The sequence below is a fragment of the Nelumbo lutea genome, chromosome 1, assembly GCF_056320005.1.
Source record: "Nelumbo lutea isolate HS-2025 chromosome 1, American lotus-T2T, whole genome shotgun sequence".
In the NCBI taxonomy this organism is placed as follows: Eukaryota; Viridiplantae; Streptophyta; class Magnoliopsida; order Proteales; family Nelumbonaceae; genus Nelumbo; species Nelumbo lutea.
The window spans coordinates 71,814,619-71,886,707 of record NC_142684.1 but is presented as its reverse complement, the minus strand read 5'-3'; the positions used below and the strand labels follow the sequence as shown (position 1 = coordinate 71,886,707).

Here is a 72,089-nt window from a genome sequence, read left to right as displayed (position 1 = left end):
ATTAGTGATTTTAGGGAATAATCAGAAGGTTGTGATAGATTATAATGAGACTTTCGCTCCAGTAGCAAAAATGGTGATTGTTCGCATGTTTTTTGCTGTAGCGGCAGCACGAAAGTGGGAGCTTCATCAGATGGATGTGCACAATGCCTTTTTGCATGGTGACCTGGCAGAAGATGTGTACACGCGATTGCCGCTTGGTTTTTCATCTACACATCCAGGAAAGGTATGTCGCTTGCAAAAATCTTTGTATGGATTATGACAGTCACCTAGAAACTAGTTTGCCAAATTGGGCACGACCTTGAAAATGTATGGATTTACTCAATCACACTTAGGTTATTCTTTATTCACTTACCATAAGGAAGAAGTTATGCTTTGTGTTTTGGTATATGTGGATGATTTTGTTATGGGAGGAAACAATGGGGAAATGATACATCGATTCAAGCAGTATCTGAGTTGGTGCTTTCACATGAAAGATCTTAGATTGTTGAAGTATTTTCTTGGCATTGAAGTCGCCAAAGGAGATGAGGACATCTATCTCTATCAACGAAATTATGCACTAGATATTATTTCTGAAACATGATTGCTGGGAGCTATTCTGTGCACATGTTGGCTCAATTTATGCAACAACCATGAAAAGAACATTGGGATGTAGCTCTACGGGTGGTCCGACACCTCAAAGAGAATCCAGGACAGGGAATCATCTTGAGCGCCAACAGTGATCTCTGACTGTATGCTTATTGTGACTCCAATTGGGCTACTTGTCCTTTGACGCAACGCTCTTTGACTGTGTATTTTATGATGCTTGGATGGTCTTTTGTTTCCTGGAAAACCAAAAAGCAACATACCGTTTCACGTTCATATGCAGAAGCAGAGTATAAGTCCCTGGCTGCCGCGACGTGTGAACTAAAGTGGTTGAAGAGTGTCCTACGTGACCTTGGCGTGGAACATCCCAGACTTATGAGATTGCATTGTGATAGTCGTGCCACTACTTATATTGCAGCTAATCCGGTGTTTTATGAGCGCACCAAACATATAGAGGTTGATTGTCACTTTGTTCTTGATGTCATGCAAGCCTGAACTATTGAAATTGTTCATGTGCGAACTTATAATCAGTTGGCAGACATTTTGACAAAGGCACTTGGCCAACGCCAATTTGATTTTCTTCTTCGCAAGTTGGGCATACGTGACTTACATGCTCCAACTTGAGGAGGAGTAATAGAGATATTGTACATATTTAGAAAGATATTGTGCTTATAGAGTTTTAGGAAGTTAGAATATTTGCTCCTCCATTGATAAAGATGTTGCTAATTTTAGTCTTGCTATTTTTAGTCTTGACGTAATTGTATATATATTGGTTGTCCCCTCCATTGATGCATACAAGAGTAACCATTCTTTTTGAGTATCGACCTTTGCAATTATTCTTTACCTTGGCTGCTCTTCTGAAAGCAGCAACTAAAGCAGGGTCAGATGGTGGTAGTATTACAATTACCTCATCAAATGGTTCCAAGCTTTTCTCTGTTGAGAGTCCCGCTGCTTTGGGATCCTCAATAAGGTCTCTGAAGCCTGATTCCCAACCAATTATCTAGACCTGGCAATTGGGTTGGGTGGGTTGGGTCAACGTACTTTGAGTTGATTTTGGGTCAGGTTGAATTTTGGGTTGGGTTGTCAAATGCTAGACCCTAACCCTAAATGTTCGGGTTAGGGTTGACCCATGGGTCAATTCGGGTTATCCCAAAAAATAAAGAAAAACTACATGAAAATGTCAAAATTAAAATAATTAGCCTTAAAATTCCAAATATAAAATAAAAAACTTGAACACTTAACAATTTAAAGAGTAAACAATAAAAATAAAGATTAAATAGAAAAAATTAAAGAGTGGAAACTTCTAACAATGCATAAATGATCCCAATTAGACTTGATAACCGGGTCAGTGGGTTGATCCATGACCCAACCCAGTTTTTTTGGAGTCAGTTGGGTCAGGTCATTTTCACATTCGGGTAGCTAAATATGAGGCCCTAACCCTATTTTTTCAGGTTGGGTTGGGTCAACTTTTTGCCAGGTTTAATTATAACTAAAAATGAAGTGGCATCAACCTTCTTCATATTCTATGTTAATGATAAAGACAATCTAACATATAACAACAATTATAATCATAATTATAACAAAAAATGCACAAGCAAAAAAATACAGCCAAAGCACTTCATTCTTTAACAAGGTTTTGAACTTCAAGCCCATCCAAATTCCAAAGGATGCGTGAAAAAAGGAAATTCTATCAAAATAAACCCCCAATGCTCCACCACTTTATTCAATGTTTCCAACTACTTAGCAAAACCAAATTTTTAAAAAAGTCAAATTTCTGCCTAGTTTTAAAGATTTAAATGAAGAATATCTCATTGTGAGAGTTCTCTTCAAACTGATTCAGGAGGTGCACTTATGTGCATAAACATCACTTTTTTGGGGTATTTGGTGCGATGCTTGACCCCTTTTTTCCCCAAAGTGCTGGTTGCGGGGTTTGATTCCGTGTCAACACCGGAACAAACCAGCTAACAAGCCACTACAAATGATGGCTGGTCCTTAGGCACTATTGGCACTGAGCTATGGACGGGTTTTCCTTCTTTCTACACACAAAAAGATAAATAACCATATCTTTATTCTGTTTTTGTTGGTTGGATTGAATAGGAATTTGAAAAGCCTTACTTTTTCAATCACTATTCTATTTATGTTGCTTGCTTCTATCATTTATCAAAACATGATTACCATATCATGTGATTGGGCTTGTTCTTTGTTAGAAGGTAGGAAGTGGGGCTGAGAGGATATGACTGCATTTATGTGTTTGGAAGAAAACTTTGACAGTTTTATTTATTTATTTTTTTGAGTTAGATTTAAGTAATTTTTGGAACAAAAGAAGGCATAAAATGCAGCCCACAGAAGATATTGAAGAGGAAATTAGAAAGTATTGAGGTACAAAAGAATTCAAGATAGAGAAAGGTAGTTCACTCAAAGTGATGTAGGATAGAGAAAGGTAGTTCACTCAAGATGGGCTTGTAGAGCTAGGAATCAGATTTAAATAGGTGAATTGGTTGGATGGATTTGGTTAGGAAGGGTTGTGGGATTTTGAAATTCCTTTGGCTCTTGAGTTGGTTAATTCTCTAGATGGGGTTTGCCTTGACCTTTCTAATTTGGTGAAAGAATTTGGTTCCCTAATACTTGAGGAAAATTTTTTTGTGCTTACTTCATCCTTGTCAGTCCCTACTCCTTTACTGCAATTTGGGCTGAGTTAGCCCAAACCCAACCCAAAAAAAGTCAGGTTGGTTAGTTTGTATGTCAACAATAAGTTTAAAAGCAAACACTTTAAAAGAATTATAACCATGTTTAGAAGATCAATTACAAGCTGCAAAATAGGAAAAAAAAAAACACAACACATGTTCCTTTTCCTTTATATGTCGTAGGCTAGTCGCATGAACAATGCTTAGATAACCATGATGGAATGTTTAGAAGTTCCTTTTTCTTCTTCCATTGTGTCTTATCTTCCCCAAATGAACAATATTCTCATTCTTTAAGTAAAAAAAATCAATGTAATAAGAGGCATGGTAAATTAAGGTCAAAGATGTAATTTTACAATCTTTGGTTTTGTATTGAGTTAATTAAAAGGTTAGAGTGAGCTGATTAAGGCAACCACTCTATTCTCCCAAATATATAAACCTTGCTTCTTCCTTCTCTATCACATATAGCAAACCAGAAATATAGGTCTTTAAGGTTTAAAATAGAATCAACTAAGATTGGACGTAAATCTTATCTTGCAATGAACCACACTTTATCCGATTTTATATGTATAAACAATTCAATCAAATGAAGTAGTTGGTATAAGATACCAACAAATTCTTATGCATACGTATACAATAAAAGGAGTTGCCTAAAACTAGAAAACCTTATTAGAGCATTAAAAGCATATCTATACAAATTTAGGAAAATATACAAAATTTCAAATAATTCATCAATCTCATAGGAAGGCCAGAAGCAAGAAATGCTTCAAGACATTAGGACATTGTGCCTTGAATTCTATCTTAGACAAAACAATTACAAACTGAAGGGCTCCTGCTACTCCCAAATCCCCAAGGCATAGTTCACTGCCATGGAAACAAACATATAGATAGACATTTCTTATATAAGCCTTTTCTGATTGGTATACAAAATCTGTATGCATTCTTGTTAGAAGTGGAAAATCCTATGAGTTTTCCTAGTTGGAATCTAACCTTCCTGCTCGGAGCTTAGGATTTGCATTTATGTCATCTATAAAAGTCATTTTTATCGGTCATCATCACCACCACCACCATCATCATCATCACCATCATCATCATCATCTTCTTCTTTTTCTTCTCACAGATGATTCTTTAGGTCACCGTTACTTGTGGATGCAGGCGCACTTTCTCTTCAGTTTTCATGTTACTGCAAACTTTGATAGAGTTAGTTGTAACTTGTATCACAATGAAAATTGGTCATCCATACATACAAAATAATAGCATTTCCAGTTATGAGGTAAATCAAGTGGTTGCAGGAAAGCCAAATAAAAAATATTGTTCAATGTACACCTAGTAGAGAAATCCTACATGCATTAAACATCATCAAGTGAAGCCCTTATCTAAACAAATTAGAATAACTGCAAAAGGAAAAATGAAAAAAGAAGCTTAAGTTGGTTAAAATGAGCATAGAATGTCATGGCAAAAATTTGTCCAACAATTTTTAAGGTAGGCAACATGATACAAGATATTACTAAATCTAATAACTAAACAATCTAAATGGAACTTCCAGTAGAAAAGCTAATATGATACAAAAGCCAATGCACAAAGAATATCAAACCTTTAGCAGAGGTGTATGAGATTTGTTACCTGAAAAAGTGAAGAGGAGAAAGGAAGCAAGGAGATGAGAAGGAAGGTGAGCAACGAGAAAAGAAACTTGTAATGGAAATGAGAAATGAGGGGATAAATAAAGAAGAAACCAAAGCAATGATTAGTCATTGCACGGGGGTTTAGAGGCTCTAAACCTGGATTGCACGATTTTTATTCAAAAAAAAATTGTCTAAAATCCATCTAAATTTATTTGTAGGTCGAAGTCAATTGTTGAGTGGTCAGCTAAGATATGATAGCTACAACACTCAACAAAATGACTACAGTAGTTGCCTCTTCAGTTCTCGAGAACGCTCGAAGGAATTAACTCTCTTGAACATTTGGCAACAATGAATCCTAAGCAACCACTTGGATCAACATGAATGCCACATGGAGCAATCCAAATATGTAACTCCAGGTTCTTCATTTGCCACATGGAGTAATCCAAACTAACTCATGGTGAATTCCCCAAAACTTTCTTTATGTAAAATCTACCTACAAACATCTATGCTATATTTCAATTGACTCTCAAGATGGTGCATTCTAGAGGAGTTTATGGAAATTGAAGCTTTACTTGAGGAAAAATCTTACATGGAAAACTTGTTACATGGGATAAACTCTTTGGTGTAGGGCCTAAGGCGTTATATCCTTTTGGGTGTAATAACATTGAATCATCAGAGCATCTATTTTGGTTTTGTTCATTTTCTAGATCTATCTGGTTTGAGTCTTCTTTATCTTGAAGATCAAATCAGCTTTCAAATCTAACTATTGCTGAATGGATTCGGAATTCTGTGGTTGGTGCATGGGGTCATGATGAGGAGATGATGTTTGACCTGATTTTCATGACTATTGTGTTGTGGAAGATCCGGGAAGCTTGTAACGAATGCATTTTTCAGGGATATTCAGCTCAGCCCATGGATCATGGATGTACTTCAAAGTGTGTATCGTTTCTGTGGTGAATGGCACAATATTCAACAAACAACAATACATGAGGATGTGGTGGTTAGGAGTATGGAATCAGACCTTGTCCCTTCTAAAGTGAATGTAATTATTTACATTGATGTAGTTGTCAAAAGACAAATCCAATTAGATTTGTTGGGTGGGTGATTATTGGGGTGAATAATAGGTTCATCATACTTCATAGCGGGCGTTACTCCAACCTCATCTCCTCTTTGTGATGTTGAAGGTGTGGAATCATGAGTTATGATTAGTGCTTTGCGAGGGACCTTGCTCTCTTCTTCATGGATTGCTCAACTAGTTATATCTGACATTAAGAATGTTGTTGCTAGTTTTGATGATTTATGTTTTTGAATGAAATATAGGTTGTTATAGATAAATTTGAAGAAGTTTATGCCCATAAATCGAAACTTGGTGGTCCGGTTTCTGGATTTGTTACTTTGTCTTCTCCTCCTGATTTCCTTTCCTTTTTCTTGTACTAAGAATGGATTTGTTACAATAAATTATCTGACAGCTCTTAGAAAAAAGAAGAAAGAAACTTAGTTCTTTTTTCGCAAATGTCAAAATAAAAAAAAATAAATAAAAACGAAAACAACAATAGAACTATTAATATCACAGTAACAAATAAGAATTGGATCTGAAGCACTTTGTATTGAAATCAGGTAAAATGATCCAAATTCTTCAGCGACAGTATTTTGTAAATGGAAGCTGCAAACTTTAAAATCTTTCCTTATTTTTCATTAAGGGGATTAAGGAAATCTCTTACTTAAATACAAAAGTACTTCCATTGTAAAAATTAATCTATTACTTTTCCTTTTCTTTACAAAATATAGTATTCACAGATTTTGTCGATGATTATCAATTGATTATTTGTTTATAGGAAAATGTTGTTTTTTAAGGAAAAATAGAATTCAAATAACACAAGACAATTATCTAAAGATGAATATAATATTGAAGTCATGGGTCATGGAAACAAAATGAGGCTTTCCCCGTGTGTTCTTCCTGGAGTGGATTGCTAAATTTTGGGCTGTAGAGCCACCTACATGACATGAAATATTTATGGCAGATTTATTTGGGCACAGGTTTTGGAATTCCACCCATTTCATCATCATCCAAGTCATATCCTGTCCCATTTATATGGAGTTGGCTACATGTTTCGTCATTTGTTTATTTCAGGACATTGTTATATTATCAATGCTTAAATCATTTCTTACTAATTTGACCCATATCATTTTTGTTCCACCCATTTTTTAAATATTATTAAAATAATATAAAACTAATATATAAATATATAATATCATGAAATATTAAATTGCCCTTTTTTATTTATTTTTTTTCAAGGTGCCAACCAGCTGGTTGATAAAGTCTCATGCTAGTCGTAGCAGAGACTTGGGATCAATTCCACCTGCACCTGGGTTGGGAGGTTATGGGTTGGGGAATGGGCTATAGCCCTTAAAAAATATATAAAAAAATGACCAAAAAGAAAAATTATATAAGTTCATGATCTAAAGTCAGCATGACAAAGCCAACGGGGCTACTAGAGATTTGTTGTTCAAATTCAGTCATGCTTTTTTTATTCCCAAGGCTCCATTTGTTTGTAGTGCAATTTCATTTGCAATAGTAAGCATGTATAAGAGTGCAAATTAAAACAATACGAATTCTGATATAATTTTGTTTTGATATTTACTTTGTTGCAAGTTTATGGTAAGAGTCCCCACCCCACTCAAAAAAAAAAAAAAAACGAAAACATAATTTTACTTTATTGTTATTGCCAATGAAGCATTGCCAAGAAAGAAAAAAAGAGTTTCTTTTGAATTTCCATTAACTTTTATTTTGGTTCTTACTTGCTTTCACTTGTATTTTGTTGGCAAACAATAACAAGAATACTACAATATTTGTTAGTAATGATGGAACTTATTAGGTGCTGTTTGGCACCATGGTGTTATCAATATGCAAATTTTCAGTTTGGAATACAAAAAGTAAGATGTTTTAACTCAAGAAACACCAAATTATTGTTTATTATGATTTCAAATATATAGGCATTATTAGGCAGACAATTGAAGTAGGAATATGCTCAACGAAATAGGTTTTATTTTAACTTAAAAAATAAAAAAAAAAAGTTTTTTTAACATGTTTTTTGAAGGTAGTACATCACTTTGGGTCCAACCTAATTCATACTTTGAATCTAACAACAAGCCCAGCCCAAACATCCAGCTTTCTAGGCCTAAAAATAGTTTTAGTATAATATGTTAGTCCGGGTTGAATGGGCCTTAAAGTTTTCGGCCCAAGAACACCCATATTATATGCAATTTTAGACTAGGCCTTAATGGCAGCAGACGAACAATGAGCCCCCTAGTTAAACTCAAGGACCCAAACCTAGACTAATGCTGGATCCTGGAGCTAAGACTGTTGTGCTTTGTAGAGGTTCTAGGTAGACCTGAAAATTGGGTTGGGTTCACGTTGATTCAAGTCTGGATGCATTTTGAGTTGGCCAGAAAATGCTAGACCATAATCTTAAATGTTCGATCAGGGTTGATCCACGGGTCAAAAATACATGAAAATGCTAAAATTAAAAAAATCAACCTTAAAATTCTAAATATAAAATGAAAAAACTTGTGAAATGGATGATAGGATCCATTGTATGGACGCCAAAACTGTTTATGGAATGGGTGAGCGAATTTCAAAAATTTCCTACCTAACTTCCAACTATGAATCGTATTCCCTGATTTTAGAATCAAATTCAATGATCCTTATTGAACCCAAACCGAACTAGATCTAAACCTAAAACAAGGGAACGGTGATACCTGATCCAGAGAAATAATATCTCCCAAAGTTGGTGTTCATGCCAAAAGAAGACACCAAGATCTGCTCCTGCTGAATATGACACAACCATTGTAGAACAGAATCGACAGAGTGTGTCCAACGCACTGAATCCTTCACAAGAATCCTTTGGAAACAATGAGCACCACACGAACAATCAAGAACCTTTCTTGATCTCTTCGAATTGACAGAAAAAGTGTGGTGGTTGCTGGAGGAGAATGCTGGATAAGAAGGTGGCGAACCGCTATTTTCTTCTCTAGGGTTTGAATTCAAGACCAGTGAATTAGGGTTTCCTCCTATTTCTTAATGATTAAGAAAACCTTCTAATCATATCAGGAGTTGCCCTTATCTAAATCTATATTTGGATTAGGACTCTTCTTAATCTTATCTGCAAATTAGATTAGCTTTTGGGCTTATCCTAATCTCAGATCCGCCCCCTCAAATGACTGATCAAATCAGCCCAGTTCGAAATGGCCTTTAGGGCCATTAAATAATAAATGTTCAATAGTCTTCCAAACTGCTGCCCAATTGGGTTTCTTTGTATGGCGTGGGACCCAAGCATTGATCTACACGCCATCCACATAGGTTTGGCCCAACCTCTATTACAAAACCTAGCCGAATTCACTAGAAAGCCCAATGAACCCCTTGAGCCCATCACATGGACCCCATGGGCCCAACACTTACACTAAGTGGTATCTGGGCCAAGCCATCTTATAAAACCCAGGGATTGTGGACAGATGCAAGATTAGCCCATTAGGTATTATCCTAAATGGCCTTACACTCAACCTCTCAGACCATAATGATCAAGCACTACCCGACAAGAGAGGACCTCTCCCCCGGCTGCAAGGAACAGTGTTGCACTCTCTACTCACATGGATACCGGGAATTAAAACCATTTGCAAATATTTTGAAACCATATGTAAGTATATATCATATTTATAAATTTTGCAAAACAAAATTCCAACGATTGAAATCAACTACCGACAGTTTGGTTTCCATCAGAGAGAGTGCATCCCCAATCATTACCTTTGTCTGACAAAGGGTCTGATTCTGTCATTATGATCACCCACACAGATGAATTCTTAGACTGTCCCAACATACCTAGGTTTTGACCCCCGCTAAGGATCTCACTGATTGGCATATCAAAAACAACCCAATCCGCACCTAGTGCAGTACCATAATCGGGTCTGGGGTCAGGTGTAATTTTCTAGTTTTTCCCATCAATCTCCAAGGTCCAGGGCAATACTGGAAATTTGGTCTGGTTCAAGGGTTCAAGTAATCCTATACTGCGTGTGCCTTGGGACTCACCCTGGCAGCTGAGACAAGCCACCTCAACAGTTGGCAGCACACCAGTGTCAGCCTTGGTAGGATAAATCTCCTTAGACTTATCCAACGGCTGTGAACATTTAAAACCAACACAAGTCTTATTACATGTCCTGTTTTAGGGTCTTACATATAAATATACCACACAACATGAATAAAAAATGTACTTTATTTATTTACATTAAATATCAAAAGTACATAAGAACTTATTGAAGCTAAGGGAATACAAAAACTGTTCAACAGCTCCCACTTGCACTTAGGTCCAATCTGGTACAAGCCGGACTCCCATACTTTCCACGTGTTTCTCAAACACTTTCTGTGTGAGTGGCTTAGTTAATGGGTCTGCCACATTATCCGCTGATGCTACCTTCTGAATCAGGATGTCCCCTCTACCAATGATCTCCCATAGTACATGGTACTTCCTTTCGATGTGCTTTGACTTCGAATGGGCCCAAGGCTCCTTAGCCTGGGCGATTGCTCCATTGTTTTCACACAACAATGGGATGGGTGATGTGCTAGATGGAACCACTCCTCATTTGTGAACGAACTTCTTCATCCACACGGCTTCTTGGCAGCTTCTCTTGTGGCAATGTACTCGGCTTCAGTTGTGGAGTCTGCCGTGGACCCTTGTTTGCTGCTTTTCCAACAAACAGCACACGATCCTATCGTGAAAACATATCCAGATGTAGACTTTCTATCATCTGGATCCGACTGGAAAACAGCATCAGTATACCCCAGAACTTGTAGTGAACTACCATCGAATACCAGACAAAATTCTTTTGACCTTCGAAGGTATTTGAGTATGTTCTTCACAGAATTTCAATGCTCCTGCACTGGGTTGGCCTGGAACCTGCTTACAACACTCACCGCCTGAGCAATGTCAGGGCGAATGCACAACATGGCATACATGATGCTCCCTACGACGGAGGCATAGGGAACGTCTTTCATGCCCTCAATCTCCTCAGAAGTCTTGGGAGGCATCTTTTTGGAGAGAGTGACTCTATGCTTGAAAGAAACATTTCCTTTCTTGGAATTCTCCATGCTGTACCTTTTGACAAATTTGTCAATGTAAGCAGCCTGGGATAATCCAATTATCCCAGTATAAAGGAGCTTCTCCAAGATCTTTCATGGAGAACTGCTGTGAAAGCCACACCTTGACCGAAGTCAACATTCCTACATCATTCCCAATGAGTAGGATATCGTCCACATACAACACCAAGAAGGTGACCTTATCCCCACTGGACTTCCTGTAAACACAGGGCTCATCTGGATTCTACTCAAAGTCAAACGATTTGATGGCAGAGTCAAAACAGATGTTCCAACTCCTAGAAGCTTGCTTAAGTCCATATATGAATCTATTAAGTTTACATACCATGTGTTCCTGACTAGAAGCAATGAAGCCTTGCGGCTGTTGCATGTAAATATCTTTAGTAAGATCTCCATTCAGGAACGCGATTTTGACATCCATTTGCCAAATCTCGTAGTCATGGTATGCTGCTACAACTAGCAGGATCCTAATGGATATAAGCATGGCCACGGGTGAAAAGGTTTCCTCATAGTCGATGCCTTCTTTTTGAGTATATCCTTTCGCTACCAAACGGGCTTTGTAGGTCTCAATCTTGCCATCAGGGCTCTTCTTCTTCTTGTAGATCCATTTGCAACCAATTGCTTTTACCCTGAAGGGCAGATCTACTAGAGTCTAGACTCCATCGGCCTTCATCGAGTCCATCTCAGCTCTCATGGCCTCCACCCACTTCCCAGAATCTATGTCCAACATAGCTTCTACATAAGTCATGGGATCCTCCTCACTAGTCAAGGCTTCCACCAGGTAACTATCCTAGTCATAACCATAACGGACTGGTGGCTTGGATACCCAAGTGGATCTTTTAGGTTGGTCACTACCTGGAACCTGCGGGACATCTCCCACTGCTCCTGAGCTCTCCTCATCAAGAACTATTTCCTGACGATGAGTGTCCAAGATATAATCCGTCTCCAAGAATAGGGCATTTTGATTGCAGAATACTTTTTGCTCACTTGGGTCATAGAAAAGATAACCCAATGAATCCTTTGGGTAGCCTACAAATAGGCAACGACTGGTCTTGGATTCCATCTTGTCCACACTCATTCTTTTAACGTGTGCAGGACAACCCCAAATCTTCAAGTGTCTGACACTTGGTTTCTTTCCGATCAATAGTTCGTATGGAGTTTTCTGAACCGATTTAGTTGGAACCCGATTCAACACGTAAATTGTGGTCTCTAACGCATATCTCCAAAAGGATGTGGGCAATTTCGAGCATGTGAAAAGTGACCAGACCATGTCTAGCAATGTCCTATTCCTCCTCTCTGAAACACCATTAAGCTGGGGTGTTGCAGGAGGAGCCAACTGTGAGATAATCCCATTAGACTTTAAGTAGTCCCTGAATTCGTTAGAGAGATGCTCGCCACCTTGATCTGATCGAAGGGCCTTAATTTCTCTCCCTAACTGTTTCTCAACCTCTTGTCTGAATTCTTTGAACTTTTCAAATGATTCAGATTTATGTCTCATTAGGTACACGTAACTATATCGTCAGAAATCATCGGTAAAGTTGATGAAATACAGCGGGTCTTAACACTCTGGGGACCACATACATCACTATGTATAAGGTCAAGTGTGCCTGTACATCTTTCAGGCTTACTGTTAAATGGCCACTTTGTCATCTTGCCTCTAAGGCAAGGCTCACAAGTGGAAAGGTTTTCTACGGTTAGAAAACCCAAAGGACCATCCTTTACCAATCTTGTGATTCGGTCAATACCGATGTGGCCAAGTCGGTAATGCCACAGGCACGTGGGCTAACTATGTCACGAGTCCTTTTCTTGGGGATTTCGATCGACGTAGTTTCGGTTAAGTTAGTTTCTAGAGAAGGATGTAGAACATAGAGACCGTTCTCCAGTTCCCCGCATGTGATGAATTTGTTGTTCCTTTTGATAGTAACCACATTACTAAAAGAGACAATATATCCATCCACACACAGTTTAGAAACAAAAATCAAAATTCTTCTTAGATTTTGTACATAAAGACAGTCTTTCAGTACAAGAATCCCTTCTCTAAAATTTAATTCTACGGTTTCTATCGCCATAGCTGCAACACTTGTAGAAGTCCCCAAGTAAAGTGTCACCTCTCCTTCACTCAGCCTTCTGCTTACTTTGAACCCCTGCAGTGAGTTACACGCATGAGTTGAAGCCCCAGAGTCAACACACCAGGACACAAAAGTTACCAATAAATTAGTTTCCATGGCACAAGTTTCGAAAGTACCTTTTTTAGATTCCAGGTAGGCAGGACAATTCCCCTTCCAGTGGCTGGCTGCTTACAGAAGTGACAGGCATCGGATGCCTTGTCTTTCTTTTGTTTCTTAGATTTGGTGGCCTTCTTCTAGGGCTTTCTCTTTGCCTTCCTCTTCTTGCCAGATTTGTCAGCTTCAACAAGCATGGCTATCGGCTCATTCTTCCTTATTAATTCCTCAGCTCTTTGCAACATATTGCTGAGCTCTTGGACGCTGACATTCAACTTGTTCATATTATAATTCATAATGAACGGATTGAAGGACGAAAGTAGAGAGTTAAGAATAGAATCAATATATGTGACCAGATCTAGCCCAGAACCAAGGGCCTCCAGCTCGTTTATGTAGCCCATCATCCGAAGACAATGGTCATGCACTTACTGCCCCTTAGTCATCTGCGCGGTCGTGAACTGTTTCAGGACCTTCTATCGAGTAGAATGATTCTACTCTTCGTATATAGTCTTCAGACTATCCAATATGTCTTTAGCGAGTTCGATCTAATCGAACTGCCTTCGTATCGGATTGTCCAAAGAGGCTATGATATAGCAACGGGCCAGGGAGTTTTTATCCTTCCATTCTTGGTATTCTCTCCTTCGGGCCTCATAAACCCTGTCCCCCGGACGATCCGGAGCAGGATTTTTAGCCACCTTATCCAGTTTTTCTGAAGCCAGGACCAGCATAAGGTTTCTGTACCAGTCGACATAATTGGATCCCTTAAGCTTGTTGTCGTCAAGCAACTTAGCAAATTGTCCGTTTACCATTTTCTGGTAAAATAGTAAAACGTTAGTCCACAACCTTAGTTTGATTCATGTTACCTACATAGATATGGCTTTTAATCTATGTTCCATTCCCATTTTGTTCCTCTCTGAGATTTTCCTCCTATCTCAGTGACGGAGGCGGCGAAATGTCTCTGAAAATGTGGGAAATCACATAGGGTGCGTGGAGCCAACTGTTTCAGCCGCATAACCCCACCACTTTTCCGTGATGGATCACATTCACTCATCATATGAGTTTCCCTTTGGCCTCTACCAGACAAGGTTCGGAGTCGTTTTCAGGTAAACCTTTCTGTCCAGTGAGTGCCCACTCATCATATTCAGGTTACGCCATGGTATCGTGAGAGAGTTCCCATTTTCTGGTGAAGCCCCTTCCACATCGGTCTATGACGCCCCTATCATCTTATGAACACTATGACAGACCCAACATCAAATGGATAGCCCAATTTTATGATGTGTTTCCTCATTACTGAAGGACCCATCATCGTGCTAATGACGAAAGGCCTTTAGAGAGTCCATCATATGGATCTCCCTATCACATGCACTCATATTACCAGAGGGAACAAAATTATGCCCTAGTTCTAATATAGGTCAAACCAAAGTGGCTCCCACTGACTTTCATAAAGTCATATTTCTGGTGGGCCTAAATCGGCTAGGATTTTTGCATGTGACCCTTTTCAGGGTTGTGGGCCCACCATTCAAGGAAGGGGTCATCCAATGACCTCAAGGGACACCATGGCAATGATGTGCATTCAGCCATGGTGTGCGCAAGAGCCACTAACGTAACATCATGGGCCAAGTACTTATGGCCCATGGTCACAACACATCAAACATCCACACATCACATGATATGGAAGAATTGATCCAATCAATCACTAGCTGTAAAGCCCATTAATCAGCCCAACAAAAACACAATATTAATAATTAATATCATCTAGGTATATGGGCTAAATAGTAGTTAGCAGTTCGGCCCATATAGTTTTTTTTCACAAAAGTGGGCTTTTGCAGTTTTAACTCTTTAAAACTGGGCTTTACAGGTTGGGCTGAATTATTCCCTGCAATTGAACATCAGATTTGGGCCTGAAAGTGTGAGAAAACTGGACTGAAAATAGTTCCCTTTCGAACCCTAGATTCGATCCAAATAGATTTGGTCTAATCTGGTCCGAGATTGTCCAATACTGATTTTCACTTCAAGAATTAATTCAGGAAAGATCTGAAATTAATATTTCTAATTTTAGACAATCATAAATCAGACATGGACTATTCGCACCACCTGCAAAACAGATGTTAGTCACTAGGGTTGCAGTTTCATAAACTGCAAAACGCAGAATGTGATCTCTCCATCTGCAAATCTCCAGCGCTGCCGCCTTCTTCAATCAAGAAAATAAAATAAAAAACAGAAATCCTATTTCTATTAATTAATTACATCCTTGATTGAATCCTATACATTCAGTCTAGAAAAATTAAAAAAAAATTATTTTTTCAAACCGAATTGAATAGAAACTACAAATAAAGAATGCGCGGATAATCTGTGCCAATTCTGCACTTCGATCTCCAGGTACGAACAGTCCATTAAATAAAAAATAAATCAAGAACAGTTCTAAATAAATTTCAGATTTAACAAAAATTAATTTCAGATCAATCTCCCTCAACAAGAAACAACTTCTTGAAGTAAAACAACAAATTGCGCAATACCCAGATAGAACAACTTCTATCGAATTGTGCAGGTTCCGATATGATCTTTTAGTTCAAGATTCGAACCTGTGGCTCTGATATCACTAAAAGGGATGATAGGATCCATCGTATGGACGCCAAAATTGTTGCAGAATGGGTGGGCGAATTTCAAAAATTTCCTACATTCCTTCCAACTGGGAATCATATTCCTTGATTTTAGAATCAAATTCACGGATCCTTCTTGAACCAAAACCGAACCAAATCTAAATCTAAAACAAGGGAAGGGTTAACCTAATCTAGAGAAGTAATATCTCCCAAAGTTGGTGTTCACGCCCAAAGAAAACACCAAGATCTGCTCCTACTGAATATGACACAACAATTGTGGAACAGAACCGGCAGAGTGCGTCCTACACACTGAATCCTTCACAAGAATCCTTTGGAAACAATGAGCACCACACGAACAATCAAGAACATTTCTTGATCTCTTCGAACTAGCAGAAAAAGGATGGCGGTTGTTGGAGAAAAAAGTGGTGAACTACTATTTTCTTCTCTAGGGTTCGAATTCAAGACCAGTGAATTAGGGTTTCCTCCTATTTCTTAATGATTAAGAAAACCTCCTAATCATATCAGGAGTTGCCCTTATCCAAATCTATATTTGGATTAGGACTCTTCTTAATCTTATCTGCAAATTAGATTAGCTTTTGGGCTTATCCTAATCTCAGATCCGCCCCCTCAAGTGATTGATCAAATCAGCCCAATTCGAAATGGCCTTTAGGCCCATTAAGTAATAAGTACTTAATAGTCTTCCAAACTGCTGCCTAGTTGGGCTTCTTTATATGGTGTGTGACCCAAGCATTGATCTACACACCATCCACAATGGTTGGGCCCAACCTTTATTACAAAGCCTAGCCGAATTCACTAGAAAGCCCAGTGAACCCCTTGAGTCCATCACATGGACCCCATGGGCCCAACACTTACGCTAAGTGGTATCTGGGCCAAGCCATCTTATAAAACCCAGGGATTGTGGGCAGATGCAAGATTAGCCCATTAAGTATTATCCTAAATGGCCTTACACTCAACCTCTCAGACCATAATGATCAAGCACTGCTTGACAAAAGAGGACCTCTTCCCCGGCTGCAAGGAACAGTGTTGCACTCTCTACTCACATTGATCACAGGAATTAAAACCATTTGCAAACATTTTGAAACCATATGTAAGTATATATCATATTTATAAATTTTGCAAAACAAAATTCCAACGATTAAAATCAACTACCGACAGTTTGGTTTCCATCAGAGAGAGTGCATTCCTGATCATTACCTTTGTCCAACAAAGGGGCTGATTCTGTCACTATGATCACCCACTCAGATGAATTCTTAGACTGTCCCAACATACCCAGGTTTTGTCCCCCGCTAAGGATCTCACTGATTGGCATATCAAAGACATTGGCATATCAAAGACAGCCCCATCCGACACTTAGTGCAGTACCATAATTGGGTCTTGGGGTCAGGTATATTTTTCCAGTTTTGCCCATCAACCTTCAAGATCCAAGGCAATACTGGAAATCTGGTCCAGTTCAAGGGTTCAAGTAATCCTACACTACGTGTGCCTTGGGTCTCACCCTAGCAGTTGAGACAAGCCACCTTAACAGTTGGCAACACACTAGTGTCAGCCTTGGTAGGATAAATCTCCCCAGACTTATCCAACGGCTGTGAACATTTAAAACCAACACAAGTCTCATTATATGTCATGTTTTAGGGTCTTACATAGAAGTATACCACACAACATGAATCAAATATGTACTTTATTTATTTACATTAAAGTACATCAGAACTGATTGAAACTAAGGGCATACGAAAACTGTCCAACAACTTGAACATTCAACGATTCAAAAAATAAACAATAAAGAGTAAAGACTAAATAGTAATTATTAAAGAATAGAAACTTCTAATAATACATAAATAGTCCCAATTAGACATGACAATCAGAACAACGGGTTGACCCATGATCCAATCCAATTTTTTCCGAGTCGGGTCATTCTCAAATTCAGGTAGCTAGATATAAGAGTCTAACCCTAATTTTCGGGTTGGGTTGAGTCCACTCAAATTTGTGGGTTGGTCAACTTTTTGCCAAATCTAGTTCTTGGTGGCCAATGGCTATGTCTAATGGATTATTGAAATCTTTTTCAAATTTTTTTGGTGAAAACAAATTAATAATGGCTTATTGATAGGTAAAGAAATCTGCACACTAACAAGAAACAATATGTTCAATACAAGAAGGGCTATCCCAATAAACAAGGTCTACATCCAAAAACCTAGGCCTTATTTGGCATGTCTTTTTGTGTGGGTTGTTGGCTTTTTAGAAGTCTGACAGCCCATGTTTTGGTCTTTCCCCGTTTGGTTGGGAAAAGATCTAGTTGCCGAAAGCTGTAGCCTTGAAAATGCGCAGGAAGCCAATTTCAAGCTATTTTTGGGAAGCTCCAAATGGAGATTTTCGCCTTTTTTCCATCTCATCTTTGCACAGACAGACACACCTTAACCAAATAATCTTCAAGCTATTAAGATCTTGATGCAAAAGCTCACATTGTCTTTTGACTGTTAGAGCTTCCAAAAGATCTTTCAAAAAAGATTTGAAAAATGGCCCTTAGCTTAGAAAGCTGAGCTAGCTCATGAGCAACCCTATTCAAAGTTTTAGTAACATAATGAAATTTCATTGAAGAGGAGGTAGAAAGAATTTTAATGTTGTCCTCTAAGCATGTGTTTCCCAAGGAAGAGAGGGGAAACCCATATTCAAAAAATCTATTACAGATTTGACATCATATAGAATAAGAATCCTTTCTAGCTTCTATTTTTAGCGACAACCATAGTTGAGTCCTAAAAAAAAAGTTCAGCTATCATCAGATTTCTAGCTAGGACAAAAGACTTATTTGAGTCAAATATACACACACCAAAAGAAATTCCCTACCCCTGAATAATACCCCCATCACACTGTAAAACAACTTCAAATTGGTTAAAGAGAAACTCACATTTTGATTATAAGGATCAAGATTCAAAATATTGATAAGCCGATAGAGGCGTATTGGGCAATATCAATAGTTTTTTTTTAGTTTTTTTTCAAATCCGATTCAGAGTGGTCAGTTTAAGGTCCATCCACCCTCTGAACCAGTCAAAATTCCGAAACACCCCTAGAAGGGCATATCGGGAAGTCCTCGATATGATATTTATCGACTGACACAACCCAATATGTATCGGAATTTTGAACCTTCATAAGGATATTGAGGAACAAATTCAGTTAATTCTCTTGACAGTAAATCTGATTGAAGGTTACAACAAAGAGAAGAGAAGAGAGGAGAAGAGGAGAAAAGAGAAGAGAAGAAGGAAGGAAGAAGAAGTGCTGAGGCAATGGAAATGTGCTGGTGGTGCCAATTTCATTATAATATATAGGGCAAAAAAATAAGAAGGGAAATGACCCTTATACCCCTACTAAGTGATAGTACAATAATATATTAAAATAAAAAGGCTTTAATCAACCAAATAGACCCTAAAAAACATAAAATCAATCATTTTAACACTTTCAACTCTCCCCCTCAAGTTGGAGCATAGATGTCAATCATGCCCAACTTGTCACACAAATCATTATGTCGCACATTATGAAGGCATTTGGTGAAGATGTCTGCAAGTTGTTCTTCTGAGCTGACATATGGGGTGCACACTTCTCCACTTACAAGTTTCTCTCTAATAAAATGCTTATGGAGGACTAGATTAGCTGCAATGTTGATATCAACATTATTGTCGCAATAGAGTGACATAGGGTTGCTAACTATAAAACCCATTTCTCCTAACAGATTTCTTATCCACATGATTTCAGCAACTCCATGAGACATAGCTCCGTGTTCTGCTTCAGTACTAGACCTAACCACCACACTTTGCTTCTTACTTCTCCATGTGACTAGGTTTCCCCTACAAAGACACAATATTCACTTGTAGACTTTCAATCATCAACTGCCCCTGCCCAATCGACATCAGTATATACCTCTACCTTTAAATGTCCATGTTTTTGGAACAACAAACCAGCTCCAAGAAACTTCTTGAGGTATCTGAGGATCCTCTCTACAACTTCAAGGTGAGTTGTGTTAGGATTGCACATGAACTGACTAAGGACACCCACTACATAAGCAATATCAAGCCTGGTCATAGACAAATACAAGAGTCTCCCTATAAGTCTCTGAAACTTCTTTACATCTTTTAGGAATTCTCCCTGACTGTCTCCTAGATGATGGTTAGGTTCAATTGGTGAGTCAATTGGTCTCACCCCTAGTTTGTCTGTATCTTCTAGTAAATCTAGTACATATTTCTGTTGGGAAATAAAGATGCCCTTGTGAGAGCGGGCAACTTCAATTCCAAGGAAATAACGTAAGGGGCGTAGATCTTTCACCTCAAATTGAGTGGCTAAAAACTTTTCTAGTATCTATATTTCAGCCTCCCAATCTCCTGTGATCACTATGTCATCCACATACACAATTATAGCTGCAACTTTCCCTTCACCTTTCTTTACAAATAGTGTGTGATCTGACTGGCATTGTTGAACTGTTGAGTGGAACTTACTAAACCAGGCCCGAGGAGATTGTTTCAGCCCATATAAAGATTTTTTTAACTTGCACACCTTTTGTTCACCGCCTTTAGCACAAAAACCTGGAGGTTGGGTCATGTACACTTCCTCTTCTAAGTTACTATTCAAAAAAGCATTTTTGATGTCCAATTGGTGAAGTTCCTAGTCAAGATTTGCTGCCAGTGAAAGGAGAATTCTACTAGAGTTCATCTTGGCTACTAGGAAAAAAGTCTCTACATAGTCCACTCCATATACTTGTGTAAAACCTTTTGCCACCAGTTTGGCCTTGTACCTTTCAACAGTTCCATCAACAATGCCATTTTGTTGAGGTGTCCTAGCACAAGAGCTTCGTTGAAGTGACCCACTCGAAGTAAATAATTTTGTGAGATCACTATGGAAGTATTCATTTGCATTATCGACTAAAAAATATGGATTTTAGTTTGGAACTGAGTGAACACCATGTGTTGAAAATCTTTTACAATTTTAGGCACTTCCTCTCTAGATCGCATAGGGTAAACCTAGGTGTATCTAGAGTAATCATCGATCAAGGTAATGAAGTACTTATATCCATCCTCAGTAGGTAGAGTAACAGGGCCCCAAACATCAGAATAAATAATATGAAACGGAAATTCATATATTTTATTTCTCCAAGGAAAAGAGCTTCTACAATGTTTACTCAATTGATATGTCTGACACTGCAACTGACTCACTGACAAAGACTCAAACAACTTTGGAAATATAACTTTTAACGACTCAAAAGAAAGATGACCAAGACGACTATGCCATAAATAGGCTTGACTCTCACTAGATGAACTCAAAGACTCTGTAGCCACAAGACCATCTTTATTCTCCAACACATAGAGACTATCCACCATGCTTCCTCTACCAATTGTCTTCCTCGAGGCAAAATCTTGAAACACACATGAAGACGGATATAAAGTAACTAAACAGTTCAAGGAGTGAGTAATACTACTAATGGAAAACATATTTATAGGTAACTTAGGAACATGTAATACGTTAGAAAGGGTAAGGCCGAGTGGGAGAGATATGGTTCCTTGGCCAACTATGGTGGAGAAAGAGCCATCAGCTAGTATCACCTTATCTCTCCCAAAGAGAAGATTGTATGCCTAAAATAAATTTGACTTACTGATAATGTGGTTTGAGGCTCTAGAGTCAATTACCCAAGGGGAATCAGAGGTATGAGATGACACATGGAAGGCAGTGGCAGTGTTACCTGAAGTAGATGCAAAAGAGGTAGAACAAGTAGGATCAGTATCCATTTGGCAAAGAGTCCTACCATATAACTCCAAATGGTCACAAAAGGAGTTGATGATCTCTTCCTTAGGGTTAGAATTGGGATGCCTTTCCTGAGTTACTATGGGACCAGTCTCTTGAGATGCCATATTAGCTGAGTTATACCTTTTTTCTACTTACTCGGTTTCTTGCCCTGATCAGTTGTTGATTTCTTACCCAAATCCTGTGCCCATTTATGTTTTCCATGGAGATTCCAACAGGTATCTATGGTGTGTCTTGTCTTCTGGCAGTGAGTGCACTAAAGCTTACTCTTATCATCTGTTCTTTTCTAAGAGCCACCCTTCTTAGAACCACCTCCAACATTAGTATTTGAATTTCTCCGGACAACTAGAGTAACTGGCTCCCCCTTTGTAGAATTCATCACATTTCTTCTACTTTGTTCTAACTGAACCAAGGCATAAACCACCTGAATTGAATTGATGGCAAGTCTTTACTTCCCAAGATCTACACCCTGATGGACTCATATAAAGGATTCAGCCCCAAGAGGAAGGCAAATACCCATTGCTGAGATACAAATATTGGTATGCCTTTGCATCATCATCACACTTTGCTTGTTTCCATATTTCACAAGCAGTTTCAGCCCACATAAAAGTTTTTCTCACCTGTGGCAGCATGGAAACTAAGAGCCAAGACATCACCATACTATTTTCTTGGTTCCATCTATCATATTCAACATTTCCGCACTTCGGTTCCTTCACTTTCCCATTGATGTATCATATTTTTCCCTTAGCAGTGATGTAGAGTTTTATTCCCCTAGACCATTCAAGGTAATTCAGACCATCAAAAGGAATGACAACCATGGGGAAACTCATATCCATTACCCCACTTACCCCATTTTGATTTCTAGAAATCCCTGAAAATAGAATTATCAGAAGACATGGTCAACACGATTTTTTTTTATCAAAAAAAAAACTTCAACTTAGGATCCCTTCTTATATCATAACAAAAAAACTCCACACACAACAAGTGATTATTCCACCCACACTGTAGTTTTTGAACTTAATTTGAGCACAAGACCAGTCGTTTTACTCATGAGTCACTTCAAAATTCCTCTACACTTGATTAAGAAAATTCACAGCAAATGTGCAGCTTTTTTCTGGGGTCAAAAAAGAAAATGAGAAGAAAATCCACTGGGTGGGTTGGAGGAAGCTATGTGGAGGGAAACAAGATGGAGGCATGGGGTTTAGAGATCTTTCACTATTTAACCAAGCTCTGCTTGCAAAGCTAACTTGGAAATTGCTCCAAAATGAGGATTCCTTGTGGACAACTCTTATGAAGGCCATGTATTACCCGGGAACAAATCTGCTTTCAGCTAGAATAGGGTCCAACCCATCTTGGGGATAGCGAAGTCTGATGGCTGGGAAAGACTTTCTTATGAAAGGGCTGATTAAAAGAATTGGAAATGGTCAAAATACAAAAATCTGGGATGACCAATGGGTCCCACACCTTCCAAATGGGCATATCCAAACTCAGAAACCTTCCAACTCCAACCTCGACACAATCATGGATTTAATCCTTTCGAATCCCCGAAGATAGAACAAGGTGTTGATAAGGAAAACCTTCAATCAACAGGAAGCTAAAGCCATTCTCACAATTCCCCTTTCTTGGCATGACAATGAGGATGCTTGGATTTGGAAGGGAACAAAAAATGGCCAGTACACAACAAAGTCTAGGTACCACCTAGGCTGGCAGGAGCAGAATGGACTCACAACAGCTAACTCCCAAAATGAAATCTGGAAAGAAATATGGAAAGCCAAAGTCCCTCCAAAAGTAAGGAATTTCTTTTGGAGATGCACCAACAATGCTATTGCTGTCAATGATAATTTAGTAAGAAGACATATTGCTAGCCAAAACCTCTGTACTAGATGTGTGGAAGAGCCAAAATCTGTCATACATATGATTTGGTCCTGTGATTTTGCTAGAGCAGTTTGGTTGTCAACACCATTGAATTACAGAATAGGGAACTGGTCATTTCATAGCTTCTTGGACTGGGTGGGAGCTTGGAAAAATTTTAATTGGTGGAACTCAGAGAACAGAGCCGACTGGATGGCACTTCACTTACAAGCTGGAACATCTGGAAGGCGAGGAACAACTGGACATTCAATCAAGTTACTGATGATCCATCTGGAATAGCCAGACTAAGTATCAGTCAAACTTAGGAGTACATCAACATTACAGGCAGCCTTGCTATTCAGCGTAGTACTCTCAGGTTCAAGTAGCCCGTTGGGAGCCACCCCCTTTGGGGTGGGTCAAATGCAATTGTGATGCTTCTTTCAAAGCCAACTTAAAGGAGGCCACTATCTCTTGCATTTTCCGATCCCCTGATGGTGATATTCTAAAAGCCCAGACAGGAAAAATCTACTGCAATTCTATGGTTTCAGCAGAAATCCAAGCTTTAAGACTCAGTTGCAAGCTAGCTACTACTCTGCAGAATACAAGAGTTATTTTTGAAGTAGATGCCAAGCAAGTTGCTACGATAGTTAGCAAGGATTTTCTAGGTCGTTTCTCTCCTGACGGGGCAATTTACAATGATATTGCTCAGCTAAGGAACTGTCTCACAGAGAGCAGAGTTGACCACATCTCTAGGAAAGCTAACAGAATTGCCCATGATCTGGAAGCTAAGGCATGGCATGCAAATATTGTAATACAGGAGGGCTCTTCTTGCCTGCCCTGGCTTCTTTCTCTTCTGAATCAGAACATGTACCCCCCCTTAAGTTTTATAAATGAATTATCGTTTTCTAAAAAAAAAAACTATCATCCTTTTATCTGTTCAAATCTCCCAATCTCAGGTGTGCTACCATTACGGACTATTTGTTTTTGAATCATCAATAAAAGCCCGATCTTGGATAGAAATGTTGGGTACCAATACCGATTATAGTTGATGTGGAAAACATTGCTGCTAGTGAAATGTTGGATCCTGAGTTGGAAACCAAATATTATGTAGAACTAGACATGGTAAAATCGAATCCATTAAAAACTAGAAGAAACCATCATGGATCACTTGATTAGGATGTCATTTCTCATCAGAGTAAAAAAAAAAAAAAAAAAAATCTAACCAGAGGATTAACTCGATGAACTCCTCTTCTCTGTAAATCACTCACCTTGTTCGTTGCTTTTAGTGTAAACCCAGAACTAAAGAGATGAATAAACCATTCAATCAATAAAAAGATAAATTCCGACCGAAGACAAAGAGTAGGGGCCAAGATGGGATCACAAGGAAACCCTAAACTTTTTAATGAAGGGATATGGAAAGAAAGGAAGAAAACTTCGATAAGTTTTAATTAAGGGGTTCGGAATTTGGAAGTGTTAAAGTAGACACAAATGGGGTTTTTTAGTTTGCAAACTCAGGTTCGTGTCTTGCAGCTTGCTATGACCAACTCTTCTGTTTCCTTTTTTTTTTTTTTTTTTCTAGCCCAGAAAGATATTTCACAACTGGGTTGTCTTTGATATTGGATGCAAGAAGAGGTTGATAGAGGAAACTAGAAAGGGTTGAATGAAAACTAAACCTGGGCTGAACGGAATAAGGAATATGACCAAGCAAAGTCGTTTCTCTGGAATGTGTGAATCGTCTCTCCTCTGAGAGATATGAAACGGACCAAACGGTTATGTTGTTTTTGTTCGAGTCTTCAGGAGGTGAAGTAGCGAACTGAAGGATAATTCCGATGTCGTCTTCAAATTGTTTTTTTTTTTGCTACTCAAATGTCTTGTTTTTCAATTTTCTTTGCTCCCATTGTTGCTGATGTTCCGAGGATGGGACGATGAATATTGAAATTCAAACGAAGGAGACAATGAATGGTGATGACAAGTGGTTGCTTTCGAATTCCAGGAGGGAATATAAGGAAGGACATTTTGGTCCAAAAAAATAACTTGTTCTTATCACTGTTTTTGCATTTTTTTTTTGTAAACTATCTGATTTTGCCATTTTATCAAACTTTATTTTAAATCTCTCATGATATCAGCGTTTGATTCAACAATGAGCAATGGAATCTGAATTGATTAGCTTCTCTAACCAGGAATTTCCTGAAACCAAAAACCCTGCAAATACTCTAAAAGTGTGGATATCCAATCACAATGGAAATATCTCTCCACATGTATGTGAGATATTTCAAATGTATGATTGGATGCCATGCTCTTAGATTTTTTTAGAGATCAGGCTCTTTCTAAACATCAAAATGTTAGCTTTTGTAGTAATGTCCACTTTGGATATGTTACAAAAGACTTGAAATGGTCTACAAAATCAATCCAGATGAACACATTTTCATTAATTAGGGTGTGTTTCCATTTCTCTGTTATTCCAAACACGGCCTTAATGAGGATTGAGCGGCGAGCGCTATGTGCAATGCCGTGCCATTCCTGCGAGTCCAAACGTAGAGGAATCAAAGAGAACTATGCAAGCACTAAAAGGCAGAGAGAAGAAATAGTATTTCATAGAAAAATCTTCACTTTTTGCTCCCCGAGGTTTATGTTTTTATCGTTGTTTCCTTGTTTATTATTTTTTTCTATTTTCGTTCGAATATATATATCTATAGAAAGTAGTGGAAAAAAAAAAAAAACATTTCCTGGTCGAAATCCTGTATATATTTACGGCGATAGATATTGATCCGTTCTGGTATTGTCTCTCAAAGGTATTGTATCCTAGATTTCTCCTCAGTCTCTTCGTTTTTAGCTTGCTTTTGTTATTTGAATTTTTAAAGATACTTGGATCTTGTTTTCGTGTTCTTCCTCTCTGGTTTTTCTCTCCTTTTCCTTTTTTTCCTTATTTCACCGATTTTGGTTTCCACCGGCGGATTTGCGGAGTGTTTTTTTTTTTTCTAATTTTCCGTCTGCAATTTTTTAATATTATGTTCTCTGCCTTTAAGGCTTTAATTGCTCTGTTTTTCTTTCTTTATTTTTTGATTTACGCCATTTTGGTTCATGATTCGTTGTTGACTTGTTCAACAGATGCTTCTCTCTAATATCTATTGTCACAAAAATAATTATCATATTACAGTCGTTTTACTCATTTACTCTGTTCACGTTAATACATGACTACAGTTTATAACGTCAATGCCTTAAGAGATCAAAATTTTTACCTCACTAATTGAAAATTTTGAAGCTTTGCTACATTGGATTGATTCAGTGCGTTAGAATTCGTAGTTCTGTATTCAAGCATAAGTAAATTTAGTCCAGTCGCATTGCCTGTATTCAAGTAGATTTCTATGTTACTTTATAGGAATTTTGGAAGAACACTGCGGAACGCGATATATCCGAATTTTTATTGCGATGGCCTCTATATCTTCTAATTCTACTTATAACTTGAACGGCGGTCTCTGGGTTCGAAGAGCAGCAGCTGTTCCTGGAAACCAATGCCAACACCTAGTACCTAAACAATCACTTCTTTCTCAAACATTTTCTGTTTCCACTCACGCAAAACGGTTCTTTCCCATAGAGGAAAGTACCAGAAGAATCCCACGGATGAATACTGACAGATGTTGTGCCTTCGGTGTTGAAAAAACATCTTCATTTTCTGTGGGAGAGAAGTTTCAACTTGATGATGTGATAGAGGCTCAACAGTTTGATAGGGATACTTTGAATGCCATATTTGAAGTGGCACGAGAGATGGAGAAGATTGAGAAGAACTCCCCTGGAAGTCAAATTTTGAGAGGTTATCTAATGGCTACTTTATTTTATGAGCCATCCACACGAACTAGGCTTTCCTTCGAATCTGCCATGAAAAGGCTGGGCGGAGAAGTTTTGACAACAGAAAATGCACGTGAATTTTCGTCTGCAGCAAAAGGAGAAACCCTTGAAGGCAGTGAAAAACTTGAAATGGTTTTCTTATTTGTCTGTCTATGTTCTGCTTTGTTTTAGTTTTTAGTAGAGAACTTGAAATGGTTTTACTGGACTCAGTTTCTTATTTGGGAGTTTGATGTACAGATACTATAAGAACTGTTGAAGGGTACTCAGATATTATTGTAATGAGACACTTTGAAAGTGGTGCTGCTAGAAGAGCTGCAGCTACAGCTAGCATTCCTATTATTAATGCTGGGGATGGTCCAGGGCAGCATCCAACACAGGTATGGCTAACGTGTTCAGTCTTAAACTTCCTTTATCTAGTGATAAACAAATTTTTTCTATGCCAGAACCTTACCCAAATGTCCATCTGGTTGTGCATATCCCCATCAACAGCCTCTGGTATATATTGGAAAATCTATCTTTCTTCTAGCAATCTCACCCTCTCATCTTTGGTTTTTCATGACCACCAATTTCTGTGTATACTAGTAACTAGGGCTGCAAATGGATTGGATATACCTAGATTTAAATTTAATTCTTTAACATGTCAGTACAAATCAACTCTTATGCATTCAAATTTAGATATTCAGATTGAATTTAGTTTGAAATCAGAAGTTGAATGCCAGTAATAAATAAACTAATAATCAGTAAATTACAAAATGAACAAACATTGATTTTGATATTGTATATCACAAATAACATGAAACAAAAATAACTTTCTATGAGACTTGAACCTAGGGCTCTTTAGTAAACAACTAAACATATAACATTCAAACTAACTGTACTAATAGATAAATTTAATGTAAATATGATCATACATACATACAGATTGGATAGGGATTGATCCATATTTGATCCAATTATAAATGGATCAAATTTGGTTCAACCTTAACCGGATTGAATTTGGATTCAAATTTGGACAAATGGTACCATTTACAGCCCTACTATTAACTTTTGCGATGAAAGGGATTTTGAGATTCTTTCTTTTGGTCTCATGTAAACATTTTTAAGACCAGAGACTATCACTTGTATCTGCATTCTTAAACATAGTATTGCTTCTACGTTACATTAACTATTCATGTTTTTTTGGCATCATCATGCCATCATGGACAAGTTTTGAAAGGCAGCTATTCTTGTAGTTTGGTTGTTACCTGGATACGGAAAGGACATGGCTTGATATAGTATCGGGGGCAGCCCAGTGCATGAGGCTCCCACCAATGTGGGGTCTGGGGAGGGACAGATGTATGCAGCCTTACACCTGCACATACAGAGAGGCTGTTTCCAAGATTTGAACCCTGGTCACCCAGGTCACAGTGGAGCAACCTAACCATTGTGCCAAGGCCCACCCTCACATGGCTGGATATAGTATCTGGTACATATTTTACAATAAAAACTGAAGTGTCTGACACAGTGCAGTACCCTTGTACAGGCATCTAGATATCATGGGTTTTGGTCCAAACCCAGCTGGAGTCATTACAAACTAAATGTTGATGATTCCTCTGGAGGAAACTCATGTGCTGGGGGTGGCGTTTGAATCTTAAGAATTTTGGGGAGCCTTATTAGGGGGTTTGTCTATGACTACGGCTTGGATGGTAACATCCTAGCTGAAGCAAGAGCCTTATTTAACAATATTTGCCTTTTGTTAGATCTTAATATTAATAGAAGGCTTTATATCAAGAGTGACTCCTTGATTATGGTTGAGGCTATCTTCAGTCAGTTATCTTCTCCCTGGGTCATTTGGGACTGGATTAGGGAAATTAGTAAATTTAGGATCTGACAGATAATGATGACAGGTTTTTTCTTCCACAAGTCCTTAGGGGCATTCTAGTTCTTGACAGATCTGGAATACCTGGCATCCATCGGCACTAATGGAGCTTTGTCTATTCTCTTTGGGTTAAGGCCTCACATCTTCCCTACCCACCCCATGTATGATGTATCATTTATGTGGTTTATCTAAAAATATGATATAAGGTGGTTCGATATGATAACATAACTTTGGAGAATAGCAAAAACCAGGCAACCTAATTCATGAAGTAAAAGCCTTTTTTTTTTTCTGTATCAGGGAATATAGTCAAAAGAGTGCTAGCATATTGCATGTTGTCATTTACTCTTCCATCCTCCTTTCTTTTATTTTTCTTTTAATGAGTTTTCTTAGCTTGGATTTTCTTTTTTCATGGTAAATATGTCTTCTTGGTTACTCAATTGAAGCTGGTGAAATTCACTGAAATTTGTTTATTTATTTTTATTGAGAATTTGGAATTCTGCAAGATAATTGTTTTTTTTTTTTTGCTTCCTTTTCATGTTCACTGTGCAGGCTCTTTTGGATGTATACACAATTCAAAGAGAGATAGGAAAACTAGATGGCATCAAAGTTGGTCTTGTTGGGGATCTTGCTAATGGAAGGACAGTTCGATCACTGGCATATCTGCTATCCAAGTACCAAGATGTTAAGTTCTACTTTGTTGCACCAGATGTAGTTAAGATGAAGGTAAAAAAGGGGAAAAAAGCAATAAACAATGAAAGAAGAAAGGAAAAGAAAATGTGCCATTTTAATGCAGCAAGATCTCCCCCCCCCCCCCCCCCCCTTCTGTGTGTTTGTAAATTCCGACCCAAATTATTGACACCGTAACTTCCTAATACCTTTCATTAGCTTTTCAGTTAAACAATAAGAAGGAAGTTGAGATAAACTTGGTAATAATCAGGAAGAATATGGTTTTCTCGTTTCTTGCAGGATGATATAAAAGACTATCTCACGTCTAAGGGGGTTGAATGGGAAGAAAGCACAGATCTGATGGAAGTGGCATCTAAATGCGATGTGGTCTATCAAACCCGTATTCAGAAAGAAAGGTTTGGTGAGAGGATCGACTTGTATGAAGAAGCTCGAGGGAAGTACATTGTGGACCTGGATGTATTGGGTATGATGCAAAGGCATGCCATTGTCATGCATCCGCTCCCAAGGCTTGATGAGGTAAATTCTAATGAACTGGTAATCTCTATGACCATCAATTTTGTTGCTGTATTTGGTCAATTTTACCTACTTATTTTCATGATGTACTGTAGATCACAGTGGATGTTGACATGGATCCTAGAGCTGCTTATTTTAGACAAGCTAAGAATGGTCTCTACATCAGGATGGCTCTTTTGAAGCTTCTGCTTCTTGGTTGGTGAAGGATACCTGATCCTTTGTTCTGATTTGTTTTTTAACTAATGCTTGATTTCTTCATGCTACTCATGCCAAAAATGAGAATTATTTTCTATTGACAGAACAAATAGATGTTAAAAACAGCAAGAATAATTTAAGTTTAGAACATGTTTATTGAGGTGAAAGCAAAGGGCTTGGTATCATTTCTTACTTAAGGGAAATGATATCCATGGTTGGTTATTTTTACTTTTTTCATTGAATCTTAAATTGCATAAGACTACAGGTTTTCTTCTTTCCCTTTTAAAAAGAATTTAGCTTTTCATTTACGAAGATGCTGAAACAGGAAAAGGTGATAAGGATATCCTCACCATGTGATCCAGACTTCCTAGGAAAACAATCTCGCCAAAACTGAAGGTTTTCAGAACTCGGCTTACATTGATCATGATTTCTACATGTTGGGCTACGGTGATCCAAGGTGGGTTTGCTCTAACCATAACCCCTTTTGGCTGTCGTACTGAACGCGATTATGTTTCTGGCATGCTTGAAACATTTTTGACACTCGGTTATAGTTATACTGACTGTGATGCAATGGGATTCTCTGCAAGCAAAAAGCATGGGAATCCCACCCTACATGGAGAACATCTCCCCATGAATATGACAGGAATGCAAGGGAGATATTCCCTAAGTGCGGCTGGATGCTATATGAGCAGAAGTTGCTTGCAGGAGATCCAGGCTGAATTGTGATCTGATAAGTGCTAATATGGTTACCAAAGGGAGGTTGAGATGTGATGGTCCTAAATCCTGATGGACTGATGGGCTTGGGAGTGTTTGATTGATACTCAAGTAGCGGCTTTGACGGTTGCAGAATATATATATATATATATATTTTGGGCAAGAAGCATAGGAAGCCAATGTAGTCTTCAAATCCTGCTTTAGGCCAAAGGTGAGCCAGGAGTTACACTCAACTGTGAACATAACTGAGAGAAATCTCATAGGTTCTTGGTTGTTGGCATTTTCCTTTAAGTATGTCAAGTGGGTTGGTTTTTGGATCAGAAGCATGACTACAACCTTGCCATGCCCTTGGGACCCATATTTTCCAACCTTTCGATTTCAGAGGGATCACCACCGAAAAAAACAATCTTAAATTAAGGCTTTCAAGAGAAAGGTTGGATCCTAGGTCGGCATTGCATTTACGAGTTCTGAACGGAAGTCAAAAGGGGTAGAGGTTAGATGGGGTCCTGCCCATATGGGTCCCCCGTGGTTGTCATCTCTTTTCTTCTACGGCAACAGTTGGCTGTGAGTGCTTTCATTGACCATCAGCATTCACACCATACTTCATTTTCTGATTTTCATATATTTACCCTTGGGCTATGCTTGGTTTGAAAGAAAAGGTAGGGAGAAGGTTTGTAAAACTTTCCTTGTCTTTCCCTTCCTTTCTCTACTTTTTCCTTCAAACTAAACACAGCCTTAATGTCAAACCCGTTATTGGGACGGGCAAATTTGGAATCCCAAAATACAGGATACCACTCACTCTCATTTGAGGATTTAAGTTTCACTACCCCCAAAGCACTGCGTAGGCATCTATATTTTACCCAAAACTTTAATGTAACAGGCTTATAGAGAATGGAAAATAGAACTGGGCAATAAATTCGAAGGAAACTGCTGCTTCACGTCAAACCTTTCATCTATTTTGATTATATTTTTAATTGTAAGCAAACTTTTGGCCCAAAAACATCGATTTCGCTTTGTATAATTTGACTTCAGGAGTAGGAGTACAAATACAAATTCGAAGAGTACAAAACCATATATTTTGTATTATTTTACATATATTTTTACCTTGTTTTGGTGCTGAACATGTATTTTTACTTGAGTGATTAGGTTTTATATAATTTCATAAACTTTTGGCGAAGTACTAGTCAGAGTCCTGCAGCCTGCCGTTGTCAGTTGTCTAAAGAAACTGCCCTCTTCATCTCCCCCTACAAGTTATAATCACTTGAATTCCAAAATTAGGACCTAGTCCTCAGCCTATTCTTCCTTGTAAATCTTCAAGCAGAAAACAATTTAGGTACAGTAGTGATCAAATTGGATTATACACTTAAAGCCCCTATATGGCTAAAGTCTTAAACCGTGAGAACTATAACAAGGTAAATAAAATTTTTAGAAATATTCATGCTTGGGATAAGTACATCCATACGACCCAATTCCACTACACAAATCACTTTTGACCTAGCTCACTTCCACCGCTATCGCATCTACTCGGATAAACACCTCCAGAACCTCTTGAACCATCGGAATCAAACCAACTCAACGCTTTGGATCTACTTTGTGATAATGTCAGGTGGTATGGACCAATTTAGTGATTGACCATAATCCTCTCAAAATCCAACATGCAGCTTCTTACACTACTTTACAGCGCTGTCAACAGACCTAGACTTTACCTTTTTACTAAATGATAAGTCAGCACCTTTTCTTTGGGTGTTCTTGTATTCCCAGGAATGAAAGATGATTGGTTTTTTGGCCCCTGGAAAACCAAAAACGTTAACAACAAATCCCACCTTAAATGTTCATATGGCGGTTGGATAATGGATAGCCAGCGTTATCGTGAAGATGCATGCCACGAGAAGAAAACCATACCTTTCTTTTTCAGAAGGGTGTCGTTCAGGTATATCGTGCCAAAATAACACTTCGGCGTTACACATGCGATGAAACAAATTTCACAATTCACATAGCTCCTACAATCTACCGCGAGCACACATGCATATATATATATATATATATATATATATATAAAGTTAAAGCACATAAATTAAGAAAAGCTTCCAGTTTGTGCTGTTCTCTGCACTGTACAATTCCAGATGACACCAATGAAGAGCCATCGTGCAAGAAAACGAGTACCTCATCATCATGCAGCATTCTCCTCTCCAACTGGTCATCTCTTCCGGCGTTTTGGCTCCACCTGGAAATGATCAGAAATACACCCAGATAATAAAAAGGGGTGAGAATATAATCGCAAATGGATACCAGAAAAAGTCTACCACTGGCAGTTGAATGAAATTCTCTATGAGAAAAGCTATAATGGTTGTTCCGCCTAATGATGCCAACTACTTCCGATCTTATTTATTAAGTGCAACATGGGATAAATTGCATACAGGGTATGGAATTCCTTGATTCCACTTTGTATCAAGTGTTTGTTACCTCTACCATAGAGGACGTTCTCCAATGTGAATTGTTTTTCTTGTTGTGAGTTGAAAAAACCATCTGGTTTGAAAACAAATTGGTTCTTGAAACAAAAACACAGAAAACAAGTTCTTCATTATGTGTTTTTGGTTTTCAAAACTAAAACGAAAATATGTTCTTGAATTTGTTTTAGTTTTTAAAAACCAACAATTTGATGATTTCAACAACATTTTTTGTTTTTTTGAAACAAAACTAACTTCTGTTGTTTTTTCGCTGACATGGCAATTTCAAAAACAAATGAAAACAAAGGTGAGGTCTGTTGCCAAAAATAAGTAAGGTAGTCCAAGTCCTTGTACATAATATAATAAATATGATATTAAACACAAATCCGTAGACACAGATAACTGGTTTCTTGTGCAATCAATAAGAATTTATTATTAAAAGGGAACCTAACTTGAATATTGAAGGAAGCTGTAAATTGTTTAAAAAATACCCCAAAAACCAGCAATTGGAATGTCCAGGCAAATAGTGATAACAAGAAATTGGAGCCATTATTTCCAGGATTTTAAAATCTTGTTCATCTTTTAGCCCCTGGGCCTTGGTCCACTCTCTACTCTTATGATTTCTGACTGTTATTTAATGACACTCCAAGCCTCAGTGAATTATGTGCAACCATATTTACTTTTTCATGGAATTATGTGCTTCCACTTTCTCGTTCATCTAAATCCCCATCCACCATGCTAATGACCTACCAGGCATAGATGGTCACTTGAAACCCCCTCCAATTTGGAGCCGTGGGATCAAACCCACAGACCTGCAGCCTCTCCGTGCTACGGCCAGTGAGCCTCATATGCACACTGCTCCTCCCCACCTCCAATTCCCCACTAATGTCCAAAAAAAAATCCCCATCCACCTTCTAAACCAATGTCAAAGAGATGAGATGTCCACTTTCCCACCTAATGAATATATTTACTTAAGAATATGCAAGAAATTAGAGGCATCCCTCATAATGCAGACTAAATTAAACATCATCAAGCACTTTAACCACGTAGGTTCCACAAAAACTCATCAATAATTTAATGGTTTCAGATAATATCCATCATATGCATTTATTGAAACAATGCCCAGCATATTTTCAAACAGTAATAATGTATCTATGCATGCTTGTCATAATGTCATTGTGACACTTAAGTCCCACCTCAATTACATGAAATGTATCAAGTTGCAAACAGAAGAGACTGACTAATAAATAGCGTAAATCATATGTTAATAAGAATACAAATTTTGTGCCTTCATAAGAAAGGCAAAAGTTTAATATCAATAAAATTAAGTTGAGACTCAAAATCCAACATGCACATATTGATTAAAAAAGTCAAACATGCACACAATGAATTATTATGCTTCTATGATATGAAAAATATTTACCAGGCCCTAAAATATCCAAACGTAATGTCTTCTTAGAGATTTAGCAAGTGGATTTTACTTCTTAATTGACTCTAATATATGAAGAAATGAGAGAGAGAGAGAGAGAGACTTTTCATGTATAAAAGAACCTTATTTTAATATAGTTAATATACAAAAGAACCTTAGTAATAGCTATATTGTCATGTTCATCTTCATCGGGCAGTATGCACAATAAAAAATGCAGAGATAAATCAAGGGAAGGGATATGCACCATTGCACCCTATACTGGATCCTCTTCATTTGACTCTTTCTTGGCATCCAAAGTGATACGGTTATACAAATCCAAATAAATACCCAGTAAAAGGCATAAAGTTGTACACCTAGTATTCCTCAGTTCCTGCCTCAGTAAAATCATCTTCCCCAAAAGATACTTGTTCTCTTCATCCCCCCCCCCAAAAAAAAACCCTATAACTAAGGCTATCTGGAAAACAATTTCCTTGAATGGATATGTTAGGCTCAGGCAAGACCTTAAAGAAATAACTAAAACCACTAATGCACATAGAATCCTATGGCTGTGTTTGGTTGCAATGCAAATAATTTGCACTGATGCAAAACAATGACAGTGCAAATGAATTGAATGTAAATTCTGACCTATTTTTGTTTCAAATTTTAGCTTATTTTGTTTGATTGCATTACAAATGAAGTAAATTAAGACGTGAAGCAGAATAAAGTAAAATCCAAAACAAAATTAAACAAGAATTTGCATTTTTTCGTTTGCACTCCCATGCATTTGTACTAGTGCAAATAAATTTGCACTGCAACCAAAAACAGCCTTGATGAGGTCATTCAAAAACTTCAATGGATATCATTATCAAAGGAATCATGATGATCCAACTTTGGTGGAACCCAGCTTGATTTTGTCCATGCAAATGTAAGCTCAGACATCCTCCAATGACAAAGCACTATCATATTCTTATGATCACATGCAAATACAGAATGTAGGTCTCTCCACAAGCATAATTATCAAAATTTTATTACCTACATTTTATATCATGAATCCTAAGGCTGCCTCTATTTGAATCTTATGTTCAATCATTTTCCAAGATAATATAATAATTTCTGTTTCAATTGTACAATTCGACCCATGAATCTAAAAATTAGATGGTTCATATGATTGAAATCAAACCAATTGAGACTGAGTTCTCTACCTTGCCACTCTTTGTTTCTTTTAGTTTTTTCATAAGGTTTTTTGTTTTTAAATACTTTAGATTTAATTCGACCTTCTGTACTATTTATGATTTGATTACAATTTTCAGAACATTGTACACGAACACCTGGCAAAGAACTTGTAAGCTGTAAACCAATATTAAATCTAAAGTGGGAGCACAAAATAGCGCATACTTGATTAAGGTGAGAAGAGAATTTCTCGTTCATGTTTTCAAGGATATCAACGGATCTCTTATCAAAGCCCACCACTTAAACGACATAATTCTTGAAGCTCCCTCAAACATGACTGGTCTTCTAAGAGAGACTTCATCCTTCAGTTATAGAAGACTAGGACTTCCACATTATCAGATGAAGCTTCACTCTTTCCTAGTTCTCTCTACAGATGATGAATGAAACCATAACAGCACTACCTAAAGATCTTCATTCCCACAGAAAATGCAGATTAGTGTCATGAGGCTGTATGCTCAAGTGCCAGATGGCCATAGAGTTCATTATTGTCTTCATGATCAAATCATTGAACAATCACTTAGGGCATAGTATGCAATTCTTGCTCATCTTAGACCTGAATAGACACCAATCAAATGATTTCTTTCATAAAAAAGATTCAATTTAAAAAATAAAGCAACAAAAGAATGGGTTTTCCATTCTACTCCAATATCAACAATTTCATCTTACAAAATATAAATATCATTCAAATTATTCCACGTAGGTATTGTATCTTTTGATAGATTAGAATATTCCCAATAACAATTGCCATTACAGAAAATTGACCTTTTATTTAACCTAGTGTAGCTGAAAAAAGCATTGTCCAATATGCATTAGTCTCGAAAAATTATCATTAATCATAAGTAGTGTTTTTAATAAATACCGTCAGTCTGTCATTTGAGAGGATCACCTCCCAGTTGAGAGTTTAATTGTTTAAATCCTAACAAAGTGCATTAACAATCAACCCTGAAAAATGTAGTAATTTAAGTCACTTCTGATTCCTCAGGACCTTATAATTATAAACAACAAAACAAGAAAGAACTGTTTTGAGATTTTCAGATTTCGACCCGTCTCCATAAATTACATCAAATCCAAAGGCAAGGACAGCACCTGATATGTCAATCTAGCACTTTGTCAAACTTTTCAGAAGGCAATGGGTCACTCCTAACTCTTTTAACTCCCTTATTAATGCCTAACTGGCCAAGGAGTTTAGTAAGAAAAGGGAGAATTTTGTGGATCTTTCAAACTACCCTATATATCGGTGTGTTTGGAAGGAAAGAAACAAGAGGGTCTTTGAGTAGGAACTGGTAGATGCCATTCTTGCCTCTCTGGAATGATTGAACATCTTATATTCTTCTGGACCTATATATTAGAGGAATTTAGAGGTATGGATTTCGGAAACCCTGATTGGAAATAGAATCATTTTTGAGGACCACAGTGTGTAGGAGCTTGGTTGCTTGCTTCTGCTGTATATGGCATTGAGTATATGGCCATACTCATGTAGTGGTGCCTACCTACTACATAGCAAATATTTCTATAGTAGGGCTGCCTCAACCCCTTTTTATGGTTTTTCATTCCATCTTAACAAAGATACATTACTTACAAAAAAGTGAACAATGATCAAGTCAGATTGTTCCAGAATGCACCATAAATTTATAGGCTGGATGCATGATGAACTGCCACTGACACTTGCAGCTTGGTTCTGTAAGACTTAATAGAAAACAGGTTAAACCACACAAATGCATTCAAACCCCACATCCACAACTACCCTAAATGTCCACACTGTAAGGTTGCAAGTCAGCTAGAACTACATGATATTGAGCTACGATAGTGAAAGAGGGAATTTGCAATCTACCACCATATGCCATTGCTAGCAGAAAACATTTTCAGGGCTAATAAAATCAACTCTGTTATGCTCACAAGAATTTAAAGCTAGGACAAAAGCAATAATTAACAAAATATGTTTATATCAAGGTATATCAGTTACAATAACTACATAATCAAATTTCTTCCTGAAGATCAAATAGCCATAAATGAAATCCTCTTCTCATACAATTGCAGCACAATTTCAGAAAAAGAACTTTTAGGTATTAAACATAAGAATTCGTTAAAAGAAAAAAAAAGAGAGAATTACAAGAATTGGTGATATAGAATCACCCATGAAAAAGAGAACAATAAACACCCCACTTGCTCCTTTTTTATCAATAAAAAAATTCATTGAATTCAATTATGAAAGGATTACATTCAACCAAAGGGAGGTAAACTGTCTTAACTCCCTCACAAGCAAAAAAACAGAATTAGAAATAAGCCCAGATCATAGAATCCCTATCACCCCTTGCTTAGCTAGCCCGTCAGCAAAATAATTTGCTGTTCTTTTAACCCAACTGTGCTTTACTTCAATATCCTTTGCCAACCATTTAAATTTTTTCCTCTCATTGCTGTATTTCCACATTCCAGGCTTATCTTCCTTCAACCAGCTTACCACCACCTCTGAATCTGCTTCAATAATCAGCCTCCTAATATCCAGGTCTCTTGCTCTTTGAAGCCCTTCCAAGGCTGCTGATATCTCAGCCCTAAGGGAGTAACCCTCTCCAATTGGGCCGGATAATAGGGCTAGAGCATTCCCTTCAACAGCCACAACCCCATCGATTTCAAACCCAAGAGCACAGAATTATTACACACACAATTAAGACAAACTTTGCAATCAGGAACTAACACTGCTAACAGAATTAGAGAACATGGATACACCTACCTTCTGATAACCCTCCTTTCACCATGCTTACAAAAGCAAGTACACACCCTCCAAACTTCATTAATCCCCTCATTTCTTTCTGAATGAAAAATAATGCTCTTATCCTGATCCCAACTGTTTGCCAAATCCACATATAAGACTATATGTTTCTCATTATATCATTTCTTCTAAGTCCAACAACAATTTTCTGGTATTTTCCTCATCACCTGTAAAGAATAAATACAACATATTGCCAAGCTGGACTTCCTTAATCTATTTCCTTTCCAACATGAAAAGCTTCCACGGCTGTGATGAAATGATCACCATCCTCCTGCTCCTTGGCTTCTCCCACTTAACGTCCCCAACCATCAACATATTCCTTTCGCTTTTTTCTATGCTCACTGTTAATGGTCTGCACTCTACAATTATACATTCTTGTTGACTTGTAGTCTAGGTAGGCATAATCCCTACCCTAAAATGTGATTGAAACATCAAACAACATAACTGCTTTTTTTTCTACAGGATAAAGAGACCTCAAAATGGTGGTGATTATGTATGTACTTGCATGAATATGCAAGGAAAATTATGCAAATTTTCCTAAACAGGAAAATAAATAATGAATTCATCATACAATATGAAAAACTTTGTTAGAATGAAGTGAAGGTGAAATATCCCTCACGAAAGCAAGTATTATCAAGCACCTCAATACTCAATGCTATCCATCTGTCCAACAAATTCTAATTTATAATTCAATCAAATGAACATGATGTAACAAATAAACTATAAATTATGTAAAAATGTGCAATATTTTACAGAATGTTGTTACCAAGGGCAACAGCAACACTTTCCAATTAAGTAAAAGAAGACAAATCACCATCCTCACCTTAGGCTCAACAGGTGGTGAGACAGGAAATGTGTTCATGGATCTTTTGGCATCATCTTCAGATGAACAATCAGAACATAAAAAGTGATCTAATTTCTTTGCTTGCTCTATGGTCATGCCCATACAAGAAGGATGAAACCTGCTAGGATAATAGTATTCATACATTACAAAACATAGAAAAGAACAAAGAATATTATGTGCGGAATCTGCAGATAAAAAACAATAATATTGTGAATGAATAAAATAAATAACTTAGAACGAATGCTGAATTGTGAAAAAAATTCAAGTCCACCAAAACTGAAAAGAAAAAGAAAGAACAGAATAAATAAATACATAGATAAATAAAATGAAAAAGATATAAGCATGGATCATATTGTGCATTCTGAGATTATTTTACTTTTCTTATAAATTTACAGAAAAAAAGGAAAATATAAAGAAATAGAAAACTGAATTTACCATGTTTACCACTTCAGACAGTGTAGACAATAAATGGTATTATCAGATTCACCTCCTGAGTGACATACATATCCTACAATTAATGGCTATTTAACCTGAATATTGACATAAATATAAATTCAAAAGCCCCTTAAATATGTTTTAAATAACCAAAATAAGTCTTAAGACAAATTGATTCAAATGCCATTATCAAATAAACCAGAAGATTCATAAAACAAAACATTAGATGTGAACACGGAAAGGATTCAATGCTAAGATTTGAATCAAATGATTTAGATTCATTATTTGAATCACTAATCATACCATAAATGGTAAGATTTTGAAAAGCAACAATTCCAATATTCTAGTAATTCAGATAAAACCCTTTTTATGCTACATTTATAGCATTGCAACCTAAAATCCTTTTAGCACCAAAGCGGGTCCCAAATGATATAACTTCACAATTCCTACATTGGATATTTGCTTCAGATACTGCACTTCTGGTTCCCTCTGATGTATCTCCAAGTAATAATCAGAAGCAAAACATCATTCAATAATTTATTCTTCTTTGAGAAGAATTATTCAACAACTTGTCAACAAAATAATAGTGGAAACAATGACTGGAAAAATATTGTAGCTATAATGCGAGAAAAAAAATAAAAAATGACCAAAAAGGTAGAATTAACTTCTCTTGTATTGTCAGATTCTTTAGGAACTATGCTACATCGTGTTTCATTTAAAAGTTCCGATAGTTCATTGTATAGTTAAGTTGGAAATTTAGGCCATTTTTTGAAAGGATGGGGAATGTCCATAACAGTTACAACAGAGATTGGGCAATAAATGCAATTGTTTTTTGGATCAATATAAATGAAATCACATTTCACTCATAAGACTTTATATATGAAACACTCAGTGAGGAAATATGTCAAATAACTAGGTACAAGAAAAGGGTAAGTTCTAAGTTCTACACATAAATATGCAGCAATAATCATCCTTCAATGGTTAAATGTCTACACGTGCTATCAAAATCTACTTGTCACAAATTCCCAAATGTCTACATGTCTACATGTGCTATTAAATGAGGGATGAGGCCCAAAGACAATAGATCCTAAGCAAGCCATTATAAAATACAGCAACTCTTTAAATGCTTTATTGATATAGAGGCCAAAGATGTCCTCTATAAAGTCCATACAAATTCGTATGGCAATCTGAAGATCTAGACGTTAATCATTAAGTCCCTTAAAAATGTATAAAAGTGAAGCAAAACTAGCATTCAAGTCTTGAAGAAAATTCAATATTAAAGAAAACGCAAAACCATATTCGACATCTGAAACCTCAATGAACCATCAAGCATGGCTATGCAGATTAATGTAACCAAATAGAAAACCGTTTCCAATAAAAGAAATGTAACCAAATAGAAAAAAAAAAAAAAAAAAAAAAAAACGTAAAAGAAAGATAGAAAATAGATGAATAAATGGACAAGTTGCATGCCACTGTTGATGAAAAGAAAATTCCAAGGAATGAACAAAATTTACCAATCTTTACATCCTTCACACTGAACCATGAGATCATCGGGATTGTAAGGCATCTCGCACTTGCAATACCTGCAAGCTAAAATCAATTAAAAAAAAAGATAGACACCAGTAAGAAGTTCAACAGAAGTAAAAACCAGAAACTCACACTGCCACTCGGTCAGGGGTGAATCCCCCGGTGGCAGCCTTGTACTCAAATCGACAGAAGTAGTCCTCGGCACCGACATTCTCGAGTTTGGTGTAGTTCTTAAACGAGTGGACAGTACACTTCCCCTCGATGGTATGAGCACTTTGCACATCATAGTGGTCCGACAGAAACAATTCCTTCGCTCCATGGAACTGCCTCCGCCCTCCAATCGATTCCTCCGGCCGATAGTACCACCTCACCCGGACCTTCACATTATTCCGATTATCTGCTTCGATCTTTTCCACTCGAGCCACATAAGGAGGCTTATCGGAGTCCGAGGGGCGCATCAAAACACAATCTCCCGCTGCGAAAATCCGTAAAATCTCTAAAACTTAGAAGAATAAGAAGAAGAAAAAGTATTCGTCCAAACATGTTTAATCCAACACCAGGCGATGATTGAAGAAAAATAAAATATAGGAATTTTACCTCTGACAACCTTGTTGGTGCCTTTGATCGTATAGGAATCCAAGTCTTTCTTCCCTGGCTTCGTCTTCGCCATGACTATTGATCTCCGCCGCTTCGGTTCACAGTAGGTCTTCGATGGAGAGAGCAATTTACCAAGTCCCAGTCAATAGCGTTTTTATAGGAGAAATCAGAAACCGGAATGCATTGGTTGAGAAAAAATCGATGAAAGAAATGGTGGTTAAAACCCTAGATTTTGGGAAGGGACGTAAACAAAAACCCTAAAACTCCTCCGAGAGAGAACTGACGGCATGAGTGTGAGAAGAGATGGCTGATTTCCGACGAGGGCTTATGTTCGCATGCGAGCATGACCAGCACGGCCACATCATCATACCATACATATGTACATAATACATACATCCATGCTGATGCTGCCGTATGTGTTGATATTCTCATACGTATATGGCGCAGAATACGAGGAAGACGACGACGACAATCGACAATGCGTCGAGCTTTCCAAGGTCCAAACAGAAAAGACAATGCGTCGTGTGCTGTTTGAGGTGAATCGGATCCACTCACTCTGTTCCAGCTGTTCATTGAGTGGGTCGTAGATTCTCAATCAGGTGGTTGGTGACGATCAACAGAATCCACAATGGACGGCTTTGATTGTTGTTTATTTCGTGACAAGAGATCAATGCGTCTCTGGACTCTGGTTGGATTCTTTGCGGCTTGGACCGTTCAATGTGGATAAGAAAATAAATCACGAATCGGTGCTAGGATGGAAAGTAATTCAGAGAAAGTATTTCGGAATGTAGCGTGTTGACGAAGGCTCGACGTTGTTTTTTGTAAGCTGGTTCGGCTGTTTGAAGCAGGGGAGCAAGTCGGACGAGTTGGGTCGGGTTTAAGCTAAAACCTTGGCACAATTCTAACTTGCTCACAATTGGATTTAAGCTTTCAGTTTGAATAGATCACGAGGTCAAGTCCTATATATTCAGTTTAGGTATTTAAGGGAGGAGAGGGGGCCAAAACTTAAAAAACATGGAAAAGGGAGTCAAAAGCTAGGAAACATAGGTATGGGGGTTAAAATATAAATGAAATTTAAATAGATTTTATAGGAATTTTGAAGGCAAAGGGGTCATGTATCCCCTCCACCACCCCCTAACTCCGCCCCTGTCCATGTAAAAGAAAGGTTTTCAAGTCAAAGCCCCTCCTCCAGTCAGACACGTTTTCTTCCAAATTTTTTAAGAAAAAGTAGACATGTGTCAATAATCTGAATAGTGGTCGTTCAAAATACAGCCCATCACCACGCAGAACCGTGTGTTATTCTAACTTTTTTCTACAATACCTGAGAAATGAGAAGCTCCCACTCTCAATCATTTCTTAAAAAAAAAAAAAAAAGAGAATATGCAACCATTTAATTTTCATTTCTGAACAATATGCAGCTTCATCTAACCGAACTATCTATCTTTCAGCACATTCAGAAAGGTTTGCATCTCAGAGAAGTCTGCAACTTAGAGAAATCCGAACTTCAGGAAACCTTCATTCGGTTAGTCTTTTATCCCAACTATCAACGTTTCTTCCCATTCAAATCTAATCTAACCGAACTTTCAATGTTTCTTCACATTCAGAGTAATCTGCAACTTCAGAGAACTTTGCAATTGAACTCTACAACTCATATAAGTCTGCAACTTAGAGAAGTTTGAACTTTGAACTTCAGCAACTTCAATCGGTTAATCTATTATATGCTCTACTTTTTTTAGGTGTTATTTAATGTTAAATAAGTTAGCTCTGTTCAATAGTTAGGGTTTAGTAAAATCAGTAAATTGGTTAGCTCTGTTCACCAGCGGCTGTTATCATAACCAAATTGTGTTTTCCATTTTTTTTATTTTTTTCTTCTTCCATTATTATTTTGTTCTGATTTTTCGAATATTTAATACATCTATATGATGAAATGGGTGATAAATCACCCTTCTTTGACCTCTAGAAGGTGTCTGTTCACTGCCGGTTGTTATCACAATCTGATTGTATTTTCAACTTTTTTTTTATTTTTTTCAAATTTTATTGTTATTTTCTTCTAATTTTTGAATATTTAATGCATTTATATGTTCAACAGGGTGATAAATCACCCTTCTTTGAGGCCTCTTGAATGCGTGTGTATGGTTATCTTCGTGACTCTGCCAAGAGAATGAACCATTGGAATCGGGTTAAGAAGATGATTTTATGTGGATCAGGTCGGGTCGGGTCTAAGCCAAACTGTCAATTTAATTGTTTCTTACTAAGAGCCCGGTTCGTCTGAACCGGTTTAAGGTATTTAAACCGAGTGAATTCCCAACAATTGTTGCTTATTAATTATTGTGTTTAATTCATTCAATTGTTGTTTATTAATTAAGGTATTTAATTAATCACTACTACTTAAATACACATAATTCATTACAAATAATTAACAACGATGAAAGTTATGATAATTATTAATTCGGAATGATAATTAATTACATCGGTTCGTGTTGAAAACAAACCCAGTTTAATTAATTAATGATAATTAATAACGACTGTAATAATGTTAATCATTAATTTGGATTTAACCATTTAATATTTATATTAATTCATAATAATCAAGTGATACATATATAAGTAATCTTAATTACTATTACTATTATTATTATTATTATTATTATTATTATTATTATTATTATTATTATTATTATTATTATTATCAGTTATTAATATATTTTAAAAATTACTGAATTCATTACGACTGTCATTAATATTAAAATTATCGATGTCATTATTATTAATTGTTTATATCAGTAATTTTGATATCATGATTAAAATATTATAAAAAACTATAATTACTATAATTAATTAATTATTATTATTATTATATGAATATTATTTCATTATAATTAATATAAGTACTATGGATAGCAAATGTGAATTCATTGAATGAATATTGCTATAATTACTATAATTAAATTTTAATTAATTAATATAATTAATCATTAATATTAATATTCCATTTTGATTAAAATATTATCATTTAGTAATTATTAATATATTTCAAAATTTACTGAATTCATAATGACTATCATTAATATTAAAATTACTGATGCCATTATTACTTATTATTTATATCAATAATTTTAATATTATGATAAAAATATAAATATTATTATTACCATTACTGTCTAAGGGGTAGCTTCCATTTTTTTGGTATGAAGTAGGCTGTCAACTATAAATTAAAAGTTAAATTTTCTGATTTTATAATCGCTAATTGTAACATTAAAATTTCTGTTGCCAGTAATATTAATTACTTATATCAATAATTTTAATATTATAAATAACATATAAATATTATTATTAGCAGTACTGATTAAAATCAGTAATATTAATATTATAATTATATAATACTACTAAACATTAACTGGTTTCTCTAATTTAATTTAGGGAAAGTTAATAATTATTAATTTATTATCAAATTTTATGAATTTAACATTACTGATTTTATAATCGCTAGTATTAACATTATAGTTTGTAAATAGGAAAATGTAATTACTAAAAAGTACTTGCTGAAAATTTAATTATTAATATGATCAGTTAATGATTATTAATATATTATTAACATTATTGAATGTATAACCAGTAAGATAATATTAAATTTTGTAAATATGAAAATTTAATTACTATAAATAACTTCCTGAAATGAATGATTATTAATAAAATAGCAATAAAATAAGTTTCCATTAATCAAAACACTTTTAATAAAATAATTTTATTATATAAATATTCATACAATATTAAATTAATAATAATAATTAAACATAAATAAAATAATAACAAATTAATAAAATACAAGAAAAATAAAATAATAAATTACTAATAAAATATACAAAATTGAAAATTTTGTAGTTTATTCTGATTCCAACTCCAAATGAATTAAACAATAGCAATCAGAATCCGATTTCAATTCCCAACTGAACCAAATAGGCATAAGGAAGAGGTGATTTTGATTTTGATTCCAATTTCAATTATGTCCATGGACCGAAAGGACCCTAAAATTAGTTTATGTTTTATTAATTTGGAACTTAATAAATAAAACTAATAAAAATTTGCTAAAGGTAAGAAAAATATTAATTTAGCAAGTTTTTATCTAACAACTATTAACATTTAAGAACATAATAAAAATTAGTATTAATAAATAGCTTAACCCGGATATACCTATATATTTGTAGGCTCAAGCAACGATTTTCTTCTGAGCTAGGTCTAACTTGGATTTGCATCAAACTGTTAGTCTGTACAAAATGAATGTGTCAATAATTAAATTTTCATATTTACAAATTTTATTAATTATTGAAAAAACTATTTTTTGAATTAAATATTTCTTGAAATTTTAATAATTATTTAACATTATTGATTTTAAAATATAAATTTAATATTATTAATTTTAAAATATAAATTTAACATTATTGATTCCCTGTACTTAGTACGGGGTCATTCACTAGTTACTGTTAATTAATTGAAAGAATTAACTTGGATTATTGGGTAAACTACTTAAATCTCCCCTATAAATTGACCTCCACAAAAGCCCCTCTTGACATTTGGTGTAAAATTGTTATAATGCATATGTTAATTACTAAATCAATTTAATTAGCTCATCACCATAGTGCCCTCATTAAAGCTTCAATTGGATTAAGAATAGCTGCTCTACCCCATCTAAATATCCAAACTTTTGGCTCAGCTTGGAACAAGTACAAATATAGAGTGTAAAACCTTGTATTTTATATTATTTTGTATATATTTATATTATGCATATTTGTATTTATACTCTTTCCAAATTGAGCCTTAGCTTCAAATTTACTAAATAAATACAGTGGATAACATGTGTTCGACTAATTTAACCTATGCTTTATGAAAACCCCAAAATGTTGGAAAACATTTTAATTCAGCTAATAAAATGACTTTCTGAAGAGGTTAGTTTTAATAATTTCTTCAACATGGGTTAATGCTCAATCTGAAGTCTCCCAACTGACTCTAAAGCTAGTTTGCTCCTCACATAGCATGCCTCACACCGACCTCATAGTCACATCCCACCCTCTATTGGGAACATCTCCCATGAATAATAAATTAAAGGACGGGAGATGTTCCTGATGTGCAGCCATGACATGTTTTGAGGTCAGTGTGAGGCACACAGTGTGAGGAGTAGATCCAGACTCGGTTAAGCACTCCTAGGGATGGAAGCAGGTAAATTCTAGACCCTACCCGCCCCCTAAACCTCTCAACCCGTATCCATCCCAAAACCCGTATGGTTGGATTTTGAAAATCCAAATCCTACCCGCACATGAAAATGCAAAAATCCTCTCTGACCCTACCCTCCCCGCATTCAAGGGTAGGGGCGGTTTGAATTTAGAACCTGTATCTAATTTCCTATTATTTCATGTCATATATAAGCAGTAAATAAGTAAAATAACACAAATAAACAACAAAATTTCCAATTATTTGATTACAACCTATAGAAAACACATAAACTTTCAATTATCTTTCACATAAAACTTAGAATATTATTAAATTCAACACTTGGTACATAAAATTTATATGCTTAATTTCCAACAATATGTGGATTGGGTTTAGCCTAACACCACACCGTACATGTACCCGGGTGTAGAATCCTAAAACCCATTCATGCCTCAAAACCTATGCTTCAAGCAAAAATACCTGCCCCATTGGAGAAGGTTGGGGTGGGTACCCACCGAGTAGGGTAGAAAACTAGAAATTGCAATACCTAAGTGCTTCCATACGCTATGCAAACTTGCAAAGGAGCTGAAAGCGGACAGCTTCAAATGAGTGAATGACTTGACAACAGAGTGGATTATAAATTGAAGCAGTCATAAGTATATATAATAGAGTTTGGTTTCCATTTCAACAAAAAGCTTTTGTTTAAGGTGTTGTTTGGTAAATTTTTTAGAAAGATCTTTCAACATTCTATATGGCTAAAAGACATGTTGAGTTTTGGAAGTCTTTAAAAATAAAGATTATTTAAGTAGTTTGGTCATCTGGGCTTTTAAAAATACGTTTAGAGGCTATATATAACACAGAAAGACCAGAAAGCTTCATTTTAAGCTTCCCGAAATTCAATTTTCTTGGTCTTTTCAAGTCTTTCTATACATACGTGTTCTCATCCTTCCATCTTTTAGTTATCAAACAGAAAAGACTGATGTTTGACCTCTTAAGCTTGCAGAAACCAACAAGTGAGATGAGTAGCTTTTGAACAATTTGAGGCTGTCGTATCACAAACCTGGCATCGATCCCCTAGTCAGCATGATCCGGTTCCTCTTATGTGGTCGTTAGCATCTCAATTAACATTTTTTTCACTCAGGATTTCGTACTCACTTTTCCTATCCATTCTCTATCCATTTGTGAATTGAAGCCACACATCTCTATGTTAGGAAAAGTGAGTAGTAAATCTGGGACACTGCAAATTGGATTTGTTAATAAAACTAGGAGAAAAAGAAAATTAGATGAGTTCCATATACTTCCAAGTTTCAAACAGAGTTGATAGAAGAAAATGTAGATTACCGATCACTCTCTCTCCACAAGTCAATTTAGAAAGTCTCACTTTGTCATTTGTCAATGTTAAAAGCAGACCGAACTCCTTATTAAATAATGATCACTTAGAAAATGTGGAGATATGTCCCACTTTGTGAGAAAGACATTCATTGATCTTTCCATTAGACAAATAGAAATGGAAACTAATGTAGCGCAATCCGTTCACTCCTACTTGGCACTCACGTGGCTCCTGGAAAGTACTTAAGATGATGAAGAAGAAGAATAATCCCCAGGGGCTTGCCTGGCGGGAATGCTCCGATGCTTAAGTTAGTACTCTGTAGGAGAAGTAAAGAGAAGGCGAAGGCTAAGAGTTTCTCTTCTGCCCTAAGGGCTTTTTAATGGGGCGTTCATGTCACGTCGGGCATAACCGTCACTGGGCTCCTGCCACAGCCGTTACCTGCCAGGGCTGCGCAGGTGGCCGTTGTGACATACTCCTCGCTTGGGTAAGTGACACATCTCCAAAGTGGCAGGCACGCCTCTACCTGCTAAGAGACGTGGACGCAGACTATCGAAAGGACGGGGACTGTGATATCAGTAAGGGATATGGCACAGTCTGATCGGTACGGTTTGTCAGATAGAAGCTTCCTAAGGAGCGTCTATGCGGCTCATTCGCAAGCTACTTTGTAGCGAGCTCGGAACACTTCAGGATTACCCTTAATAGAATTGGTCCTTGGGATGACTTGTCTGCTTGGGAGCTCGGGTGAGCTAATTTCCCCAACCCGTGAGCTAAAGTTGCCTCGGAGTATCCCTTCAAAGGTAGCACGGGGAACCCAAATCTCGCGTTGTGACGAGCTCCTCCTTTTGTGAGTTACAATGTAGCAAACTACTTTATGGGCCCGTCACTTGGTCGCACCAAGTTACAATGCTGAGCTGTTGCTTGTGCTGAGTCAGTGTCCACGTGTCACCGTTTCATAGGTCCAGTCAACTCGTCCTCCATCAATTGCCCCCCACTCCTCGAGCTGAGAGCACTGCCTTAGCGTGAGGAGTTCATGAAGCACGATGGACTAATTTGACTGAATTTCAAACTTTGTTGACTACTCACATTAAATGCATTTGCGAGAATCAAGAGATTTTCTGACTTTCTTAACTTTTCAGATTTCGAAAACGTGTTGAAGTGGCTCTTAACTCCGAACATCATGCGGCTGTGATTACCTTAATTGTGGAAGATGTGCCACCAATCACCTTCAGTTTTTAGAAGTCGTGCAGTCTGTGTGCCTGCAAGCCAATGGATCTGCTTTAATCTAGGTCGTCAATTCGGAGGAGTGGGGACTATAAATAGGAGGGCCTTCTGGGCCTCATTTTCTCTCACGCCATCTTGCTGTCTTCGGATTTTGAGGTCGCACATTCATCTAGTCTACCCGAGTTCCTCAATTTACTTCGTTTCGTCTCTTCTAGTGAGTCCCAATCGCTGTCAACCATGTCTGGGTACCCATACCGCACCCACCACTGGGGCGACAACCAGGACGACGATGCTCCCTCGAGCTCGGGGGGAGCTTGGGAGCAGGTCCCGGAGGCTCGGGAGGCCTCCGATGATGTAGCATCTACTTCTCGGGGGAGAGAGCCTGATACTTTTGGCCCTTCCTCCATGACAGCATAGAGACTCAGGTCTCTAATCCGCTACTTTCTCCTCCCTGGGGACCAGACCTACAGCCTCCCTACTGGCAACTTCCCTCGGGAGCATGGGCTCAATGACATAGTAATCTTCCAGGAACAGCTCGAGGCTGGCCTGCGTCTCCCCCTGCACCCCTTGATAGTGTAGGTGCTAAATTATTTTAACGTCACCATCGATCAGCTTCATCCCAATGCCATTTGGAACATGGTTGGGACTATATCTTTGTGTCATGAGAATTGTCTTCCCTTGAACCTTGACGTTTTTGCCTCTATTCTTTGTATAAAAAATGCCGCTCCTGGGGTTCCACCGGAGAGGCGTTTTTACTACCTCTCTCCCTGTCGCAGTTATAAGCTTCTATACAAGCTACCGAATAAGATTCCCGCCTGGAAGCGGGATTACTTTGTGGTTCGTAACCTCGAGGGGTGGCCCTTCCCAACTTCTTGGAGGGGCGCCATCTAGGACCCCGGGGCAGAGCTGGACCCCAAAATTCGGAAAACGATGTTGTCCTAGGCATCAGTAGGCTTCTTCTGTTCGGACTACTTGACCGAGGAGAAGCTCGTGTAGGCCGGCCTAAGCTCGGGTAGGTTGTCCTTTTAGGTGACACAGTTTCTGTCATGACATTATGCTCATATTCGTGTATATATATATATATATATATATATATATTTCATTCTTACCGAACTAACACTGATTTCTTCTTGGCAGCCATCATGTCTGGTATTGATTCGCGCCGCCTTCTCTCAAGCAGCCAGAGGTGCCAACTGAAGAGGTCGCACCCCAACCGGACTCCCCCCTCGGGGAGTACTGAGTTCGGATCGGCCGAGCCAGTCTTATCCTCCCCTTCGCCTGAGATCTCGACACCTCTATCCGAGGGAACTAGTGGGGTTGGTTTTGGAGGGGACGAGCTCCCTCAATAGGGGATGGCTCCCTGTAACCTCCTCCAGCCACGCCCTTATCCCCCATTCCTAGTGGGGAACTGGGAAGGGGTGAACAACTACCTCATGGCTCGCTGGAGGAGCCGGAAGGCGGTTAGTAACGACGAGGTCGCTCACTGGGGGAATATGGAGCCCGGGGACCTCGCCGCGTTCGCCTCCGCCCACTGCATGGTGGTGAGTGATTCCTTCCCCTTTTCTTTTCTCATTTTGCTTCCTTTCACTGTCCTATGATCTTTTCTTCTGTTGGCAGGTGAATTCCGCCATCCATGCCATGGCTCTCTAGACGCTCGTCACCGCGGCGATGCCCTCGACCAGTGGTTTACTAATAAGAAGCTCCAGGGCGAACTCGACCGGATCTGGGGCGAGCTCCATCACACTCGCAAGGGGAGTAGGTCTCAAGAGCTACTCGTCTACGACCAGGAGGCTCAAATCGTCTGGCTTTCTCAAGAGAGCGTGCGTTATAGGGAGGAATCATCGAGGATGGTGGCGGAAAGGAAGCTCCTCAGGCAGCAGGTGCGGGACTTGGAGTCCACTCTTCTAGATCAGACTTGGAACTTTGATCAAATGGTGGAGGCTGAACGAGAGAAAGCGGTCTGGGATTTTAGAGACTCCTAGGAATACCACAATCTCCAGGTGGAATATGGTTCGAGTTCGTATCGCTCTGTGTTTAAGCTTTACCGGTGGCTAGTTCGGAAAAAGTTCTCTGGGCTCAACCTTGACGGCATCACTATGAAGGGCCTGTCTCCTGAGACGGCGGATGAGGAGCCTGACTCCCCAGAGGATGAGGATGAGGAGCCGGATCCTTGAGGCGGTGTTTCTCTGGACTTCTGGTGGCTTCTGGGTGCCATAAACCCGGTCTTTCAAAGGTTTTTGGTTGGGCGGTTGTGCCCCGTGATAGTCAAACTTTCCCGAGCTGTTTAGCTCGGTTATTGCATTGTCATTTTTTTTTTGAAATGGTAATGAAAGTTCTTCCTTTTTCTTCCAAGTATGATGTGCTTTCTTTATCTTTGCTAAGGTGACCTCAACACCCAAGCTATTAGAGCTACATACCCGAAGTAGGACTCCTCAAAAATCATTATTTCGAACTGTTACTTAAATCACTTAAGGCGTCTCTATGGTGCACAACAAAATGATTACGACGCGTGCCCGAACTATATGCTCGCCGGTTGTTCTCTAGTTCGATCAATGTACTAGAACGAGCTATGCTTGGCGGGGTTTAAGCCTGAGTTGTTTACGCTTCTCATACTTTAATTTCATCATCGAAATGGCTAAGTCTTTCTTGATGCCAAGGTGTTGGTCAGCTCGGTACTTGAAGTTCACCCATGTCATAGAGACAACTAGGTCTTATTGTGTCGAGATCGTGTTAGCTTGGCATTTTAGCCCTTAGGCTCTAGGAGTGACATATAGTCTACTCTTGGAATTCGCCCAAGCCGTAAAGGCGACTGGGTCCTATTGCACCGAGGTCATGTTAGCTCGGCATTTTGGCCCTTAGGCTTTGGGAGTGGCTCGTGGCCTACTCAGTTCTTACAGATAGTATTATCTTAAGTTGACAATATTCCATGCTCGAGGTACTTGTTTCCCTTTGAGGGTCTCAAGCTTGTACGCTCCTTCCCCGAGCACTCGTTTCACTCGGTAAGGACCTTTCCAATTAGCCCCGAGCTTACCAGCATCGGGCTCAGGTACCATAACTTTACGAAGGACCAGGTCGCCAACGCGGAGGTTCCGCTTCTTGACCCTGGCGTTATAGTACCGAGCTACTCTCTGCTGGTAGGCTGCGGTCCTGATGTACGAGGTCCCTTACTTCATCGAGTAGATCGATCTTTGTTTGTCTGATCACTATATGCTTCTAGTCGTAGTGTAGGTACTTCAATTTCTGTGGGGATCAATACTTTAGTGCCGTAGGTGAGATTGAAGGGTGTTTCTCCTGTGGCGGTCTTCTCTGTGGTCCGGTAGGCCCATAGAACACTGGGTAGTTCATCTGCCCACAATCCTTTAGCTTGGTCCAGTCGTGCCTTTAGTCCACGGAGGATGGCTCTGTTCGTGACTTCTGCCTGACTGTTTGCTTGAGGGTGTGCGACTGAAGTAAAATTCTATCGAATTCTAATGTCTTGGCACTAGTATTGGAATTTGATGTCATCGAACTGCTTGCCATTGTCAGAAATAAATACCCGAGGTAATCTGAAGTGGCACACGATGTTCTTCCAAAAGAAGTTTTGGACATTCTGAGTTGTGATCATTACAAGGGTTCAGCTTCCACCCACTTGGTGAAATAGTCCACTGCTACTACTAAGAACTTCCTCCCGCCCATTGCTGGGGGGAATGACCCGAGTAGATCGATCCCCCACTATGTAAAAGGCCATGGGCTGGTGAGATACTTGAGGTCGGTAGTAGGTTGGTGGTGAATATTGGCATGTCTCTGGCATTTGTCACATTTTTTAACAAGCTCAATAGCATATGCCTTCATTGTTGGCCAATAATGCCCCTGTCGAAGTGCTTTCTAGGCGAGGGCCCTACCCCCCAAGTGCCCGCCACACAACCCCTCATGAGTGTCGCGGAGTACAAGCTCAGCTTCGGTAGGTCGCAAGCAACGCAGGTAGGGGCGGGTAGGATCTCCGGTATAGTCGTTCGTCTATCATGACGTATTTGGCTGCCTGGCACTGCACCCTTCTGGATGCATTGTGATTTGCAGGGAGGGTCCCGTGTAGCAGGAAGCTCGCGAGCGGGTCAATCCAACTTGGCTCTGCTTGAATGACGGGAGCGACCTCCTCTGCCCCCCCAAGAATGCTAGGCCAAGGCAAGTCCTCTATGTACACGGTTCTCATGGTGATGTCGCTGGCGCTGGCTAATCTGGATAGGGTGTCAACCTCAACGTTCTCCGACCTTGAGATTTGCCTGATAAAGTATGACTGGAAGTTGAGCAGGGCCTCTCTGACTTTGGCTAAGTAGGCGATCATGGTTGGCTCGCGAGCTTCATACTCGCCAGTGACTTGGTTGACCACGAGCTGGGAGTCACTACTTGGCTTTTACTTCTCTGATTAAGGCTAGTCCGACTATCAACGCTTCGTACTCCACTTCATTATTAGATGCCGCGAACTCGAAGCATAGCGCGTACTCCAGTTTTGTGCCACTTGGGCCATGCAGAACTATTCCAGCTCCGCTGCCCTGTTGGTTCGAGGAGCCATCTACATGAAGGATCCAGGGCTCCTCATTCCAGTTCGCGCTTGGCCAAACTAGGAGAGATGCCATACTGGCTGCTACATCACGGGGCTCGAACTTGATCGGCCTAGGAGCTTCGGGCTCACCCGAGCTAGGAACCTCGTGCTCAACCGGCCTGGGGACTTCAGAGCTAAATGTGCACTCGGCGATGAAATCTGCTAAGACTTGGGCCCTAATGGTAGTTTGTGGCTTGTACTGGAGGTCGTACTCGCTGAGCTCAATGGCCCACTTCATCAACCGACCAGAGACCTCGGGCTTGAGTAAGACTTGCCTCAAAGGTTTGTCAGTGAAGACGATAACAATGTGAGCTTGGAAGTACGGGCGGAGCTTCTAAGCTACAATTACCAGTGCGTATGCTAGCTTTTCTATCTCTGGGTGTTTCGCCTCTACTCCCTGCAATACTTTGCTAACATAATAGATGGGTCGTTGAACCCGATCTGCTTCCTTTATTGGTACCGAACTAACCACTTCGTCGCTTGCCAAGAGATACAGTTCTAAAACATCACCCTCCTCGGGCCGGGTTAAGATCGGCACGTTAGTGAGGTATTTCCTGAGCTCTTCAAATGCGAGCTGGCAGTCTTGGGTCCACTCAAACCCTTTGCTCTTAATTGCCTTAAAGAATAACAGACAGCGGTCCACCGACTTGGACATGAAGCAGCTCAAGGCGGCTATGCAGTCGTTTAACCTCTGAACCTCCTTCAACTTCTGGGGTGGTCTCATATCTAAGATGGCCTTAATTTTATCCGGATTGGCCTCAATGCCGCGCTGGTTGACGATGTACCCTAGGAACTTGCCCGAGGTCACACCGAATACACACTTGTTTGGGTTCAATCTCATATTAAACTTACGCACCATTTCAAAAACAGAATGCAAGTATTCTATTAGTTCATGCGAAAACTGAGTTTTGACGACCATGTCGTCTACATAGCATTCTACTTTTTTGCCAATTAATGGCGCAAACAACTTATTTACAAGTCTTTGAAATGTTGCCCCTGCGTTTTTCAACCCGAAGGGCATAACCTTGTAACAGTATAGACCGGACTCCATGATGAAGACAGTCTTTTCTTCGTCCGCAGGGTCCATCTTGATTTGGTTATAGCTTGGATAGGCGTCCAAGAAACTTAGCAACTCGTGCCCTGAGGTCGCGTCTACCAAGCGGTCAATTATAGGGAGCAAGAAGTAGTCTTTTGGGCAAGCCCGGTTTAGGTCGGTGTAGTCGACACACATGCGCTACTTGCCGTTGGCCTTTTTTACTAGGACGGGGTTGGCTACCCAACTAGGGTAGTGGACTTCTCTTATGAAGTCAGCTGCGAGGAGCTTCTCGACCTTCTCATCGACCGCTTTCCACCACTCTGGGGCTAGGTTGTGTTTCTTTTGTCTAATGGGCCTAACTACAGGGTCAGTATTCAGCTTGTGAGTTATAAGGTTGGGGTCTACACCGGGCATCTCTGCCGCGGACCATGCAAAAATATCTAAATTTTGAAGTAAGAAGCTTACTAGTTCGGATCATAGAGGTTCCTAGACGGAAGCATCGATCTGAAGCGTCCGAGCTGGGTCTGCTGCTGAGGTTGGGATTACGACTATTTCTTCCATGGGAACAGCTCGTTCTTCACCTTGCTCCATAGGCCGCTCCAGTTCGAGGTCATCGGCCACTTTGGTCTTTCCCTTCAGGGCGGCGACGTAGCACTTGCAGGACTCAAGCTGGTCGCCTCGTGCTACCCCCACACTGAAGTCTATTGGGAACTTCATAGCCAAATGATAGGTGGAGACCATCGCCCGTAGGACATGGGTGATCGGCCGGCCTATTATGGCACTGTATGGGGAGGGGATCGTGACCACCAAGAAGTTGTGGCTGAGTCTGACTACGCAAGGCCATGTGCCGACTTTCATAGGTACTGTTATTTTCCCAAGGGGCCGGACTTCTTCTTCGTTGAAGCCCACCAAAGGAGTGTTCGCGGGCTTTAAGTCACTTCTCTATAACTGAATCTGGTTGAACGCAACTTTGAAGAGGATGTCGGCCGAGCTGCCTGAGTCAACGAGTATGTGCCTGACCTCGAAGTCGTTGATTCTCAGATTTATCACGAGCGCGTCATCGTGGGGGTAGTGGGCCCCTCGCACATCATCTTCCGTGAAGAAAATTGGCTCTTCTGTCCTCGGCCGCTTTCGAGGATTTTGTTCTTCCCGGGCGGCTTCACGAACTGATGTCCGAGCTGCTGCTGAAGTATAACCCGTGACGATTGAACCTCCTACTATCACGTGGATGGTCCCCCGAACAGGCCTCTCTTCCGGAGGTTACAATTTTTGGTACTATGACCGTGATCTCTATGAAAACTGCAATACATATTCTTATTTCTCTCATTGGGATTTCCCCTCAAACGAGGTGGCCACTTCACATACGGGGCATCATTGATCGCCATCAAAATTTTGGCCTGCTTCGCATTCAGTGGAGTGTAATCAGTTCGGTCCGCTACAGGAGTTCAGAATGATTGTTCCAGATTTGCCCCCCGAGCTGCATCTTTTTTCTTTCGACTGTCCCCTTGACTGGGGAGCTCTCCTTCCCTCTTTCTCTTCTCAGGCGCGCCTTCACCCTTCGGGTTAATCTCTTCCTCTGTGGCTATAAACCTGTCCGCGAGCTTAAGGAATTCAGTTATGGTCGCCAGTTGGTTGATGACCATGTGCCATTTGAACTCTTTGTGCGCCACTCCTTTCTTGGTCGCTGCGAGGCGTATGGTGGGGTCTAGTCGTGGTATCTACATACAAGCATTGTTGAACCGCTTAACATAGCTTCAGATGGATTCTCCCTCTCTCTGCACTATGTTGAGGAGGCTTTCTTCAGTCCACAGGCATCGCTTGCTGGTAACAAAATGGGACGTGAAGGCTTGCGTGAACTGCGCCCAACTTCTTATTGATCCGAGCGTTATATTCTGGTACGATGTGCGGGCTGCTCCCCTGAAAGTGGTGAAGGCCACGCACATGCATGACTCATTGGCTCTCGCCAGGTGCATCTGTGCTTAGAAGGCATCTACGTGATCATTTGGGTCGAATGACTCGTCGTACTTGTCAAGAGGGGGGAGCTTGAAATCTTTAGGCATTGGGACTGCCAGGAGCTCGGGAGATAGGGGGATTGAACTGAAAAGATGGGAGCCTTGACTTCGCCCAAGCTTACTTTTTCTTTGCCTTCGAGCTCGGGCAGGTCGTAGGTGGCAGACCGACGAGCTCGGCAGTGACGTCTCTGCTTCTTGGCAGGCTCGGCGTTTGTACTGCTCACCTCTGTGCTGTCTGGGATGGTGTGTGTATGAAGTAGCTCGAGCCGCTGGTGATGGCTGCGGACAGAGGGATCTTGTATGGAGCCTGCGGCCAAAATCTTGAACCGGTTCTCTAAGAACATGGTATCGAGCTTAGAGGGCTGAGGCGATGTGGACCTAACAAGCTGAGGTCCTCCCGACCTGATCGTGTGCGGTGACACCGGAGTAGCCGATCTTTCTTGTCCGCCACGGGAGGAGGTCGGGCTCCTAGGAGGGTTCTGGGGGGCCTCTCCCTGGCGAGAAAGGTGCTCCTCCTAACGGCGAGACTTAGCTCGCTATGAGGCTGGGTGCCGAGGAGGGAGCTACGATTGCTGAAGCTGAGGTTGAGGCAGTTGGGGAAATTGCTATTGATATTAGTACTGGGAGACCTGGTGTAGCACCTGTTGCTGATAGAGTTGAGACTGTTGAAACTGTTGCATTTGAGCCTGCATGGCCCGCATGCACTACACCAAGTCCTCCAGTTGGTTCGGGTTGGCTACTGGGGGCACAACCGAGGGTTCGGTGAAGGTTGCTCCGACTGCAGCAAGGAGCGGAGCAACGATGAGAGCCCCTGTAAGAGGCACATTCAAACTAGGGATCCCGTCTGCTGAGAGGGGGACAGTGAACTATCCGATGCAGACAGTAGGAAGATGGGGCTGTTCCCTGGAGTTATCCATCTCCGTGCTTCGTCCGACGTTGCTAGAGGAAGCCATGAGTGTTGAGTTTTTGAAGAGTAAAGAGTTGTGAAGGTTTAGAGGAAGGCTTTTCGAAGTGTTTCCAACAGACGACGCCAAATGATGTAGCGCAATCCGATCACTCCTAGCTGGCACTCACGTGCCTCCTGGAAGGTACCTGAGATGAAGAAGAAGAATCCCCGAAGGCTTGCCCAGCGGGAATGCTCCGATGCTTAAGTTAGTACTCTGTAGGAGAAGCAAAGAGAAGGCGAAGGCTAAGAGTGCTGATAGCGCGTTACTACTATACTCGAGAGACTAGAAGTCTCAAGAAGAAGTTTCTCTTCTACCCTAAGGGCTTTTTAATGGGGCATTCATGTCAGGTTGGGCATAATCGTCACTGGGCTCCTGCCACAGCCATTACCTACCAGGGCTGCGCAGGTGGCCGTTGTGACATACTCCTCGCCTGGGTGAGTGACACGTCTCCAAAGTGGCAGACACGCCTCCACCTACTGAGAGATGTGGACGCATACTGTCAAAAGGACGGGGACTGCACTGTCAGTAAGGGATATGGCGCAGTCTGATCAGTACGGTTTGTTAGATAAAAGCTTCTTGAGGAGAGTCTATGCGGCTCATTCGCGAGCTACTTTGTAGCGAGCTCGGAACACTTTAGGACTACCCTTAATAGAATTGGTCCTTGGGATGACTTGTTTGCTTGGGAGCTCGGCCGAGCTAATTCCCCCAGCCTGCGAGCTAAAGTTGCCTCGGAGTATCCTTTCAAAGGTAGCTCGGGGAACCCGAATCTCGCGTTGTGACAAGCTCCTCCTTTTGTGAGTTACAATGTAGCAAACTGCTTTATGGGCCCGTCACTTGGTCGCACTAGGCTACAATGCTGAGCTGTTGCTCGTGCTGAATCAGTGTCCACGTGTCACCGTTTCATAGGTCAGGTCAACTCGTCCTCCATCAGAAACTATTTGAAGCAGGGGTGGTGCCTCATGCGTTAAGAGAAATGGAAGGGTTAATTTTCTCATTTTTTTCTTTAATTATCATTCAAAGCTATGGGTAGAAAAATAAATCAGTTTAGATGTCATTTTTTGAAGTCAAGTGGTACATTCCATTATTCAGATAAAAATTAAGTATGTGTTTGGAACCATGGACGTTTATAGACTAAACATTTTGTATTTGATTTGTTTGGAAAATCGATAAAAACAATGATGAACTGTTTATTGACACTTAGGCGCCATTAGACATATGCAATATCAGCAAAACAGTGAATAAACGTTTACCCGTTGGGGAAACGCTAAAATGAAGCTTCCCCCAACAATAGGCATGCACATAAACCAAAGTCTACTTTTGCAAGTCTCTATGCATATGGATTTACACAATGAGGAAAATGCTGAAGTGGCGCCTATGTGACAATGTTTATTCAATAAATGCCCACGGTTCCAAACACACGCCATGTATGTGTTTGGTTCTATTTATGTTTATTGAATAAACTTTTGTACTTTATTTGGTGGTAAAACCGAGAAATGCAATAATTGTAGCCATTTATGACAATTAGGCACCACTTCAGCGTAATAGTGAATAAATGGCTGACCGTTTGTGAAAGCTTCAAAAAATAACTTCTACAAACGACTAGCATGCACATAAGCCAAAGTTCACTTTTTACATTTTCGTTGTATGCAGAAGAGCAAGAGAGAGAAAAACTGAGATGGTGCCACAATAAACGTTTGAATGATAGCCCTCAAGAAGTTTAGATCGCATTTTTTTGTGGTCCATTTTCCATTTGCCTACATTTTAGAAAACTGAAGAGTGAAAGGAGAAAGAATGAGTACCAACTATTAAATACTAGTAAATGTTCTCATAAAAAAGAAAAAAAAATCTATTTATATAAAAGTGTGAATGGTCTTCTTTTCTAGAATTTTTATTGGACAATTTTCTTCCAATCTCTAGCCCTTTTATGGTTAGTTTGTATTTTGATAAAAAATGTTATTTCAGATTGTTCAGGTTTCCAATAATCATCACTCTTCTTAAAATCACACATAACATGTGTTTTGCTCTGTGGATATTTAATGATAGTCATTTATCAAAGCGTTGCTATATCATTGCCAAATTAGCATTTTTCTCATCATAATCCTTTGTATGCATTGATATTTACAAAAGTTGGTTTTGATTTTGTTAGATAGTTTTATATGCCCTTAGCTTCAATCAAAATGATGTACTTTATGAGTTTATTGTAAATGAATAAAAGTGCATATTTGATTCATGTTCCCTTGGTATGTTTTTGTGTAATACCCTTAAACTGGACACTTGATGAGACTCGTGTTAGTTTAGAATGTTCACAACCAGTGGGTCGGTCTAGGGAGACCTTATCCTGCAAAGACTGACACTGTTGTGCCACCAAGTCGGTTGGGGTGGCTTGTCTCAGCTATCGAGGTGAGACCCTAGGCACATACAGTGTAGGATTAACTGAATCTTTGAACTGGACCAGATTTCCAGTATTGCCCTAGACCTTGGAGATTGGTGGGCAAAACTAAAAAGTTACACCCGACCCCTAGACTCGATTATGATACTGCACTAGGTGTCGGATTGGGCTGTCTTTGATGTACCAATTAGTGAGATCCTTAGTGGGGGTCAAAACCTGGGTATGTTGGGACAGTCTGAAAATTCATCTGAGTGGGTGATCATAGTGACATGGAAACCAAGACTGCCGGCAACCGATTTCAATCGTTGATATTTGTTTTGCAAAATATATTTTATATGAGATATAAAAGTATATACATTATGGTTTCAAAATGATTTGCAAAATGTTTTAATTCTCGGGATCCATATAAGCAGAGAATGCAACCCTGTTCCTTGTAGCCGAGGGAGAGGTCCTCTCTTGTCGGATAGTGTATGATCATTTTGGGCTGAGAGGTTAAGTGTAAGACTATTGAGGATAATGCCTGATGGGCTAATTTTGCATCTGCCCACAGTCCCTGCGTGTTATAAGGTGTTTGGCCTAGGAATCACTTAGGGTAAGTGTTGGGCCCATAGAGCCCATCTAATGGGTTTCAGGGGGTGCATTGTCCATAACAGTGTATTCGGCCAGGCCTTGTAACAAAGGCTGAGCCGAACCCATGTGGATGATGTGTAGAAATGTTAGGGTCCCACGTCATACAAAAAAGCCCAACTGTGCAACAGTTTGGAAAGGCTAAATGAATACATAACCTTAAATGGGCCTTAAGCCCATTTCGAATTGGGCTAATTTGATTAGTCACTTAAGAGGTGAATTATGAGATGGATTAGCTAATAGGATTGGGCCCACACCCTATCCACTTAGAGAGTCCAAGATCTAAATAAGATTTAGATCTGGAAACCTCCTAATTAGATTAGGAGATGACTGATCTAATCTGCAGATCCTTGTCTTCAGAGCTGACATGACATGCAATCCACAGATCCTTGTCTTCAGAGCTGAGATTACTAGAAGAGCGAATTCTGCACCCTACAAATCATCTCTTACCGCCTCCTTCCTGCAGCCGCCGCCTACAGTAGTTCGATCTCCAGTTCTTGGGAGAAATCAATATTGGATTTTGATACCAATCTTTTGGAGAAAAGATTGGTGGGAGTTGTATTCACAAGCCGTCCAGGTGATTCTTGAGAATGGTCAAGTTCTTTTAGAAGAACACTATTGATTTTGTTCCACCCTGCACTACGCCATGTTCAGTGGGAGCAGATTTTGGATCACTCCTTGGGCGTGAACACCTCCATTGGGAGATACTACTTCTCTGTATCAGGTATTATCTCTCCCTACTCCTTTTGGTTCAGATCTGGTTTAGTTTATAGTTTAAGAATGATATTTAAAAATATGATTTTCTAAATGGGGAATTCGATTCTCAGTTGAAGGGAGAAAAAATTTTTGAAATTCGCCCCCTTATTCCACAATCTTTAGGCGTCCATGTGATGAATTTTCTATCCCTTCAGATTTATGTGTACACTAACTGTTGGGAAAAGCTTCATTTTAACGTTTCTCCCAATAATTAAGCATTTATTCACTCAACCTTGATGTAGCGCCTAATTGTTAATAAACGATTTATCAAATACTTTTCTTCATTTTGAAGACGAATCAAGTAAAAACTTTTATTTAATAAATGAAAGATATACACTCCGCTTCGCCTTCTTATTAATATTTACCTAATATGAAAAACCATCCCTTGACCCCGTGCACATAGCCCATTTAAATGTTTGTTGGATGTTTCCTATTGGGATTATAACCTGTTTACATCAAAGTTATAAAAAATCAGATGTCATCAAAATTGGACCGGACCTAGAAGCACTTTACCCTTGTATTCAATATGAAACTAATTAATTAACGTGGACATAGGGATATCATTGGATCGGATCTACTTGACCAAACTAATTATGTTGGTTTGGGTTTTGAACTTTTGTCCCAATTAATAATTGATTCGAGATTGGTTATTGCTATTCCAAACCAATTCAAATCCAAATCAATTTTTAGTTAATAATATAATTGAGTCAAGATTTTTTGGGTTTTGTATAAATTTCGTTATATTTATATATAAAAGAGTAGATTTCATAAATAATATAAAAAATAGTTAAAACTAAAAACACATTTTATATATTCTCATTTCAGTTTTATTAAGGTTATATTGTCAAAACAATTTTTTAAATTATTATTATATATCAATTATTATAACTGTAAAATATAATTGAGCTAGACCCGATTGTCCAAATTACTAATTGGTTCAGTTTTGGCTCTTCATAGTTCATATATATTGTCCCAGTTAGTAATGGAATGAGACTAGGACACCCTGTCCCAACCCAAACCAAATCCATTAACAGCCCTACCTAATTTCAGTCACTCGTCTATATCAGATTAATTCATCTCCTGTATTTTTAGATTTTTTTTTTTTTTTTTCTTTTTCTTTTTGAACATCTTTCCAGATTCATTGGCTGCTTTGTCATTTTTAAAGACTATAATTTTCAGACAACAGACATAAAAAATAAGAACCAGCACATGTCCCATCCAGTAATAAATAATGGGTAGAGAATTTATGAACTTTTTTATGAGAAAAATACCCTTATATATTATATTTTATTCTTTTACAATAGGGTTAATGTTGTAAAATCATTAGGTTACTTTATTGCTTCAGTGGAACCTGTTCTCAAATGCTTCTTGAAATCTCAACTTTTCAACTGTCATTTCAAACAATTTTTAAATGAGGCAATTAACTGGCTACGAGACTCTTCGATCATTCCTCAATCTCCCACTTTCCCACCATAACCCTACTTGAACATTTACTTCTCTCGATCATCAAAGTAAGACTAATATGAAAACTACATCTTTTAACCAATAAGAAGAAGAAGAAGACAATGAAGCTATTAGATTTTCATTGAATTTGAAGTTTTAAAATTTCTCCACATTTTATTCTTGATTCTACCCCACAAAAATCTCTTCATCAACAAAGATGTCCATGGAGGGAGGTCCCCTTCATACTCATTGATGGTGCATGATCCGGAAGTTCCTAGCTAGAGGGCAGTTCAAACATCGGTCTATTTTGCTGGCCGGTCGAACTGTAAGAGAATGGATGCTTAGAGGACCTGGGGTGGTTTTCCCTGTGTGGTTAATCCAATGCTTAAGCCAGTATATCATAGTGCGAGCTGAATGTTTGAATGGTAGTGAGCTAGAGAGCAAATAATCACATGTACCTTGTGTTACTGGGGTAGATGCCCTTATATAGATGAGCTGTTATAGGTTTCACGAAACACCTCCGAGATCCTCAGTCCATGTTGTTAGGAGTCCATTCCGCACTAGGAGATGGAATCGTGATAGTCAATAAGGCTTATCGAGTCCATCCGATCCGAGCGGGATATGGATAAGTCTTATAGACGTGCAGTGTGATCCCGAAGAGCTCGGAGATAATTGGATAGATTCTAGAAGTAGGCTACGTGTCATTTCGGTAGGTCGGGCCATCACAAGCCACACGGACCTCAATCTTGGCTGAGATGCCCATGATAACCAAGGTGACCTGCCCTGCTGAGGTGGTAGGAAGCACTGAGTCAATGTCCAGTCAACTGGTCGCATTCACGTGTGTGCTTATTAGTAGGTCGAGCCAAATCACCCCTCATCACTCACCATACTTGAGGAATAGAAATTAAACCCTTTGGAAGCTCACTTCAACAACTAAAGAAAGTTTTAGTGGGTTAATTTGATTATTATGTTTATAGTATTGATGAGATAATGGTCATCTGTACATACGTGTTGAGTTAGAATTGTATTGGAATACAATGATGTACACTAAATTATTAGAGATGGAGTTTATTTGAATTAGTTTTAATAAACGTTGATATTGGTGGAGTTGGCGAGTGAATTACATATACACGGGTTTGATGAACGAGATCTCTATCATCCCCCCTACAGCTGGACGGGGATTTATTGACATGCAGCTTGCGAAGGAGATGAAGAAGACGAGTAGCTAGCAGACTTTTAGTGAATAGGCCATCTACCTAAGCATCAAAAGGTACATGGCGGACATCCAGAAATTTGCGGCCAACTTCTTGTCGGACAAAATGATAGTCCACTTCAATGTTTTTGGACCGAGCATGGAACATCGGGTTTGAGGCGAGGGCAATAGCAGAGGTGTTGTCACACCATACAACAAGGGTGAAGAGAATTGGAATATGAAACTCTTTGAATAAGGAGCACAACCAGGAGACTTCCCCTATAGTTTGAGCAAGACAACAATACTCAACCTTTGTAGATGAGCGAGCAACAACGGGCTGCTTCTTGGCACACCAAGAGATAGAATTGGATTCGAGAAAAACACAAAATACATTAGTAGATCATTGATCCAATGAGCAACCAACCCAGTTAGCGTCATAAAAGGCACTCAACTGAATTGGGCTTGGTTTGGAGAAGAGCCTGGAGGAGATAATACCTTTCAAATATTGTAGAATCAACTTAACAAAAATTAGGTTGGCCTCGGCTGGGTGTAGAAGGTGCTGACAGGCTTGATTGACAAAGAATGCAATGTCAGACCTTGTGAGAGTCATGAGAGTCATGGACCTAAATTTGTTATACCAGGCACGAGGGGCTTCACAAAGCCTATGAATGGGTTTGTGCATACAACAAACATGATGAGGATGTATTGGGTCCACATAGCCAGGGGGTTGGGCCATATAAACCTTCTCTTGGAGGCCACCATGCAAGAATGCACACTCTACATCCAGTTGATGGAGTGGCTAGCCAAGGGTAACTGCTAATGAGAGGACAACATAAACCTTGGTGTGCTTCACCATAGGGCTGAAAGCTTCAATGAAATCAATGCCTGTTGCTGATGAATCCTTTAACAATGAGATAGCCTTTGAATCTATGTACAAAACCATCTGGGTTGCGCTTAATGCGGTACACCCGCTTGCAACCCACCATGTTCATTAATTCTAGGTCGGTAAGGGACCAATGTCCATGTCTGTTGTTGATGTAGAGAGTTCAGCTCTTGGTCCATGGAAGTATGCCACTCAAGGTGTTTGGACGCTTGGGTATAGGAGGTCAGTTCAACAACACCAAAGACAACAAGGGCTGATGGTAGAGGGTATCTAGTGGTGATTGGGTGGTGGTGGGCCAGATGAGCATGTGGATGTAGTGGCATGTGATGGAGTAAGGGAGGGAGATGAAGATGAGTGCATACCTAGGGAAGGTACGGTGCGGGCTTGGGTTGTAGTTATTGACTCAGGTGAGGCTACGGTGGTTGGGTCCATATTTATGCTCAACCACACCAATTTGTTCGACTGCATATGGGGATAGGAGAGTTGGTATGTGATACCATGAACATTGAGAAAGGAGGAAAACGATGTGCTAGAGAATTTCACCTCCCCCATTACTACGTAAAACCTTAATTTTGGAGTTAAAAGAAATTTTCAACCTTGGCTTTGAAAATACATCATATAAATCTGATTTTAGACATAATGGAAATAGCCAGGAGTATCTAGTGCGTAATCATCGGCAAATAAAACATAGTATTGAAATATGGAAATGGATAAAATCGAGTCGAGCCCCACAAATCACAATGTAAAAGTTATAGAATGATTAAACACAGTGGAGAAGGATCAACGACAACTCTTGCCATGTTGACATGACGAACACGAACACACATTAGGACTAGTTTTATTTTTAATGGATAAGTGGAAAAATTGTAGGATGGATGGCCTAAGCGATGATGCTAGATAGCTTTTAAGAGATGACGAGCGGTGGGTGTAGGCAATGGGGGTTTTAATTTCTAAGATGGGACGAAAGGGGTAGAGACCTCCTTCAGTCTATCCTCGGTGCAAGATGTCCTACACAGTGAAGCCAAACACACCAAAAGTAAATTGACAGTTGCTATCTTTAGAAAATTGATCATAAACTGAAAACAGATTTGTAGAGGCATATGGGAAATGGAGAACATGATTTAAATAAAAAGTAGAGGAAGGGGAAACTAGAGTGGTGTTGCCAATGTTCCTTATACCTAAGCCATGCCCTTTACCAACTTTGACTATATTAGAGCCAACATAAGGATGTGATTACATACATTACTGAGATCTGGAGTGATGTGGTAGAGCCAACATAAGGCAGTGATTAGAGACATTACCGGGGTTTGAAGTGATGGGGTGGAAGGCACCACTGAGTACCATGTACTATCATTAAGATTGTCACGAGATGCAGCAACCATTGCGACTAGTTTTTTACGTTTGCCTTGATATATGAGATTTAATCTATGGAAACGGTTAATAGTCATGTGCCTAACTTTTTTGTAGATTTGGAAAGTTGGTCCGGAACCATTGTTAGTTGACCAAGGAGATGAAACAGTGAAAATAAATAAATTAGAACTAGACTTATTCATGGGCCGGGTAGTCCGGCGGCCCGACTGCAATCGGGCTTAGACATATTATTAGGCCTGTGGGCCTGGGCTTGGACCTTATTATCTAAGCCTGACTTAATTTTGGGCCAAGCTCAGAATTTTATAAAAAAAGCCCATCCTAAGCCCAGCCCGACCCAACAATAATTTAAATATTAATATATATATATATATATATATATATTATTAAAAATATAATATATATTTTTTCTAACCCTAAGTTCCCTAACTCATTTGAATCAACAACCTTTCACTCTTCCTCATCCTTGTTTTGTCGGAATGAACTAAACTTCTTCCCTTTCACAGTGGCGGCCAACAATAGTTTATCTATCTTCTATACTACAGGCGACGAGCCGGCGATGGCATCTCTCCGAGCTTTGACTCCAAGTACTCAGCGGTCTCCCACCATCCCATTTCTCTAAGCTTTTGAGTCCATACTCCAAAGTCCAAAGTAGTAATGTCCCCAACAGTGGTCAACGACATCTACAACAACAAGCCGACAACCAACTCTGAGCTTCGACTCTTAGTACTCAAAAGTGCCCCCATTTCTTCGAGCTTTGGGTCCATATTCTAGAGTAGCGACATCCCCAACACTCCCCAACAATGGCCAACGAGATCTACAACGGCAAGCCAATAAGCAACAACCATTGAACTCCATCTCTCTCTCTCTCTCTCTCCAGTTCGTCAAGGCCGACTACAGCGGCAAGCCAATAAGCAACAATCATTGAACTCCATCTCTCTCTCTCTCTCTCTCCAGTTCGTCAAGGCCGACCCTTCCTATACGACAAATAGGCAATCTCTAGATCAGAAATGTAACTCTCTCGTATCATCTCTTGGGCTTCAAGCTCGACCTCGAGCCTTGGGCATTTATCAGGGTTAGGCTTAGACTTACGATTTAGGCCCGATGGTCGAGTCAAGCTCGGTTTCAGGCCTCAAGATATTGCATTGGTAACAAGTGAAATCCTGGCCTAATACTTGCGTTGGAGTCACGGTCCCTTGTTTCTGACCGGGAACGTAGTGATTTCACCTCCTGAGCAAGTGCCTCGACTTGTCTTCTCAGCTCCGCCATCTGCTCTTTTGTTTTGTTGTTGAGTTCCTACTCCATGATGTGAGCTATTCGTTTCTTTTTAGGAGCCATAATCTAAAGAATGATCAACTTGAGCTCTGATACCAACTGGCGTAGTATGGAAACAAAACACATTGAGAAAAATTTCAAAGAAAAGAGCAGAAGTCGAACTACTAGGAAGAAAAATTCTTCATTGAATAATTAAGTGAAAATTTCATATCAAATCTTTCTTAACCTTCCCTTAGCTATTCTTTATATAGACATACACCCTTATGGCTCCTACTCCTAATCTGAAAACATTCCATAATAGAATCCTAGTAAAACTCCTAAAAAAGAAAGTCTTAATTGAGCAACCCTAATTTAAGAAGACACTCCATAGTAGAATCCTACTAAAAACCCTAAAAGGAAAGTCCTAATTGAACATAAATTCAAAATCTCGCTATAATGCTAACTTGATAAAAATGAACTAAAATAGAAACTTTGTGATGGTGCCAACTTGGTAAAAATGAAATAAGATAGAAATTTTGTGACGATGCTATGTCAGTAAGTATTTACTAAGTTGGGCTGGTGGTGTCATTTTTGCTTTTTATGTGTCTTGGAGTGATCCCAATTTGCATAGGACTTATTGGCCTTCTCTTGTTGACTACTTCTGTTTGGCCATCCATTTGAGGATGATATGAACTACTAAATTGTAATGAGGTACCCATTATCTTTCATAGACCTCTCCAAAAGTGTGATATGAACTTGGAGTCTCTATCTGAAGTAATCGAAGATGGTAAGCCATGGAGTTTGACAATCTCATTGAGGAATAAACCATCAATAAGTGAGGTATCCATTGTCTTCCTACATGCCACAAACTGAGTCATTTTTGAAAATCGTTCTACGACCACCATTATAGAATCTACTGGTCACTGGGTACGTGACAACCCAAGAACGAAGTCCATAGATATATCTACCCAAGGTCTTTTAGGAATTGGGAGAGGCATGTATAATCCAACATTGGTTACTGTTCCGTTAGAAACTTGGCATATGTGACAACGCTCCACAAACCTCGTGATGTCTCTCATCATCTTGGGCCAAAAGGAACTTGCTAAGATGAGATAAATTGTTTTGTCTCGCCCAAAATGTCCTTCATTGTGAAACTCTTTGACGATTTTCAGCCACCATGAGCAATCAAGTATACAAAGGCAGACCCCCTTGAATACAAAGCCGTCATATATCACAAAGTCCATCCTACTAATTACTTGCACCACCTCTATGATACCGGAAAAATAAGGGTTAATGAAAATTAATTCACAAAAAAGTATCAAACTCCAATACCTATGCTCGAAATGTCGATAACATGGCTCTCCTACGGCTGAGCGCATCCGCAACTTGATTGTGCACACTTGAATTGTGTTTTAGCACAAACAAATATTCTTGGAGGTATGTTGCCCATTTAGCATGCCTTGCATTCAACTTATGTTGGCCACCAACATGCTTAAGTGCCTCATGTTCTAATTATAGAATGAACTCTTTATAGATGAGATAATGTCGCCAACACCAGAGCATTTGTACCACATCATAAGTTGAGTAGTTGAGACATGATCCATTCAATTTCTCACTATAGTAGGCTATGGACCGGCCACCTTGGCTGAGAACAATACCGATTCCAACCTTAGAGGCATTACAATCAACCTTAAAGGGTTGCTTGAAGTTGGGAAGGGCTAGCACGGGTGCAACTGTCAATCGTTCCTTAATCTCAATGAAGTCTCTTTCTGCTTTAGTGGTGAACACAAAATTGGTTATTGCCTTCATACAATCTGTGTATGGTGCCATGACAGTGCTGAAGTTGCTAATGAATCTCCAGTAGAAGCTTGCAAGATCAATGAAAACTTCATGCTTCAGTAAGTGTTTTGGGGATGAGCCACTCAACAATGGCACAAACCTTTTTCTAGGTCTACCGAAACTCCTTCCCTTGAGATGGAATCCCCAAGGAATAAGACTCAATTTGTGGCAATGATACACTTCTTCATGGTTGCATAAAGTTGCTCCCTGTGCAAAATCATAAGTATATGTCAAAGATGCAAAAAATGAGAGTTCATATCAGTGCCATATATAAGAGTATCATCAAAGTATACCACAACACACTGACCAATAAAAGGCTTGAAAACCTGGTTCATGACCCTCATGAATGTTCTTATTGCATTGGATAAACCGGATGGCATCACTAGCATTAATACAAACCATCCCGTGTCTTGAATGTTGTCTTCCACTCATCACTAGGACAAATTCTAATTTCATGGTAGCCTGATTTCAAGTCCAACTTAGTGAACAACTTGGCCCTAAAAAGCTGATCCAACATGTCATCCAAGCGTGGAATCGGAAATCGGTATTTGACGGTTATCTTATTAATTGTCCGGCTGTCAATGCACATCCTCCAAATACTATCCTTTTGGGTACTAATAAAGTTGGAACCGCGCATGGACTCATACTGTCTCGTATGAACCCTTTAGCAATCAGTTCATCTACTTGCTTTTGCAATTCCTCATGTTTAGTGGGACTCATTCTATAAGGGGCCTTGGTGGGGAGACTAGCACCCAGTGTTAAATCTATGCAATGCTGAATATTCCTTAAGGGTGGTAATCCTACTGGTAAGTCCTCAGGAAACATATCATTAAATTCATCAAGCAAAGGCCTCACCTTCTCCGGAGCCTCCACACCTTTCAGGTCAAGTTTCTTGTTAATTAAAGCATATGCAACACCAGTCTCTTTTAAGGCACTTGTGAATTCTGTCATATCCAAAAGGTTAGAACCCTCATCGGGTTTCAGTTTAAGTATAGTATTTTGTGATGGACATAAGGTCAGTTTTTTCCTTTAAACTCAAAAGAGTAGGTGTTCTTTCGTCCATCATGGACCATGTAGCGATCAAATTGCCATAGGCGCCCAAGTAGCAATTGGCATGCATCCATGCATACAACATCACACCACACACGATCACTATAATTGTTGCAAATAGAAAAGCTCACTAGACACCATTTTGTGAATGAAACATCATTCTTTATTTTTAATCATGCAAGCTTGTAGGGGTGAGGGTGTTGTTGAGTTTTTAGGTTTAGTTTACGAATGACTACTTCCGCTATAACATTCTCACAACTCTCGCTATTAATTACAAGGCTTGCAACTTTCCCACCCATAGTACACATGGTGTGAAAAATATTATTTCTTAGGCAATCCGATGATTCATCCCTAGAAGTTAGGAATGATCGTTGCATTATCAAGGCCT

General features: G+C 39.1%; 2 protein-coding genes and 1 long non-coding RNA gene across 3 annotated transcripts; 2 read left to right on the top strand and 1 right to left on the bottom strand.

Moving 5' to 3' along the window:
- Positions 1 to 26,096: 26,096 nt before the first annotated feature.
- On the top strand, positions 26,097 to 30,823 carry LOC148875268 (aspartate carbamoyltransferase 1, chloroplastic-like). The gene is made up of 6 exons (XM_088964922.1): positions 26,097 to 26,294; positions 26,882 to 27,460; positions 27,586 to 27,725; positions 29,756 to 29,929; positions 30,173 to 30,409; positions 30,502 to 30,823. The coding sequence occupies exons 2-6, from the start codon at positions 26,932 to 26,934 to the stop codon at positions 30,607 to 30,609; spliced, it is 1,188 nt and encodes a 395-aa protein (XP_088821048.1). The 5' UTR covers positions 26,097 to 26,294; positions 26,882 to 26,931; the 3' UTR covers positions 30,610 to 30,823.
- A 102-nt stretch (positions 30,824 to 30,925) lies between these two features.
- Positions 30,926 to 31,635, top strand: LOC148875267 (uncharacterized). Its single transcript, XR_016105103.1, has 2 exons — positions 30,926 to 31,058; positions 31,189 to 31,635. It is a non-coding gene; the product is annotated as an uncharacterized LOC148875267 (long non-coding RNA).
- Positions 31,636 to 33,202: 1,567 nt separating this feature from the next.
- On the bottom strand, positions 33,203 to 43,075 carry LOC148875266 (chromatin remodeling protein EBS-like). Its single transcript, XM_088966229.1, has 5 exons — positions 42,571 to 43,075; positions 42,106 to 42,448; positions 41,961 to 42,029; positions 39,991 to 40,129; positions 33,203 to 33,539 (listed from the first exon to the last, which is right to left on the bottom strand). The coding sequence occupies exons 1-5, from the start codon at positions 42,641 to 42,643 to the stop codon at positions 33,513 to 33,515; spliced, it is 651 nt and encodes a 216-aa protein (XP_088822355.1). The 5' UTR covers positions 42,644 to 43,075; the 3' UTR covers positions 33,203 to 33,512.
- Between the last annotated feature and the right edge of the window lie 29,014 nt (positions 43,076 to 72,089).

Bases quoted from the DNA above. Each gene is read 5' to 3' on its own strand.
- LOC148875268 (XM_088964922.1), top strand. From the start codon at position 26,932: ATGGCCTCTATATCTTCTAATTCTACTTATAACTTGAACGGCGGTCTC. The intron at 27,461-27,585 runs GCAGTGAAAAAC...TTTGATGTACAG, and splicing joins AAAAGGAGAAACCCTTGAAG to ATACTATAAGAACTGTTGAA. The intron at 27,726-29,755 runs GTATGGCTAACG...TTCACTGTGCAG, and splicing joins CAGGGCAGCATCCAACACAG to GCTCTTTTGGATGTATACAC.
- LOC148875266 (XM_088966229.1), bottom strand. From the start codon at position 42,643: ATGGCGAAGACGAAGCCAGGGAAGAAAGACTTGGATTCCTATACGATC. The intron at 42,030-42,105 runs GTGAGTTTCTGG...TTTAGCTTGCAG, and splicing joins ACCCCTGACCGAGTGGCAGT to GTATTGCAAGTGCGAGATGC. The intron at 40,130-41,960 runs GTAAATTTTGTT...TTATCCTAGCAG, and splicing joins TGTGAAGGATGTAAAGATTG to GTTTCATCCTTCTTGTATGG.